At 38.7% G+C, this 72089-nt stretch overlaps 4 pseudogenes; 3 read left to right on the top strand and 1 right to left on the bottom strand.

The window, feature by feature from the left end:
- The first annotated feature begins 26566 nt into the window (after window positions 1–26566).
- LOC148777313 (protein CFDP2 pseudogene) lies at window positions 26567–40234 on the top strand (annotated as a pseudogene).
- Window positions 40235–41274: 1040 nt separating this feature from the next.
- Window positions 41275–44380, top strand: LOC148777312 (protein CFDP2 pseudogene; annotated as a pseudogene).
- A 4166-nt stretch (window positions 44381–48546) lies between these two features.
- Window positions 48547–48644, bottom strand: LOC148777311 (U6 spliceosomal RNA; annotated as a pseudogene).
- A 3333-nt stretch (window positions 48645–51977) lies between these two features.
- On the top strand, window positions 51978–68635 carry LOC148777310 (protein CFDP2 pseudogene; annotated as a pseudogene).
- Window positions 68636–72089: the final 3454 nt, after the last annotated feature.

Genomic DNA, 72089 nt, shown 5'->3' with positions numbered 1-72089 from the left:
TTGTAAAAAAAAAAAAAAAATTTTTTATAGCCAAAGCAGATTTCACCATTAATGACGTCAGTGTTTTTCGAGGTATGAGAAGATGCAAGAATTAGAACTCATAAAACCTTTTTCTGAAAAGATCTAACTATCTGAAGGCCTGTTCTGCCAGTTTTTTTTTTTTTTTTTCAGAGCACAGAGTGCCTCATTCCTGATTTTCACTCTGAACTTCTTTCAGGGGGTGTTGAAGGTCAGCAGCTTGCAATGGTCATGATGTAATCTTTGTAGAGGCAGCTGGCAAGTACCAACTTCCAGTCAGCAGGGTCCTTCATAGCCACATATCTGACCACGTGACACCATTTCATGGCCATTGTGTCCCGCAGTGCTGGGAAGGCTCATTCCCAGGTCTAGGGAAGTGATGGGCCACTCAGTGTGCTAAAATTGGACCAGGCCTTGCAAGCAGCAAAAGTCTCTGGACCACTGTCTTACTAGCCTCCTGGTCCAGGAAAATATTTCCTCTTATTGATTTTTCCCATACCCAGAGTCACATTATTACAATTATTGATCTCATATGGAACTGTCAGTTCAGCATTATATCACAGGCTCAGTGAAACAAGTGATATAGAAAATAATATAGCCATAGCTAGCAGTTATTAGTAAAATAAGAATTATAAGTCAAGAACTTTCATTAGATAAAGCCTGATATACCCCAAGTCACCTGACTTCATTTGTTAAATGATTATAGTCTGGTGTTAATCTCCTGGTTGTACATTATGGAGCATCCGACCTTTATCTGAAGATTGGTTACTGAGATAAGCCTTAGAAATTAACCTAGAGTGTCCTTTTTAATAACTTAATTAAATCTTTTAGCAGTATCACGTAACAAGGAACTGTCTCAGCAGTGAGTCTTAGTAAATACTAGACATTAACAAAACTAGAAACTTAATTTAACAATTTACAAAACTTAATATTCTGTGATTTTTCATTATGGAGGCCCTGTAGCCAGGGAGGCTTTAACCCATCAAATAAAAAATGAGGTTTGTCAGGGAGCTGGGAAAAGCCAAGCAGCCATCTTGGATTTCCCATAGCCCTGACTCTGATTTCCAGCTATTGCTTTTAATTTTCCATTTTAGAAGCAGACTGTTGCCTTGGTTTAAGGACATTAGGATGGCACAAGTCTAACAGAGTTTTTGTATAAGCAGAATGAGCTTTTACATGTCTACAAACCCGACAATTGGATTAATTTCTAAAACTAGCATAGGATCAGGCCTATGGTAGAAAAGCATTTGATTTGTATGCAGAGGGCTAAGAAGTCAAGAAAACATAAATGATCATACAAATCAGGTCCAGCATCTTGGGCAAGCTGTCTACCTCTGATGTCGTCATCTTCTCATCCTGCTGTAGTATAGTGTAGTTTCTTCTGAAAAAAGTCCTTCCATCCAGGTTGGAGACAGTCCTTTAAATTATGTCCTTTTTTTTTTTTTTTTTTTTTTTTTTAGTACTGGTTGCAGGTCACGGGGCATCTGATCTTCATCCAAAGATAGATCACTGAGATAAGCTTCAGAAACAAACTTAAAGTGTTCTTTAAGAATTCAATTAAATTTTACATTAGTATCATATAACAGCAAGGAACTATCCAAGAAATGAGTCTTACTTCCTCCATTGGTAGACCACCATTAACAAACTGGGATTTAACATTTATTGAAACATTCTTTTCTCCCTAAAATCACATTCATTTTTACCAAATATAACCAAACTTTCTCTCACCTGAGTCAACATTTATTTAAATAGTTCTGTTAATTTTCCTGATTAAAAGAATTTTGCCTAATTCTTCAGGAGTCCCTATGTCACAAACCTCATTTCCGGAGAGTGAATCTGTCTTTTTCTTAGTGTTTAGGTCTGTTTGTATAATCTGTCTATTATCTCTGATGTCATATACATTTTCCTTTGAAGCTTGTAATTAGTAAGACAGACATATTTTTGTTATTGTTTTTAAATTGATTAATTGGTATTCTGCCTACTTCAAGGAAGATATGTCATTACAGAGAGAAAAAAGTTGCAGCACTATAAAATAAAGCAAATAAATAGAAGAATAGACTAGAGTATCAGAAAAAAATTGCTATAAAATAAAAAAACCATTCTCCCAAATCATCCCACCCTCACCCTCTCCCATAGAGTCCCAAAGACTGTTCTATACATCTGTGTCTCTTTTGCTGTCTCGTATACAGGGTTATCATTTGCATCTTTCTAAATTCCATATATATGCGTTAGTATACTGTATTGGTGTTTTTCTTTCTGGCTTACTTCACTCTGTATAATAGGCTCCAGTTTCATCCACCTCATTAGAACTGATTCAAATGTGTTCTTTTTAATGGCTGAATAATACTCCATTGTGTATATGTACCAAAGCTTTCTTATCCATTCATCTGCAGATGGACATCTAGGTTGCTTCCATGTCCTGGCTATTATAAACAGTGCTGCAATGAACATTGGAGTACACGTGTCTCTTTCAGTTCTGGTTTCCTCGGTGTGTATGCCCAGGAGTGCGATTGCTGGATCATATGGCAGTTCTATTTCCAGTTTTTTGAGGAATCTCCACACTGTTCTCCATAGTGGCTGTACTAGTTTGCATTCCCACCAACAGTGTAAGAGGGTTCCTTTCTCTCCACATCCTCTCCAGCATTTATTGCATGTAAAATTTTTATGGGGAAGCAATGCATGCATTCTCAGACATGTCCCACTCTTTGTGACTCCATGGACTGTAGCCAGCCAGGCTCCTCTATGGGATTCTCCAGTCAAGAATACTGGAGTGGTTTGCATTTCCTCTTCCAGGAGATCTTCATGACCCAGAGATCGAACCCATGTCTCCTGTGGCTCCTGCATTGACAAGTGGATTCTTTGCCATTGAACCACCAGGGAAGCAATACAAAGCCTCAAATGTTTAGTCTTCATATTAAACTATCTTTGAAACTAGACTCTGCCATTTATACCTGTGTGCTGACAAATTACTTGACCTCTTTTTGTTGTTGCTGTTGTTTAGTTGCTAAGTCATGTTTGACTTCTAAGGGGCATTCAAATTTCTTTGTGGAATAATAGTACAATAATAAAGTACAATATTTAGCACTAAAAAAAAAATAAAATAAAATAAAAAAAATTGAAACAAATACTTTGTATAACAAAGTATAATTGCTAGCGATAGATTCCAAATAGACTTTGGACTTGTCAGAAAGACAGAGAGGTGATCATAATCCTTTATAAAAATTACTCAAGTGACTTCCCTGGTTGTGTAGTGGTTAAGCCTCTGCACTTCCAGTGCAGAGGGCATTGATTTGATCCCTGTTTGGAAAATTAAGATCCCCGGGTAGTATGACCAAAAGAAAAAAGTTATTCTGTTCCAAGCAAGCCAATTGTTTGGGAAAGCATGGCCTTAGAGGAAATCTATATGATATGATATAGTAAATATTCTACTCAGAATTTTATCATTACTATGATATTTAATGACTTGTCACTTTCCCTAACAATGCCTTTGAATGCCAGCTGACAATATACTATCTAAGGGAAATCATTTAAGAACAAATCAGAAGATATGTATTCTAAATTTACAACTTTTAAATTGTTGTTCTATCAGAACATATGTTTGAATTTGCTAAACATTAAGACAAGGAATTTTAAAAAGACTTACAGAGATACAGAAACTGTATTATCCAAAAATAATGGTGAGAATTATTTCTCTAGAAACCACAGTGAGGATAATTGATCCCTGTTTCACGTCTGACACCAGTGATGTAAGGACTATTGGAAAGAATACAGAGAAAGCTCTTTCCTTGGGCAAATCTAGATAGATATTATTGATAAAGACATTTAGAGAATATAGAACAAGATATATGATGAGTTTATGAAGAGATTAGCATTTGTATCAGACTGATCACTGTCACCATTGAAGGCCAGAGCAAAGCCTAAAGGTCAAGAAAGAGCAAATTCACTCTCTTTGCTTAAGCTGAGACATCGGTCTTTTCTTGCCCTTGGATATCAATGCTCCTGATTCTTGTATTTTCTAATTTGGACCAGGACTTACACTATCAAACCACCACTTCTCTCCCCCCAGTGGTCATGTCTTTTGACTTGGCTTGGATTGCACCATCAGCTTCCCTGTCTTCAGCTTGCAGATTTGTGGATGACAGAGCATGGGACTTCCCAGTTTCTATAGTCACATTAATCAATTCCTATCATAAGTCTCCTTTTCTCTCTTTCTATCTCTCTATCCATCCATCCATCCATCCTGTTAGTAGTTCTATTTCTCTGGAGAACCCTGACTAATGCAGGAGTTATAGATTTAAAAGAGTTTGTTGATGTTTGACCATGATTTCTAAAATGATAAGTAAGAGAGTTTCAGGACTTGGGAGAGACAGTGATACTGGAATAAAGTAAGATCATATATATCCTTATTGGAATTTTAATATAGAAGATGAGAGGAGGCATGGGAATCTGGGATTTATTTTGGCAAATGTCATAAAAATCTGCTTAATCTCAAGACAGATAACAGTACTGAGACCCTGAGTTTTGGAAAGCTAAAATGAGTGTGAAACCCACTAATAACAGTGAGGAAGGCTAAAGGAAGAGAGATCTTATCAATTATGAATAACATTTTTCTCAAAATTTATAGTATTTTCTATCATGATTTCTAAATAAATGCTAAATAATATGTATATACTATAGGTAATTATACTTACAATCTTTTGCTAAATTTAAATCAGTTGCATTGAAAAGCATTAAACTTCATTAAATTTACATTTAAGAATCATGGAACCTTGAGATTAAATTTTATATGCATCTTTTTATGTTACAAAGAAGGGGACAGTGTAAAATAATTTGTTAAACTTATCTACAATTATAGAATAGAAGACTGAGGATTAAAGCAAACATATATTGAATCCTACCTGAGTTTCTTTTCTGATTTCTGGTGGTTTTAGATAGTGAATGGAGGGATACGTCTACCTTTTTTTTTTTTTTTTAACCACATCATCTGTATATCAGAAGTAATTTGAAGTGACTTGAAATAGTTCTTTTAAATGCTCAAAATTTAGTTAGAACAGGTTAAGATATATTGTAGTAATAAACAACCCCAGGTTCACTTATTATTTGTGTGATATATGGTTATTATAATTTAGTTATGGTTCTGCTCCATATTCTCCTCTTCTAGGTGTTTCTCTCTGCTTTTCTGTTTCTGCCTCCTTTGAGAGACTGAGTTTCTTGTCGGCTTTGACTATGAAGGGAAGACAGGCAAAATGAATCAGACACCTAGATTTTAGTCCCCTTTCCTTTCATCTGGCTCATAATCACAAAACATTTGCAAGAAGTCAAGACTTGGGCTTTCTTCTCAACAAATGAAAAGGAGAAACGTACTGAGCTGAAGAAATGCTTTGGGCTGTTCAGATACTGAAAACTACGTATCCTTGCTCCTACCTCCTGCTTCCATTACTTGACTTGTGGGCGCTTGGAAAACCTGGGACTGGAAAGAACTGTCAAAGATGATGCCAGCTAAGGGGCCAGGAGTTTGAGTGAACTCCGGAAGTTGGTGATGGACAGGGAGGCCTGGCGTGCTGTGATTCATGGGGTCTCGAAGAGTCGGACACGACTGAGCAACTGAACTGAAGGGGCCAGGCTGCCAAGCACTAAAGCCTGCTTTTATTAGGAAGGGCGTTTCTCATTTTCCGTTTAGCATTGGTCACAATGGAAGGTTGTAAGAAGGACCTTCTTTGGTTGGCTCAAGCTTTGGTTCTAATTCCAACATAACCTCTTAAAAGTAGACTCATCATCCCTTCAAGGGCAGGTTATGGGCTGTTTTCTCTCTTAACTCCCAATGTCTGGCATCGGAGGGACACTGTGTATACAGACCGTGGTCCTCCTGGTAAATAAGCCTTCACTAAGCTTACTTTATTTTTTAAATTATTTTTTTGGGGGCTATCTTCTATCCTTCTTTCTGTTTAATTTTTCTTGCAGGACAGTTGCTTTACAATGTCGTGTTGGTTTCTACTGTACAGCAAAGTGAATCAGCCGTGCGTAGGCATACACCCTCTGCTTTTTTAATTTTCTTCCTGTTTAGGTCACCACAGAGCATTGAGTACGAATTCTCTGTGCTATGCAGTGGCTTCTAGTCTTCCTTTGTAGCTGCCTTCTGCCCCAAAGGCATGCAGAACCTTTCAGGAAGGATTCATTGCCTGGTCCATCTTGAACTGAGGACATGTGCCTTGTCTGAAGTGCATTTTTTTTTTTTTTTAACAAAGCCTTTTCAGGACACAAGGGCTGTCAGTTGAATTTAACTTTCCTGATTCTCTTTTCCTCTTAATCAGCCTCTTATTTGGGAAACTTGAAATCTGGGAGCCACTCTGGTGTTCATAAAGATTCTGATTCCGTTTGTCTTGCTGAAATCTGGGAGGCAAGACCCAAGGCTTGGGAGTGGCTTGCTGGGGAGTAGGCGATGCTCTCCATGTGTCCTCATGTTCCTGCTGGCTGGCTCTCCCTCTCCAGCTTTCGAACTGTCGACTGGGCATGTTTGTCTTCATAGAAGCACATGGTTCCTTGCGTGTCCTTCCTTGGCCTCCAACTATTAGCGTCCTTGAAGTTCTTGAATTTTATCTGAAGTCTGTTTTGCAGCCCTAAGATTTCAGACTGGAGAAGGAAATGTCAATCCACTCCAGTATTCTTGCCTGGAGAATCCCAGGGACAGAGGAGCCTGTTGGGCTGCTGTCTATGTGATTGCACAGAGTTTGACACAACTGACACGACTTAGCAGCAGCAGCAGCAGGTACATAGCCTAACAAAACCTCCACCATCTAGATGTCACCAATTGTTGAATAAGAGAAAAGAAAGATAGTAAATGATATACTTGCTCTTTATGTCTTCAACCTGAAATTGACACAACAGTTTCAATTTATTTGTTTCAAGGCAGATGTCATGCCTTCACCTAATTATAAGTATGTGCAAAACAACACACACAGGAGAACTGAAAGTAATGTCAACACACAAGTGACTACCATGATCTGCCTTCAGGTGGTAGTGGTTTAGTCACAAGTCATGTTTGACTCTTGAGACGCAATGGGCTATAACCTGCCATGCTCCTCTGTCTGTGGGATTTCCCAGGCAAGAATACTGGAGAGGGTTGCCATTTTCTTCTCTAGGGGATCTTCCCAAACCGGGGATCAAACCTGCATCTCCTGCACTGCAGGCAGATTCTTTACCACAGAGCCAACAGGGAAGCCCAATTGGCCTACTATTCACCAGATATTCAGCTTCTTTCTCTGAGATCCAAGCATACTCCCTTTTCAAAGGAGAAATCCAAAAGTCCTGTCACTTTATTCATATCTAAGAATAGAATTTCTGAGAGTTGATGGCAGTCCTTTAGTTGGAGTGCTGTGAAATGGTCCTAAACTGGTTCCAGGTTTCTAGATGTGGTTTTATTTGATCTGGAGACCTATGAATTAAGAAGAAATAGTCCATGGCAAAGTTAAAACTAAGGCCTAGGTCTTTGCACAAAGTTGTATGTATAACATAGTCCTTATATATATAATATATAATTTTTAAAATCAATAAAATATAGATTTTCTTTTTCTTATTGGACTCCTAGAAGAAAAAAAAATTGGAGAAAGTGAGAAATACCCATCTCTTCATGTCAAATAGATGGGGAAATAATGGAAACAGTGACAGACTTTATTATTTTGGGCTCCAAAATCTGCAGATACTGACTGCAGCCATGAAATTAAAAGACACTTGTTCCTTGGAGGAAAAGCTATTACCAACCTAGACAGCATATTAATCAGCAGAGACATTACTTTGCCAATAAATGTCCGTCTAGTCAAAGCTATGATTTTTCCAGTAGTCATGAATGGATGTGAGAGTTGGACTATAAAGCAAGCTGAGCACCGAGGAATTGATGTTTTTGAACTGTGGTTTTGGAGAAGACTCTTGAGAGTCCCTTTGACTGGAAGGAGATCCAACAAGTCCATCCTAAAGGAATCAGTCCTGAATGTTCATTGGAAGGACTGATGCTGAAGCTGAAACTTCAATACTTTGGCCACTTGATGTGAAGAACTGACTCATTGTAAAAGACCCTGATTCTGGGAAAGATTGAAGGCAGGAGGAGAAGGGGATGACAGAAGATGAGATGGTTGGATGGTATCACCAAATCAATGGACATGAGTTTGAGAAATCTCCGGGAGTTGGTGGACAGGGAAGCCTGGCGTGCTGCAGTCCATGGAGTTGCAAAGAGTCAGACATGACTGTGTGACTGAACTGAACTGACTGAACTGACCTATATTGTCTGAAGTATGCTATCTCTACAACTTTGTTTCAAAGCTTGACCAAACTTGATATCTACTTTTGAAATTCTGCATTCTTTGTTTTACTTTATTTGAGACATTATTTTAGGCCAGAAAATAAAATGAGTTAACATTAGTCAATCATTTCTTTTCATATTGTGCTGAACACCTTTATATGCTATATGTAATTTGATCTTTTATCATTATTATAAACCCAGGAATATAAATTTTTCTGAAGTGTTAGGGTTGGTAGTTGGTAGAAACAGACTTAAATATCAGATCTATGTCTCAAAGTCCACAACCCATGGAATTTTTTTTTTTTTGCCATGGCTCATGTAATCTCAAAGTTCAAAGTCAATATGTATTACCTCACAAGACTGTGCTAGACCCAGTGTAGAGGGGGAAAAAAAAATGTCCCAGGCTTTCCCCCCCAAGTGATTTATGATCTTGGAAGGACTAGAAAACAGAAAGGTAATAGTTGGCTTTGGAGAGTAAGGTTTTCTGAGCATTGGCTCCTGAGCACTTGAAATTTGCATTGTATGTTGAGGACATTAGAAAAGTCGCAGAAGGGAGTGTGCATTATCTCTATATTACCATTGCCTTTAGTGAGAATGAATAATTCTGGTGAGGAAACAGGCAGTGGATCATAGAATGCCTTGAAAACCATAGAGATAATGTGAAATTAACTTATTTATTTATTTTTAATTTATTTTTTGTTTAATTTTAATTGGAGGCTAATTACTTTACAATATTGAACTTACATTTATCCAGAATCTTAGAGTGAATTATCCTTGCCCTCTTATAAATTCAATAGATATTTTTAAGATACTAAATTCTCCACACATTCTTATCTGAATATTTGTTACAAAACAGTGAACTCATCTCATGCTTTTCAACAATTTTAAAAGGTAGTTCCTTAACTCTAAACCAAACTGAAAATATTATTCTCAGAGCCTTATGCGATTGCAAACCTGTTCCTAGGAATACAACATAACTTTTGATCTGAATATTTCCTTTGGATCTTGATACTTTTGTGTGAATTCTACTCTTGTTCATTAGCTCAGTGTCCTCTCTAATGTCCTTGTTTACTCCAAACCCAATATTCTGAAAAGAGAAATGGGATGATGTATTTGGTTTAATCTGGACACTGACTGAGTGATGACATTTAAGCACATTGTGAGTTAGAACTAGCGCAGTATAAACAGCAATTTCGGCTGAGGAGTAAGGAGGATGGGCAATTATGCTTCTAGTAGGCTATTTTTCATGTCCATAACTGGACATAAATATAGGCAATTCAGAGCAGGAAGAAATATGACTAGAACTCAGCTTGGCTGACTTAGTTGCAAACAGAAAAAGGATCCTGAAAAGGGCTGAGAGTTGGTCCATTTTAGCCTCATTTGTTTTCAAGATAAGTCTGTTTCTGCCTCATCAATTTCTACTCCTCATTGAGTCATGCTCCATGCTTGTTAAATATCACTTCATTGCTTTCAACTTCATCCTTCTTAGTCAACATCTCTCAAGCAAGCCGCAACATAGTAACACCAAGTTTCAGTCCCCCAATGAAGCACATCTTGGCCCTATTTTTCCAACTCTGTTCATTTATCACCCTGATCTCAGCCAAGAATCCTGCTCTCTTCTCTCCTTGTCAGCCACTCTGTTACATCACATCAAAGGCCTTGTACCCATCAGGAGCAGCAATGGGAACAGTTGTCACCTTGAAGTATTTCACTAGCACAGAAGGTGAGATACAGAATACAGAAAAGAAAAAAGCTTTCCTTCTGCCCTCAATAAAAGACCTCTTTCATTCTTCTGCCCTCAGCAGGCACATCTTTAGTGGCTTCTAGAGGGAGAAGTTGCAAAGAGCTCTCCATGTTAAATGTTCAGGATCACAGTTTGAACTGACTGAATTGCTTACTTTAAAGCAGGAAATTGATGAGGGCTTATATCTCTAATCTTTTTATTCCTGTTCATCTCAGACCATCAATTATCCAGAGAACATCCATCACCATAACACTCACCTTCTCATAGATCTAATGCCCTACCCCTTTCTTCCTCCACACTTTAGACATGTGATTTTTAAAAAGTTCTTCCTAACCTAAACACCTTCTCTTGATATTTCTTTAATCTTCCCACTCTTAGTGAGAACTGGAGTTCTCTCACTCATTGAATAATCAGTTTTCCTGGTAGGCTTCTCTAGTTGAAGATGTTTTATCCCTTTTATTTCTTATAACTAGGCGTCAGGGATAGTATATGTTTTTCCTGTATTCCACTCTAAAATGAAAATCATTTCTCTAAGCTATTCCTTCAAAATGTCAGCTTATTTGAAACTCGTGTCATTCACTATTGAAAAAAATTTAGCTCTCCTAATTTGTCATTTACCAATGCTTTATAGATCTGTGTCACTCTTTTTAATTACTGAAGAGTAATTTTTGTATTCTGCTTAACTTTTTTCTCCCCCATCTCAGGTATTACCACCTCAACTATATCATCACCCATTTTGGAATCCACACACGCTGACTTCTCAGTCTCTTGAACTCCTCACTTTCAATTATTATTTTCGCAATTTTATCTCTTTTTCTCTGGTAGCACATTGTAATTGATCATATTTGTTTTTTTAATCATTTCTGTGTTATATACCTTTTCCATTTCATTACATAGAATAATGAAATTTTATATTTAATAAAGTAATAATTTTTGCTCATTCATAAGACTAATCTTAAGTGAAGCATCTTTTTCCTTTTGGGCTTTCCTGGTGGCTCAAATGATAAAAAATCTGCATGTAATGAGGGAGACCTCGGTTTAATCCCTGGATTGAGAAGATCCCCTGGAGGAAGGCATGGCAACCTGCTCCAGTATTTGGGCATGGTGTTAAAAATAAAATTACTATCAATACCATGATTCACTAAATGGAGTAAGCATATTTATCTACCATTATTTTTGTATTAGAACTGCAAATATCAATGCAGTAAAGGAAAAAATAGCATCTCAACATTAATTTTAAAATACTTTTGAAATTGCAAGTCTCTGAAAAGTGGTTTAGGGAAGCCCATCCATCTATGAACTGAACTGAGAACAACTGTTGTAGAATATTTGTTTGAAAGTGAAGTAAAACCTCACATGAAGCATAAATTTTAAAATTAGATACAGAGTTCTTGATATTTTGAAATTTGTGTGATGCTAAACTGGATAAAATGAAATCAGTTTCATTATATGCTTTGCAGCCAAAGATGGAGAAGCTGTGTACAGTTAGCAAAAACAAGACCAGGAGCTGACTGTGTCTCAGATCATGAACTCCTTATTGCCAAATTCAGACTTAAATTGAAGAAAGTAGGGAAAACCACTAGACCATTCAGACATGACCTAAATCAAATCCCTTATGATTATACAGTGGAAGTGAGAAATAGATTTAAGGGACTAGATCTGATAGATAGAGTGCCTGAAGAACTATGGACGGAGGTTGGTGACATTGTATAGAAGACAGGGATCAAGACCATCCCCACGGAAAAGAAATGCAAAAAAGCAAAATGGTTGTCTAGGGAGGCCTTACAAATAGCTGTGAAAAGAAGAGAAGCGAAAAGCAAAGGAGAAAAGGAAAGATATAAGCATCTGAATGCAGAGTTCCAAAGAATAGCAAGGAGAGATAAGAAAGCCTTCCTCAGTGATCAATGCAAAGAAATAGAGGAAAACAACAGAATAGGAAAGACCAGAGATCTCTTCAAGAAAATTAGAGATACCAAGGGAACATTTCATGCAAAGATGGGCTCAATAAAGGACAGAAATGGTATGGACCTAACAGAAGCAGAAGATATTAAGAAGAGGTGGCAAGAATACACAGAAGAACTGTACAAAAAAGATCTTCACGACCAAAATAGTCACGATAACGTGATCACTGACCTAGAGCCAGACATCCTGGAATGTGAAGTCAAGTGGGCCTTAGAAAGCATCACTACGAACAAAGCTATTGGAGGTGATGGAATTCCAGTTGTGCTATTTCAAATCCTGAAAGATGATGCTGTGAAAGTGCTGCACTCAATGTGCCAGCAAATTTGGAAAACTCAGCAGTGGCCACAGGACTGGAAAAGGTCTGTCTTCATTCCAATCCCAAAGAAAGGCAATGCCAAAGAATGTTCAAACTACCGCACAATAGCACTCATCTCACACGCTAGTAAAGTCATGCTCAAAATTCTCCAAGCCAGGCTTCAGCAATATGTGAACCGTGAACTTCCAGATGTTCAACAGGTTTTAGAAAAGGCAGAGGCACCAGAGATTAAATTGCCAACATCCGCTGGATCATGGATAAAGCAAGAGAGTTCCAGAAAAACATCTATTTCTGCTTCATCGACTATGCCGAAGCCTTTGACTGTGTGGATCACAATAAACTGTAGAAAATTCTGAAAGAGATGGGAATACCAGACCACATGACCTGCCTCTTGAGAAACCTGTATGCAGGTTAGGAAGCAACAGTTAGAACTGGACATGGAACAACAGGCTGGTTCCAAATAGGAAAGGAGTCCATCAAGGTTGTATATTGTCACCCTGCTTATTTAACTTCTATGCAGAATACATCATGAGGAACCCTGGGCTGGAAGAAGCACAAGCTGGAATCAAGATTGCTGGGAGAAATATCAATAACCTCAGATATGCAGATGACACCAGCCTTAATGCATAAAGTGAAGAGGAACTAAAAAGCCTCTTGATGAAAGTGAAAGAGGAGAGTGAGAAAGTTGGTTTACAGCTCAATATTCAGAAAACTAAGATCATGACATCTGGTCCCATCACTTCATGGGAAATAGATGGGGAAATAGTGGAAACAGTGTCAGACTTTATTTTTTTGGGCTCCAAAATCACTACAGATGCTGATTTCAGCCATAAAATTAAAAGACGCTTACTCCTTGGAAGGACAGTTATGACCAACCTAGATAGCATTTTGAACTCTGTGGGAGAGGGCGAGGGTGGGATGACTTGGGACAATGGCATTGAAACATGTATATTATCATATGTGAAACGAATCGCCCATCCAGGTTCTATGCATGATACAGGAACCTCGGGGCTGTTGTACTGGGATGAACAAGAGAGATAGGATGGGGAGGGAGGTGGGAGGGGGGTTCAAGATGGGAAACACATGCACACCTGGCACAGATTCATGTCAATGTATGGCAAAACCAATACAGTAATGTAAAGTAATTAGCCTCCAATTAAAATAAATAAATTAAAAAATAAAAAAATAAAAAGCAGAGACACTACGTTGCCAACAAAGGTCCGTCTGGTCAAGGCTATGGTTTTTCCAGTGGTCATGTATGGATGTGAGAGTTGGACTGTGAAAAAAGTTGATTGCCTAAGAATTGATGCTTTTGAACTGTGGTGTTGGAGAAGACTCTTGAGAGTCCCTTGGACTGCAAGGAGATGCAACCAGTGCATCCTAAAGGAGATCAGTCCTGGGTGTTCAATGGAAGGACTGATGCTAAAGCTGAAACTCCAATACTTTGGCCACCTCATGTGAAGAGTTGACTCACTGGAAAAGACTTTGATGTTGGGAGGGATTGGGGGCAGGAGGAGAAGGGGACCAGAGGGGATGAATGGCTGGATGGCATCACTGACTCGGTGGACATGAGTTTGATTGAACTCTGGGGGTTGATGATGGACAGGGAGGCTTGGCCTGCTGTCATTCATGGGATTGCGAAAAGTTGGACAGGACTGAGCGACTGAACTGGCTGACTGACTGAAAGTGGACAAAAGTGTTACTTTAAACTCTTTGTTAAAGCAATAAGTAGTATATGCTATCTCTTGATTCATAAGAATGGTTAGGAGTTTGATAAACAAGAAAAGGATGTCTAAAAGTCCAGTTACACACTTCACTTAAGCATTGAACTATTTGGTTTTCATGGTCAAGGGAGAGTAATTTATGGGGTCGCGGAGAGTCGGACACGACTGAGCGACTGAACTGAACTGAACTGAACTGATACTATTAACTTGTAGTAGGTAAATGGAATTAGGGTAGAAATATTCAGCTATGGTTTGTACTATGAAGTTGGGAGACTTGGTTCTATTTTGTTTTGAAGGAAAATCAAAGAGTATTAGGTAGGGACTCAAGGAAGTAGAATTTAGAGAAGGTGTTTCTAATCATTATGCCAGTCCCATAAATGGTCAAGTTCCCACTGAAAATATTCATGTTCAAAATAAATTCTCATTTTTCCCCACCATGTTCCACAGATAAGTGATACTTTGAAATAAAGTTGGACTAGCTTAGCTCTTTCGGAGAAGGCAATGGCAAGACACTCCAGTACTCTTGCCTGGAAAATCCCATGGATGGAGGGGTCTGGTAGGCTGCAGTCCATGGGGTCGCTACGAGTCAGACATGACTGAGCGACTTCGCTTTCACTTTTCACTTTCACACATTGGAGAAGGAAATGGCAGCCCACTCTAGTGTTCTTGACTGGAGAATCCCAGGGACGGGGGAGCCTGGTGGGCTTCCGTCCATGGGGTCATACAGAGTCGGACACGACTGAAGTGACTTAGCAGCAGCAGCAGCAGCTTAGCTCTTTAGGACCTCTAAAGCCTATTTCCTAACTAAGAGCTTACAATTTTATGATACACTGTGGTGCCCAAATATACCACTACTAAAATCAACGCTTAGGTATGTAACCAAATTATTTTTTTTCTTCCACTATTACCCAGTTAGGCAAACTTGCCTCTATTTAGGTTATTTATTTCCACAAAGGCTCACCTCATTTTGGAACCTACATAACATGTTTTTTTTTCACCCACCTTGGACTGAAAAATATAAAAAATGATTCCATACATGTGTGCTTGTCCAATAAACACTGAAGAGCATTTAAGAGATCAGCTTTCATTTTCAGGGAAAAAAAAAAAAAACTATTTGGTTAAATACTTCTGCACTGGGTGGAAAGGAGAGAACAAAAGACTGTCATTTTTTTAAAAGCTTGAAAGCCAGAGAAACTATGAAAGTCAACTGCCAGAAGACTTTTTTTTTAAACTTCATTTCACTTTTGGAATCTGTGATGCAGTTATTTTGGGATTCAGCACTTTCTAAATACATATATGCTGCCTCTGAATTCTGGGTTGGCTTCTCATAGCCTAATTTGGCTCTTAGGTAAGCAAGCATCCTGATATGTGCTGGAAAAGTCTAGTTATTTGGATACAGAATCGAACATTTTCTGGCCAGTAGTATTTCAGTGACACCTCCAACTACTATGTACCTATAGTATATAGAGGACCATATATAGAGCTCCTTAGCATTTATTGCTTAGCCTCCTAGAATAATTCATTTCATACAGAAACAAGAGTAATGGAAGGTAAAGATGGGTTCACCCCTATATGGTGCAATCTTAAATTACCGAATATATTTAGTTTTAAATTCTCTGGTTCTCAGGAATAAGAACCAAAAAAGAAAAAAAAAAAAAAAGAGTGAAGTGGCTATTTAAGGCCAAATTTTCTAAAGGTTATTTAATCTGCAATATTGTGCTTAAATCTAATCTTTAGGACAAAATAATAAAATTCTGGTTTGAGTATAAAAAGTCAATCTTGGATTTTCTATGCATAATTTGCATTTAGACACATTCAATACTTTTTTAACTTAAACTGCTTATTGAAAAGCAATATGTGAACATTTTTAATATTCCAAAATAAATAAAGACCTTTCTGTTACATAACTTCTCAAGTCATTTTTTTCTTTTTTTTTTTTGGTATATTCTCTCTCAGAAATTCTCTGGGCACATATTAATTTTCAAATGAGATCATATTATACAGAGTTTTAAATTGCTCTAATTTTTACCATATTTTTATATCCTTCCATGTTAACATATACTCATTTTCACTTTCTTTTTAACAGTTTAAGAATGCTTCATTATATATAAACACTATAATTTACATAAGTCCTCTAGGATGAGTATACTGATTCTTTCCCATTTTTGATACTTGCAGAACAAATTTATAATGGATATGATTTTCATATACTTTTGTGCATTTATAGTATTATTTTTATAACTTTTCAAGTAGACTTGCTGAGGTAAAAGGTATATGAAAATGAAATCATTCAGTCGTGTCTGACTCTTTGCGATCCCATGGACTGTAGTCTACCAGGCTTCTCTGTCCATGGGATTTTCCAGGCAAGAGTAATGGAGTGGGTTGCCATTTCCTTCTCCAGGGGGATCGGACCCAGGGATCGAACTCAGGTCTCCTGCATTGTAGGAAGACGCTTTACCCTCTGGGCCACCATATTTTTGTACGTATAGCTTGTCTTATATTTAGCCAATATATATTATTCTGTGATATGTTTAGCCGATTTTACTTACACTTTTTAGGAGTAAATGGAAATTTTTGAACTTATAATGAGAAGTCTAAAGTATAAAACAATAGTTAAATAAAAGAGAACAGCTTTTTAGTAATATAAAATTGATACTGTATGCTCCATATCTGTTACATACAAATGGAAACTGATCTGATGCTTTATTCAGAAAGTTCAAGATGACTTACAAATGAGGTTAAAATTGATATATCTTATTTTAAACACAAATATCACAGTTTATTAATTACAGGGGGTTTATTATTTGCATTTATAAGAGTGATATGGGTATTTACTTGTTCTTTGCCCCAAAAGCTTTTGTTTAAATAAATACCTCATTAAGATGATGCTGTGAAAGTGCTACACTCAATATGCCAGCAAATATGGAAAACTCAGCAATGGCCACAGGACTGGAAAAGGTCTGTCTTCATTCCAATCACAAAGCAAAGCAATGCCAAAGAATGCTCAAACTACCACACAATTGCACTCATCTCACACGCTAGTAAAGTAATGCTCAAAATTCTCCAAGCCAGGCTTCAGCAATATGTGAACCGTGAGCTTCCAGATGTTCAAGGAGGTTTTAGAAAAGGCAGAGGAACCAGAGATCAAATTGCCAACATCCGCTGGATCATGGAGAAAGCAAGAGAGTTCTAGAAAAACATCTATTTCTGCTTCATTGACTATGCCAAAGCCTTTGGTTGTGTGGATCACAATGAACTGTGGAAAATTCTGAAAGAGATGGGAATCCCAGACCACCTGACTTGTCTCTTGAGAAACCTATATGCAGGTCAGGAAGCAACAGTTAGAACTGGACATGGAACAACAGACTGGTTCCAAATAGGAAAAGGAGTACGTCAAGGTTGTATATTGTCACCCTGCTTATTTAACTTCTATGCAGAGTACATCATGAGGAACGCTGGGCTGGAAGAAGCACAAGCTGGAATCAAGATTGCCGGGAGAAATATCAATAACCTCAGATATGCAGATGACACCACCCTTATGGCAGAAAGTGAAGAGGAACTCAAAAGCCTCTTGATGAAACTGAAAGAGGAGAGTGAAAAGGTTGGCTTAAAGCTCAACATTCAGAAAACAAAGATCATGGCATCTGGTCCCATCACTTCATGGGAAATAGATGGGAAAATAGTGGAAACAGTGTCAGACTTTATTTTTGGGGGTTCCAAAATCACTGCAGATGCTGATTGCAGCCATGAAATTAAAAGATGCTTACTCCTTGGAAGGAAAGTTATGACCAACCTAGATAGTATATTAAAAAGCAGAGACATTACTTTGCCAACCAAGGTCCGTCTAGTCAAGGCTATGGTTTTTCCCGTGGTCTTGTATGGATGAGAGTTGGACTGTGAAGAAAGCTGATCACCGAAGAATTGATGCTTTTGAACTGTGGTGTTGGAGAAGACTCTTGAGAGTCCCTTGGACTGCAAGGAGATGCAACCAGTCCATTCTAAAGGAGATCAATCCTGGGTGTTCATTGGAAGGACTGATGCTAAAGCTGAAACTCCAATACTTTGGCCACCTCATGCGACGAGTTGACTCACTAGAAAAGACTCTGATGCTGGGAGGGATTGGGGGCGGGAGGAGAAGGGGATGACAGAGAATGAGATGGCTGGATGGCATCACCAACTCGATGGACATGAGTTTGAGTGAATTCCGCGAGTTGGTGATGGACAGGGACGCTTGGTGTGCTGTGATTCATGGGTTGCAAAGAGTCAGACACGACTTAGGGACTGAGCTGAACTGAACTGACGTTACTTAATTACAGTGTTTTACAAGGGAAATAGAGATTTAAAGTATTGAATATTAATGTTTAGGCCTAAAGAAAAATAATTGCTGAAAACACTTCCATCAAATATCAATACCCATTTCTGGTGAAAACATGGAGTAATATGTTAAATGATCCTATCTTTATTACCCTGACAAAGCACATATACTTTATTCTGAACTAACATCTTTTTTAATTGGGAAAATCGAAGTTTTTCCATCATCTAATGGAAAAAAGCAGAGTTGACCATGGACTTCTCTGCTATTTAACATTTTATTGGAATTACTAGAAAATGCAATTAAATAAGAAAGAAAATAAATGAAAGGATACAAATTTTTAAAGAAGTAATAAAATCTTTTCTATTTGTGATATAATTAACTGGAAAATCCAAGAATGGTTGATAAAATCAATGAAAAATTAATTTTAAAATATAGGACATGAATTTAGTATGCAATCAATAGTCCATGTTCTCAACAAATAATAAATTATCAAATATGAGACACAATATTTTTATTTGCTGTTATTAATAATCTTGCAATTATTTATAGTAGCAAGAAAAATATAAAATAGTGAGACTTGAACAAAGGGAAATCTCCTGTTTTATGCATAAGAGCCCTCAATATTTTAATGACAACAATTCAGTCTAAATTAGTTTATATATTAAATGAAATGCTGGTTAAAATACTAAGATGTGTGCCTCACTGAACTAATATTATATCTCAAAGTGTCTGCCTCCAATGCTGGAGACCCGGGTTCGATCCCTGGGTTGGGAAGATCCCCTGGAGAAGGAAATGGTAACCCACTCCAGTATTCTTGCCTGGAGAATCCCATGGACGGAGAAGCCTGGTAGGCTACAGTCCACGGGGTCGCAGAGAGTTGGACACGACTGAGCGACGGAACGGAACGTGTTCCAAACCCACCACATATGAGAAATAAATGTGAAGGATTTCCATCATTATCTATAAAAAATCTTCTGATATTGGACTCACATTGCAAAGTAAACAATAAAAAAAAAACTGAGAAAAATATAACACTTACAGATATTGAACAATAGGCAAAATACAACTTTTTTTCCCTTAGAGATAAGAAATGAATGAGACAATCATGATTTCCCTGACTTTATGCCCATATGCCCCATCTGGATCTGGCTAGAGAAGGGTGTCTTTGAAATGCAACCTGGCATTTGGTCTAGGTTGGTGAGAATGAGGTTAATATTTGGGAGGACCAGAACAATGAATATTTATGTGGCTGAGTAGCAGAGAGAAGGGAACTATAGATAAGGGACTCCAGAAATATGCATTTTTAAATGAATTTCAGGCTAAATGTTTGGCTGTGTATTGTGAGATTTTGTGACGTCAGATATTGAAAAACTATAACATACAATTTCAAGAGTATGCACATACACACACACATATTAATGAACACAACAGCAAAACAAACAGACAAAACCTAAGGTGTAAGGTCAATAATTATCAGAGCTTCTACCATGGTGGGTGACATTTGAATTTTAATCTGCCCTAGTAGGGAAAAACATATTAAATTTAGCAGAGACCACAGAAGATCACACTTTATCAGTAGAGATCAATTAGCTCTGTACTAAAGAATGCTTTAATTTTTTCCTTTCTAAATGCTTTATTATCTACAGTTAGGTATTTGTTTAGTTATTTTATTTATATATAAAATGTTTATATTTATAGACAAAGTAAAATAACATTTATAAACCTTTCATGTACATGTATTGAGTTTTAACAAATGCATACATACACCTCTGACAAATTCTGTCCAAGATATAGAACATCATTGTTAGTCCAGGAAATCAACTTCTGACCTCACCTTCATGCAAACAATATCAATAGTCCATTCCTTTTAATTACTATGTAGTATTATTTTCTATTTTATCTCTTTTGATAAAATTTACTTTTGCTTGTATTTGTTTAGTTTACTGCTTTGACAAACCTAGACAGCATATTAAAAAGCAGAGACCTTACTTTACTTAAGTCAAAGCTATGGTTTTACCAGTAGTCATGTATGGATGTAAAAGCTGCACCATAGAGAAAGCTGAGCACTGAAGCATTGATGCTTTTGAACTGTGGTGCTGGAGAAGACTCTCGAGAGTCCCTTGGACAGGAAGGAGATCAAACAAGTCAATCCTAAAGGAAAGCCATCCTGAATATCCATTGGAAGGACTGATGCTGAAGCTAAAACTCCAATACTTTGGCCACCTGATGAGAAGAACTGACTCATTGGAAAAGACCCTGATGCTCGAAAAGACTGAAGGCAGGAGAAGAAGGGGATGACAGACAATGAGATGGTTGGATGGCATTACCAACTCAATGGACATGAGCTTGAGCAACCTCCAGGAGTTGGTGATGGACAGGGAGGCCCGGTGTGCTGCAGTACATGGGGTCACAAAGAGTTGGATATGACTGAGCAACTGAACTGAAGTACATATGAATGCCTGTAAAGAAACAAAAGGAAAATAAACAAATCATACAAATTCTTACCAAAGAAAAGATAAAGAATCAAACTTATATACTACTGTCAAAGGAAGTATTGTGGTTTAACATATTTGATGAAATTGACCCATGAGATTAGCTCTAGTCCTTTGTAAAGAACACCTGTTAACAAATAGAAGAATTAGAAACAAGATGAACTAATAAAATTTATATGATTTAACCTGAAAACAATAATTATTCAGGTGCACATAGTTAATGGGTTAGGCATCATTCATAAATGTTACTTACTATTATCAGAGAGTTTAAAAATGTACCTTTACAATGAGACGATCTCATTGTCTACAAAGAAATGAAATGATTCAAATGAACATGATTATGAGCATTCATGCTCATTCATGATTATGAGCATTCATTCAAATGAGCAGGAAAGTTTGACAGTATGTACATCCTCGTGAGGTTCAATTAACTTGTCAACCAACTATGACATATTTTTTCAAACAAATTGTGTAACCTGTGTCTGATTTGTCTTTAGACCTGTGTTCCAGTACATGAAGAATACAGTATATGAAGGGAAAAAATCGAATAATATAACAAAGAGAAAAGCAGTCAAGTCCAGACATCAGTACAGTCTGTAAAACAACTATCCTGCTCTTATAAAAAATTAAATAATCGTTTAAATAACATGAAAAGATTTGAGTCCAATACAATGTGTGATTTTTGAGTGAAGAGTTGTTCAACATATCTGAATATGATTACTTAGTTGCAAGGTTCAATAAAGAAACAAGCAAACAAAAAAGCAAAGATAGATGAATAAATAGATGCACTAGATTATAATGATAGATATAGATGTTAAATCAAATATGAAAAAATATTAATTAGTTATGCTATCATTTTATTATTTTAATGTGTTCTGTACTTTTAAAAAATTCATAATAAGACTGCAAAATATAAATTTTCAAAAGAGAGTTAATTTCTTAGAATTAATTTGGACAGAATAAAAAGTGAAAAGTAGGTGAACTTCACTTCCATTTGCTAACAAATTGTGTGACTTACTTAGATACAGTAAATATTCTCTTATTCATCATCACAATCTTTTTTGCTCCTGACACATAGTAGGTCTCCAATAAATAATTAAATTGAATGGAAATAACAAATGCTTTCATAATTGGCCTTTGTCTTTAGTTTGGTTATATTCAATATGTTTGTGAGCTTTTCTTAACATGTTACATATTTCTCAAAGTTATTTATTGACTAATTTATACCAAAGCTTAATATTTAAGAAAATGCTAATTTCCAATATGTTGATGTGAAAATATATTTGAATAAGAGTTAACTAAGCGTGGAGCAGTGGTAAAGAAGCCATCTGCCAATGAAGGAGACACAAAAGACTGGGGTTCAATCACTGAGTTGGGAAGATCCTCTGTGCTTAGTCACTCAGTTGTGTCTGATCTTTGCGAACCCATGGACTGTAGCCCACCAGGCTACTCTCTCCATGGACATTCTCCAGGTAAGTTGTGTTGGGTTGGCTAGGATGGGTTGCCATGCCTTCCTCCAGGGGATCTTCCCAACCCAGGGATCGAACCCAGTTCTCCTACATTGCAGGCAGATTCTTTACCCTCTGAGCCACCAGGGAAGTCCAAGAATACTGGAGTGAGTAGCCTATGGCTTCTCTAGGGTATCTTTCAGACCCAGGAATCAAACCAGGGTCTACTGCATTGCAGGCGGATTCTTTACCAACTGAACTACTAGGGAAGCCCTGGGAAGATCCTCTGGAGTAGGAAATGGCAACCCACTCCAGTATTCTTGCTTGGAAAATTCCATGGACAGAGGAGCTTGGCAGGGTACAGTCGTGAGGTCACAGAGAATCGGACACAACTGAGCACACACACACGCACAGGATACATTGATAATTATAGAGTAAGGGGAGGAGAATAACTCTATATCTAACTCCTATGAATCACAACATCTTAAACATTAGAAATCCTTAAAATGCAGTTTTAGTAATCTTATTTTCAAGAAAAATTTCTCAACTACCTTGATAACAAATGCTTCACATTTTTCCTTTTCTAAAACTAAAGTGTATATTCAAGAAAATATTAAGTCTAATTGGCTGATGTTCTGGCAGAGTAGATGCAGCTTATTATAAGTTGATCTACTTTGTCATGCCAAGTTTTTTTGGAGAATGTCCAGTTTTTGTGCTGATCTTTGTGGTTTTCAGTAATTTTATCTTATTATGCTGAGTCCTTGGCCTCTCTTATAGCATATTTTAATATTGCCTTAATTGAGACTCTGACTCATAATTCAAAAAGGGCTTTTATGACTTTTAAAATTATATGCATTTATAAGTCTTCTAGGTCTTTTGGTATAGATTCAGAATTTCTTTTTTCTTGAATGATTTTTTTTTTAATGTCAGCTTTCAATTATGTATAAAAACTAAACAGCTTATTTGCCTCTTAATTGTTAGTAACTTTTAAGGTTTCTTTCTTTATTTTAGAAAATCTTGATTCTCTCATTCTTGTTGTCTTTGCAGAATTTTTTTTATACTATGCACAATAAAAATTTCTGCTTTGTATTCACTGAATTTGCACAAATGTTGAAATTTAGCTGTGTCTTCATTGCTCTGTCAAAGCAATCTTTTCTCTTTCCATTTCACTATTTTGCAAATATACACCAATATATTAAATATGGAGACCTAAATGAGTTAAAGCTGGAATCAAGATAAGTGGGAGAAACATCAACAACCTCAGATATGCTGATGATGGCACTCTAATGGCAGAAAATGACAAGGAACAAAGGGCCTCTTGATAAGGGTGAAGGAGGAGAGTGAAAGAGCCAGCTTAATACTAAATATTAAAAAAGCTAAGATCATGGCACCTGGTCCCATTACTTCATAGCAACAAGAAGGGGGAAATGTGAAAATAGTGACAGATTTCTTCTTCTTGGGCTTTAAAATCACTGTGGATAGCAACTGCAACCATGAAATTGGAAGACAGTTGCTTCTTGGCAGGGACGCTATGATAAACCTGGACATGTGTTGAAAAGCAGAGATATTACTCTGCTGACAAAGATCCATATAGTCAAGACAATGATCTTACCAGTGGTCACATAAGGTTGTGAGACCTGGACAGTAAACAAGGTGGAGCACCAAAGAATTGATGCCTTCGAACTGTGGTATTGGAGAAGACTCCTCAAAAATCCCTTGGACAGCAAGGAGATCTAACCAGTCAACCTTAAGGGATATCAACCCTGAATTATCACTGGAAGAACTGATGCTGAAGCTGAAGCTCCAGTGTTTTAGTCATCTGATGTAAACAGCTGACTAACTGGAAAAGTCCTTGATGCTTGGAAAGATTGACAACAGAAGAGGAAGGGGGCGTCAGAGGATGAGAGGGCTGGATGGCATCACCAGTGCAATAGACATGAACTTGGGCAGACTTCGAGCAGGAGATCATGAGGGACAGGGAGACATGACTTGCTGCAGTCCATGGGGTCACACAACTGGGTGACTGAATAACAACATATTAAATAAATTAATGGAGCTTAGTTTTCTTTCTCTAACTTAGCTTCTAAGTTACTCAACTTCCACTGCCTAATAAGACATTTCCATCACGTTTTTTTTATTACCAATTGTCAGGCTAGTGAATCATGTAAGAACATTTCTACACATCCTAATGTATATCAATATTTCCAAAGCACAGAAGACAAAAATGGAGTAGGAGCCAGAATGCTTCAACTGCAGCTTACATTGAAGAAAATACATTTTCTACTTTATGCAGAAAGGCAAACCATTTATCAATGTCAAACTCTGATCTTACATATAGTTCTTGACATCACTAGCACACTATGAAATAACAACGTTGTATTAAAAAGCTAGTAACTAAAAAGAACAAAAGGTATTTCTTGTTTTCAAGGTATCTTTCTTTTATTTATTTTTTTAAATTTTTTATTGGAGGCTAATTAAAAGGTTGGCTTGAAGCTCAACATTCAGAAAATGAAGATCACGGCATCTGGTCCCTTCACTTCATGGGAAATAGATGGAAAAACAGTGGAAACAGTGTCAGACTTTATTTTGGGGGGCTCCAAAATCACTGCAGATGCTGATTACAGCCATGAAATTAAAAGACGCTTGCTCCTTGGAAGGAAAGTTATGACCAACCTTGATAGTATATTAAAAAGCAGAGACATTACTTTGCCAACCAAGGTCCGTCTAGTCAAGGCTATGGTTTATCCCGTGGTCATGTATGGATCCGAGAGTTGGACTGTGAAGAAAGCTGATCGCAGAAGAATTGATGCTTTTGAACTGTGGTGTTGGAGAAGACTCTTGAGAGTCCCTTGTACTGCAAGAAGATCCAACCAGTCCATTCTAAAGGAGATCAATCCTGGGTGTTCATTGGAAGGACTGATGCTAAAGCTGAAACTGCAATACTTTGGCCACCTCATGTGACGAGTTGACTCACTGGAAAAGACTCTGATGCTGGGAAAGGTTGGGGATGGGAGGAGAAGGGAACGACAGAGAATGAGATGGCTGGATGGCATCACAGACTCTGTGGACATGAGTTTGAGTGAACTCCGGGAGTTGGTGATGGACAGGGAGGCCTGGCGTGCTGTGATTCATGGGGTCGCGGAGAGTCGGACACGACTGAGCGACTGAACTGAACTGAACTGAATTATTTTACAATATTATATTGGTTGGTTTTGCCATACATTGACATGAATCCACCCCAGGTGTACATGAGTTCCCTTCTTGAACCCCCCTCCCACCTCCCTCCTCCCATTTTCCTCCCTCTGGGTAAAGACATCAGCAAGTTAAACTCCTCTGCTACAGAACTTGCCAACATAACTTAGATAAAGATAAACATTGAACCTCAAGAAAGGGTTTCACGTCTGGACTTGAAGACAGACTTTTCATCTTCCATGGCTGTTTAGTGACCTAGTGTTCTATAATAACCTAGTTAAAAATTTCTGTCATAATCTGACTAGACAAAAAAGCCATCACCTGTAGCTGTATTAAACCTCCATTTGCTCATTCCAAAATATAAACCAGTTTTTCATTAATTTTATGAATATATATATATATATATATATATATATATATATACACATACACATCAGTTCAGTTCAATTCAGTCGCTCAGTTGTGTTTGACTCTTTGCGACCCCATGAATCACAGCACGCCAGGCCTCCCTGTCCATCACCAACTCCCGGAGTTCATGCAAACTCATGTCCATCGAGTCGGTAATGCCATCCAGCCATCTCATTCTCTGTCGTCCCCGTCTCCTCCCACCCCCAATCCCTCCCAGCATCAGACTCTTTTCCAGTGAGTCAACTCATCGCATGAGGTGGCCAAAGTATTGGAGTTTCAGCTTTAGCATCAGTCCTTCCAATGAACATCCAGGATTGATCTCCTTTAGAATGGACTGGTTGGATCTCCTTGCAGTCCATATATATACACGTTAACTTATAAATGCTTATTCAGATACATGTTGATGACTTTCCAATCTCCTTAAATTCATAACATTTGCATAATCTGCCCCCTTCATGGATCACAACTTTCCTGAAGGGAAGGGGCTTGTGTACCTCAATGAAGTTATGAGCAATGCTATGCAGGGCCAGCCAAGACTGATGGATAATAGTGGAGAGTTCTGACAAAACATGGCCCCCTGGGGGAGGGAATGACAGACCATCCCAGTATTCTTGCTGCAGGAACCCCATGAACAATATGAAAAGTTAAAAGGATATGACACCAAAAGATGAGCTCCCCAGATCAGAAGGTGTTCAATATGCTCCTGGGAAAGAGTGGAGGGCAACTATTAATAGTTCCAGAAAGATTAACGCAGCTGGGCCAAAGCAGAAGCAGTGCTATGTTGTGGGTGTGTCTGGTGGTGAAAGTAAAGTCCAATGCTCTAAAGAACAATATTGCACAGGAACCTGGAATGTTAGGTCCATGAATCAAGGTAAATTGCTTGACCAAGCAGGAGATGGCAAGAGTGAAAATCAACATCTTAGGAACCAGTGAACTGAAATGGATGGGAATAGGCACATTTAATTCAGAACCATTATATCTACTACTATAGGCAAGAATCCCTTAGAAGAAATGGAATAGCTTCATAGTCAATAAAAGAGTCCGAAATACAGTACTTGGGTACAATCTCAAAAATGTCAGGATTATTTCAGTTTGTTTTCAAGGCAAGCCATTTAACATCACAGTAATCCAAAGCTATGCCCCAATCACTGATATTGAAGAAGCTGAAGTTGACCAGTTCTATGAAGACCAACAAGACATTCTAGAACTAACACCAAAAAGAGATGTCCTTTTCATTTTAGGGGATCGGAATGCACAGAAGTCAAGAGATACCTGGAGTAACAGGCAAGTTTGGCCATGGAGTACAAAATGAAGCAGGGCCAATGCTAAGAGAGTTTTGTCAAAATAACACACTATTCATAATAAACATCCTTTGCCAACAACATAACAGAGAACTCTACGTATGGACATCACCAAGTAGTCAATACTGAAATCAGATTGGTTATATTATTTGAAGAAAATTCTTTGTATATTCTATACAGTCATCAAAAACAACACCCGGAACTGACTGAGGCTTAGATCATGAGCTCCTTATTGAAAAATTCAGACTTAAATTGAAGAAAGTAAGGAAAACCATTAGGCCATTCAGGTATGACCTAAATCAAGTAATTTATTATTATACAGTAGAGATGACATATAGATTCATAGGATTCGTATGGTAGACAGAGCACTTGAAGAACTAAGGATGGAGGTTTGTAAAATTGTATGGGAGGTGGTGATTGGAGAAGGAAATGGCAACCCACTCCAGTGTTCTTGCCTGGAGAATCCCAGGGATGGGGGAGCCTGGTGGGCTGCCATCTATGGGGTCGCACAGAGTCAGACACAACTGAAGCGACTTAGCAGCAGCAGCAGCATGGGAGGTGGTGACCAAAATCATCCCAAAGAAAATGAAATGAGAGAAGGCAAAGTGATTGTGTGAGAAGGCCTTCCAAATACCTGAGAAAAGAAGAAAAGCAGAAGGCAAAGGAGAAATGGAAAGATACATCCAACTGAAGACAGAGTTCCAGAGAACAGCAAGGAGAGATAAGAAGGCCTTCTTAACTAAACAATGTAAAGAAATAAAGGAAAAAATAAAATGGGAAAGACCAGTGATCTCTTCAATTAAATTGGAGATATCATGGGAACTTTTTGTGCAAGGACAGACATGATAAAGGACAGAAACAGTAAGGACCTAACAGAAACAAAACAGATTAAAGAGGTAGCAAGAACACACAGAAGAACTGTACAAAAGAGGGCTTAATGACCCAGATAATCATAATGATAGGTCACTCACCTACAGTCAGACATCCTAGAGTATGAAAGCATCACTACAAACAAAGCTATTGGAGGTGATGGAATTGCAGCTGAGCTATTTAAAATCCTGAAAGATGATGCTGTTAAAGTGCTGTACTCAATATGTCAGCAAATTTGGAAAACTCAACAGTGGCCACAGAACTGGAAAAGGTCATTTTTATTCCAATCCCAAAGAAGGACAATGCCAAAGAATGTTCAAACTACTGTGCCCTCATGCTCATTTCATATAACTAGTAAAGTTATGCTCAAAATCCTACAAGCTAGGCTTCAGCAATATGCGAACTGAGAACTTCCAGATGTACAAGCTGGGTTTCAAAGAGGCAGAAGAATAGTGTGTGGATTGAAACAAACTGTAGAAAATTCTTAAAGAGATGCCAATATCAGACCACATTACCTGCCTCCTGAGAAACCTTTATGAAGCCCAAGAAGCAACAGAACCAGACCTGGAACAACTGACTGTTTCAAAATTGAGAAAGGAGTATGACAACACTGTATATTATCATGCTGCTTGTTTAATTTAAATGTGGAGTATATCACATGAAATGCCAAGGTGGATGACTCACAAGGTGGAATCAATATTTCCAGGAGAAATATCAACAACCTCAGATACACAGATGATACCACTTTAATAGCAGAAAGCAAAGAGGAACTAAAGAGCCATTTGATGAGGGTGAGAGTGAAAAATCTGGCTTAAAACTCAACATTCATAAAACTAAGATCATGGTATCCAGTCCCATCATTTCATGGCAAATAGGGAAAAGTGGAAGCAGTGACAGGTTTTATTTTCTGGCTCCAAAATCACTGTGGCTGGTGACTGCAACCATGAAATTAAAAGACACTTGTTCCTTGGTAGGAAAGTTATGACAGATCTAGGCAGCATGTTAAAAAGTAGAGACATCACTTTGCCAACAATGATCCGTATAGTTAAAGCTATGGTTTTTCCAGTAGTCATGTATAGATGTGAAGGTTGGACCGTAAAGAAGACTGAGTGCTGAAGAATTTTTGAATTGTGGCTCTGGAAAAGACTCTTGAGAATCAGTTGGACAGCAAGGAGATTGAACCAGTCAATCCTAAAGGAAATCAACTCTGACCATTCATTGGAAGGACCAGTGCTGGGAAGCTGGGACTCCAGTACTCTGACCACCTGTTTCAAAGAGATAACTCATTGGAAATGACCCTTATTCTGGGAAAGACTGAAGGCAAAAGAAGAAGGAGGTGGCAGAGGATGAAATGTTTGGATAGCATCACCAACTCAATGGACATGAATTTTAGCAAACTCTGAGAGATAGTGAAGGACAGAGTTGCCTGTTGTGCTACAGTCCATGGGATCACAAAAGGTCAGACATATTTTAGAGACTTTAACAACAACAATAATAGAATCTGGATATTTAATAGAATATAAAAATTTCTATTTAATATTAGAATAATATTTAATAATAGAATCAGTCTGTACAGTAGTCACTCATTAAATTATCAATTCTTTGCTCTTTTAATTCATTTGAGTAACGTTTATTGAACCATTTCAATAACAATATTTTACCCTGATACTTTTCCTCCTTTTTAATGACTCCTAGTGTAACAATTGGAGAAGGAAATGGCAACCCACTCTAGTGCTCTTGCCTGGAGAATCCCAGGGACAGGGGAGCCTGGTGGGCTGTCGTCTATGGGGTCACACAGAGTTGGACACGACTGAAGTGACTTAGCAGTAGCAGCAGTGTAACAATATGTTATAAACAGTGAAGGCCCGAGAGACTTAAACACTGGTTTGCTCTTCCCATCTGTATGAACTTGAGATACTGAGTTCACTGCCTTGTTGTTCAGTCACTAAGTTGTGTTCAACTCTTTGTGACCCCATGAACTTTAGCACACCAGACTGACCTTTGCTCTCTCCTGGAGTTTGCTCAAATTCATGTACATTGAGTCAGGGATGTTATCTAACCATCTCATCATTTGCCATCATTTTCTCATTTTTCCTTCAATCTTTTCCAACATTAGGGTCTTTAGTTTTCTGTGAAATAAGTTGGAACAAGTGGGTTACTCCTATTCATAGTTTAAATGTAGAAAAAGGAAATATAAGAAAAGGCAATCACTAAATTTCATTGTTTTGAAACTTTTTGTTCAATTCTTTGCTCATCACTGCATTGCCTTCAAACATTAACTCTGATTTCTCTTAAATCTGTATCTCTGATCGTGATACCAATTCCATTCTTTGCATCTAAATCTCCATTTCCTTATAATAGTTATACTCATGGTCTGTCAGGAAAAAGCTGCTTAAATACAGTTTTACTGAACTCACACTACCTTTCTGATTATCTAGAAGAAAGACCTGTGAGTTTTTTTTTTTTCATTTTTCTTTCCAGCACTCAATTTAGTACAACATAAATATGTATCCTAAAGTGAGCTTCCTCTTCTGTTGTTGTATATTTACTTAATTTATTTGCAGAGACAGTTTGATTTTTTAGAAAAGTTTCAGTTCAGTCGCTCAGTCGTGTCCGATTCTTTGCGACCCCATGAAGCACAGCATGCCAGGCCTCACTGTCCATAACCAACTCCCGGAGTTCACTCAAACTCATGTCCATCGAGTCGGTGATGCCATCCAGCCATCTCATTCTCGATCGTCCCCGTCTCCTCCCACCCCCAATCCCTCCCAGCATCAGAGTCTTTTCCAGTGAGTCAACTCTTCGCATGAGGTGGCCAAAGTATTGGAGTTTCAGCTTTAGCATCAGTCCTTCCAATGAACACCCAGGATTGATCTCCTTTAGAATGGACTGGTTGGATCTCCTTGCGGAACAAGGGACTCTCAAGAGTCTTCTCCAGCACCACAGTTCAAAAGCATCAATTCTTCGGCGATCAGCTTTTTTCACAGTCCAACTCTCACATCCATACATGACCACGGGAAAAACCATAGCCTTGACTAGATGGACCTTTGTTGGCAAAGTAATGTCTCTGCTTTTTAATATACTATCGAGGTTGGTCATAACTTTCCTTCCAAGGAGTAAACATCTTTTAATTTCATGGCTGAAATCAGCATCCGCAGTGATTTTGGAGCCCCCAAAAATAAAGTCTGACACTGTTTCCCCATCTATTTCCCATGAAGTGATGGGACCAGATGCCATGATCTCCGTTTTCTGAATGTTGAGCTTCAAGCCAACCTTTTCACTCTCCTCTTTCAAGGATTTTACTGGCTTATGTTCATTTATATTTAGGAAAAGTAAGACTATGCATCTGAAGGTCATTTAGAAGGGACAGCATCACTTTACTGTTCTTCCTAAGTCAGTTATTTTTAAGAAAGACAGTTTTGAAGTGGTCAAAGTTTTAGTTTGAGCTATTGCCTTCTTTTTTTTGTTGATCTTCTATTGAACATATTCCATTGCACCTCACCACCTTTAATCACTATGTATAACCTATATAACCATGGAAATTACCATGGAGTTGTGCTAACTTTCTCTTTCTTGTGAATCCAGAAAATTAATTTTGATCTCTTTAGAAAATAATGCTTCATAATGCACAACATTAATATTAAGTTATGTAATTGACCAATTCACCTCCTGCTTTCAAAATATTCTTTTGGGACAGTGTGACCATTAATCTTGAAAGTATTATACTTGCAGTGTTTTTAAAATGTTTCTTCTTTAGGTTAGGGAAGTTTTAAGCCATAATTTCATCAAATACATTTTCTACCCATTTCTCTCTTCTCTTTCTAGGACTCTTACAATATGAATGTTAGTGTTCTTGATGTTGTCCTAGAGGTCCCCTATCCTCTTTTGATTTTTTTTTTCCCTCTTCTGACTTTGTAATCCATCTTGTCTCTTCCAGTTTGCTTATGCATTCTTCTTTATTGTCTAATCTGCTGTTACTTCTTTGTAGTGTATTTTTCATTTCAATTATTGTATTTTCAACTACGATTCTTTTTTCGTACTTTCTAGTTCTTTTTTGAACTTTTATTGAGTTCAGTAATTTATTTTTTTATTTTTTTTTACTGTTGCTTTGAGCTCTTTATCAGGTAAATATCTATTTTACTAGGATTCTCCCCTTTGAGTTTTGTCTTTTTCTTTTGTCTGAAACATATGTCTTTGTCTTCTCATTTTGTTTGACTTTCTCAGTTTGTCTCTATTAATAAATTAGATGAGACTGTTACTTATTTTAGTCTTGAAATCATGTCCTTGGGTGGGAGCATGCCTTTGCAGTTTACATGTGTCCAAGTGGCTTTGGTGAGAGAGTTGGATCTGAAGAGAGCAGATGACAATTCTTCTCCTGTGATATACAGGTAGCCACTGCATAATATGAAAGAGGGCCTAAGTCAGGGTCTACGGTTGGAGCCCAGTTTGAGCCAGGGTTTATCCCAGGCCTGACAGCATTTGCTGACATATCCTGGGTGAGGCCATACCCCAAGGGGATGGGGCAGACACTCTGAGATGGTTGGGCTTTGCCCCAGCATAATGGAAATTCTTTACTGGGCTGGATTTCAATATCTAAATTTTGAGAACCACAACTTGTCAAAATGGAGTAAGTTTTGTGTTATTTATTTGCATTTTTATAACTAATATATATAAATGTAGGGTCTTTATGAAGTGTTAGCGGCATTGTTTCTTTATATTAAATTTAATTGGTGCTTGTATTCTGAAGTAGAACCAAAAATGAAGTCCTTTAGTATTTATGAAGTATCAGTAAATCTTACAGAAATTCCATTAATTATCTTTTAATAATGTCAAATAATGTAATTATTAATATTGGAAATTTTGATGTGAATTATAAAAATGATACTTCATCAATATTTAATAATTGATAGTATATTATGGAAAATAATCACATTATTGGCTTTGATATACCTACCTTGATTTGTTTTCTTTACCTATTTATTATTTATGATTCTTTTAAAATTAAAAATATTATTATATTGAAGTATAAAATATTTAAAATATTATATTTTTGCCAGGTTCTAGGTATACAGCATAGTGATTCAGTGTTTTTATAGATTATACTCCATTAAAAGTTACTACAAGATAATGGCTATAATTCCCTGTGCAATACAATATCTCTTGTAACGTATCTGCATTGTACACAGAGGTTTGTATCTCTTAATCCCATATTCCTATCATGACCCTCCCTGCTTTCCTCTCTCCACTGGAAATATATTTCATCATCTCATTTCCAGTCCTTGTGTGTCTTTAGTCTTGAACCGAGTTTTGTAGGCAGCATATTGAAGGGTCTTTTTGTTTTCTCTCAGCCACCTTACATCTTTTGATTGGCATTTAGTCCATTAATAAAGTAATTTTTGATAGGTAGTACTTACTGCCATTTTATTACTTGTTTTCTAGTTATTTTTGTTGTTCTTCACTATTAATTTCTTTTTGTTTCTTCCCTTATGATTTCATGATTTTCTTTATTAGTTTGCTTGTGTTCCTTTCTTTTTAGTTTTTGTGTATCTATTACATATTTTTGATTTGAGCTTACAGTGGCATTCATATATATTGACCTATAATTACATCTGTGTATGTGTGTGCGTGCTAAGTTGCTTCAGTCAAATCCACTCTTTGCGACCCTGTGGACTGTAGCCTGCCCCGCTCCTCTGTTCATGGGATTCTCCAGGCAAGAATACTGGAGTAGGTTGCCATGCCCTCTTCCAGGGGATCTTCCTGACCTAGGGATTGAGCCAGCAATGCTTATGTCTCTTGCATTGGCAGGTAAGTTCTTTACCACAAACACCACCTGGGAAGCCCCATAATTATATCTGTTATTAACAGGTAGTCATTTTGTTCAAAAACATTCTAAAATATCTACATAAAATCTCCGCATTTCATGTTTCTGATATCCTATTTTCATATCTTCATGCTGTTTATTGTATTTATAATTGCTTTTGCATTTTTCTCGTAATCTTCACAGTGGCGCACTTAAGTGGTTGATCCTCAGTCCTTATTCTATAATTGCCTTTTCTAGTGGTGTTTTCCTTTTCCTGTGGAATCCACTTAGATTTTCATATTTAATTTCATAGATTTCCACTTAGAGAAGACCTAAACATTTCTTTTAGGGTAGGCTAAGTATCAATGATCGCTGCAGATGCTGATTGCAGCCAGGAAATTAAAAGACGCTTACTCTTTGGAAGGAAAGTTATGACCAACACAGCATATTAAAAAGCAGAGATATTACTTTGCCAACAAATGTCCATCTAGTCAAGGCTATGACTTTTCCCATGGTCATGTATGGATGTGAGAGTTGGACTGTGAAGAAAGCTGATCGCCTAAGAATTGATGCTTTTGAACTGTGGTGTTGGAGAAGACTCTTGAGAGTCCCTTGGACTGCAAGGAGATCCAACCAGTCCATTCTAAAGGAGATCACTCCTGGGTGTGCATTGGAAGGATTGATGCTAAAGCTGAAACTCCAATACTTTGGCCACCTCATGCGAAGAGTTGACTCACTGGAAAAGAGTCTGATGCTGGGAGGGATTGAGGGTGGGAGGAGACGGGGACGACAGAGAATGAGATGGCTGGATGGCATCACCGACTCGATGGACATGAGTTTGAGTGAACTCCAGGAGTTGGTGATGGACAGGGAGGACTTGCGTGCTGTGATTCATGGGGTCACAAAGAGTCGGACACGACTGAGCGACTGAACTGAACTGAACTGAAGTATCAATGAACTCATTTAGTTTTTAGCTGACTTAGAAGTTCTGTATTTCTCCTTGTATTTTAAATGATGATCTTGCAATGTAAAGTGTCCTAGGATAAAGGTTTTCCCCTTTCAAGACTTTGAATATATACCATGCCACCCCTTTCTGGCCTCCAAAGTTTCTGTAGTTAAATCACCTGATAATCTTCTGAGGATTATCTTCTATATGACTCTACTTTTCTCTTGTTGCCTTTAGAATTCTCTTTAATATTTGCCATTTTAATTATATCATATCTTGGAGTGAGTCCTTTTTTTTTTTTTCGTCTTTCAACTTTCTGTGCTTCCTATGTCTGGAAATCTGTTTCCTTCTTCAGGTTTGGGAAGTTTTCAACCGTCATTTCCTCAACTGCATTTTTTTATCCCCTTCTCTCTCTGTTCTCCTTTTGTGACCTATAATGAATATATTCATACACTTAATATTATGCCAGAGGTCTTTAAAAATTGTTCTCATTTTTAAAATCTGCTTTTCTTTTTTTCTCTGTTCTAGTTGAGTTATTTCCATTATTTTATCTTCCAGTTCACTTATTCATTCTTCTGTATCACTTAATCTGATATTCATTTCTTGCTGAGAAATGCAGCAAGACTTTCATAGTAAATCCACATAGCACTAGAGCAGATCTCTCTCTCCCCTGAATGGATCCTGCCAGCATGTGAATTTAAAAAAAAAAAAAGTTCAGCCATGGAATTAGTCATTTTTGATTGATTCATTTTATATTTTCTATTTCCTTGTTAAAATAGTCACTGTTTACAGTGTTTCCTTTCACTAATTCAGTTAACATTTTTATACCAAGTACTAATCTTTTGAATTCTTTATCTGATTAATTTTTAGTTTCTGTGTTATTATTTTTTCCCAGGGTATTCCATTACTCTTTAATTGAGAGTAGTTTTCCTGACTTTTCATGTTGGTTCTTTCTGTGCCTTTATGAATTTAAGTGAGGGAGTTAGCTGTTCTGGTGTTGAAAGGATATTCTGATAAGGGAGCATCCTTATATCCATTGCATGTGTCCATTGCCTTTTGTGGGAGAGCTGGATTTGAGGTGGATGAAAGTCATGTCTTTCCTCAAGATGTGCTGGCATCTTATGTCTTGGTCCGGAGGGGGGCTGTAATTGGAGGCAACAGTTGTGAGGCAGTACAACCTCTTGATTTGGTACAACCTCTTGGATGACCTGATTTCAAATTGCTGAAACAGAAACTCCGAGGGTCAGGCCCAAGCTGAATCTGCTCTTTTCAAGGGTGTGTTTTTTTCCTTTATCCTCACTGGGAAATTTACCCCAGAGTAGAGGAGTGCTGAGGCAAGTGGGGCCCTTACATAAGCAGAAGTCCAGTGGGCTATCTGTGTATGTGCCAACACCTCTGCTCAGGCCCAACCTCAGTTAGGCACAAATCTCTCATAACTGTTAACTACCCCAGCCTCCACTGTCCCTACCCTGTTGTGGAATCACTTACAGTGCTGGACCTGTGTAGACCCCCAGAGTGTATCAGGAAGTGAGATGTGATGGAGACGCTTCTGAGATGCCACTTGAGTAAGCACCAACAGTAGCTACCACTGCTCCATTCAGGCTCTGCCCCATGACTTGGTCACCTGTGGCTCATGACTGAGTCTTTTCCTCAGTCAAACGTGTCCTAGATCCACTGCTGAACTGAGATATGGCATAAGCAGTCTCAGCATTTTCATTCAGATCAGGCTGAGGTATGCAGCAAGGCTTTCATAGTAAATCCAGAAACCACTACAGTAAATCTCTGTCTCCCCTGAATGGGTGCTAGCCAGCATGTGCTTTTTCCTCATCAGCAGAGTCTAGGCTTCCCACAGCCATTCTGTCTGTTCTAGCGTTCCTCCAACTAGGTAAAGGGGTTTATCTCTCCCACATAGGACCCCAGGACATGAGCATCCAGTCTGTGACTGGAACTGCTCATTCCTCAGGGTGTATTTCCACCCATGCAACTTCCTTTTTCTTCTGAGTTCCCCTTCCAAGGGCATAGGTTCTGACACAATCATTCTTCTTCCCTTCCTACCCAAGTATGTTTGTATTTTTCTTACAGCCTTGGTAAGACAAGACTCCTTCTGCCAGTTTCCTATTAGTTAACAGTGAGAATTATCCCACATGTAAATTAATTTTCATTGGAGAGGTAAGCTCCTTGCCCTCTTACTTCCTCATCTTAATCTTTCCATTCGGTTTAGTTTATATGGTTGATTCTTATTGATGAAGTATCATTGTTTTTCATTTATATCATGCTTTACTGTTTGAAGAGCATGGTGTCTATTGACTAATTCTGGTATAAAAGGCAATTCTATAGCTACCATTCTCCTTATCAGAGATAAAATAAACTGGGAAAATTCAGCATTTATGTAAAAAATTATGTGTGGAATACTTGCTCTTTAAAAAGTGTATCATAATTTAGTATTCTATCCTGAAGAAATTACTTAAACTCAAACAAATTTCTCAATTTTAACATTTTCTACAGTAGATTCTCAGGAACTTTTAAATCATGTTGAATTTTGAGACGTTACATTAACCTTCTCTAAGAAAGTGCCTGTGTTTCTCTTTCTGGAATTTAAAAATAATTTTAAACAACCCAGTCTCTTTTACCTCTTTAGGTTTTATTTAACACAATCTCCTTGTTTCTTAAAATACTTCGAATCTTGGTAGAATTATCTGAACTTTGCCAATCATGACAGAATGTTTTAACATCCCAATACAGACTAAGTGATGCCTACCTTTACTTGTGGCAAACAGAACTAAACATTTAATCCTAAATAATATTGTTGTTTCAAATGTAAATATCAAAACTTGACAAACCTTCAAGTAATTCTAAAAATATGCTTGACCAGTTTGATATTTTTGCAGTGGACCATTGTTTTTCTCTTTGTTTATTTTGGCGTGTGATGTAGTGAATACTAACTCTTTGCAAAATATGTTACTATTTTTCTTAAAGAAAAAAAAATTATAGTTTCAGTCCTTTATAATATGGGATGTCAAAAGTTGTTGTCTCAGTTAATATGAGACAGTTGTTGAAGACATTTGTATTTGATTTGACAGGCACTTTGACAGAGTGAATTTGATATAGTTTTGATGTTCATAAATATTCTTTACTACAGTGTCAGACTTTATTTTTTGGGCTCCAAAATCACTGCGGATGCTGATTGCAGCCAGGAAATTAAAAGACGCTTACTCCTTGGAAGGAAAGTTATGACCAACCTAGATAGCATATTAAAAAGCAGAGACATTACTTTGCCAACAAAGGTCCATTTAGTCAAGGCTATGGTTTTACCAATGGTCATTATGGATGTGAGAGTTGGACTGTGAAGAAAGCTGATCACCGAAGAATTGATGCTTTTGAACTGTGGTGTTGGATAAGATTCTTGAGAGTCCCTTGGACTGCAAGAAGATCCAACCAGTCCATCCTAAAGGAGATCAGTCCTGGATGTTCATTGGAAGGACTGATGCTAAAGCTGAAACTCCAATACTCTGGCCACCTTATGCGTCGAGTTGACTCACTGGAAAAGACTCTGATGCTGGGAGGGATTGGGGGCAGGAGGAGACGAGGACGACAGAGAATGAGATGGCTGGATGGCATCACTGACTCGATGGACATGGGTTTGAGTGAACTCCGGGATTTGGTGATAGACAGGGAGGCCTGGCGTGCTGTGATTCATGGGGTCACAAAGAGTTGGACATGACTGAGCGACTGAACTGAACTGAACTGAACCGCACTTATATAAAGACACTAAATAATCTTATATAGTTTTTAATGTATACTTGGAGTGCACACACTTGTATGGTTTGAGTAAATTGAATGATAAAATGAATCAATGCCTTCAGCAGCAGAGTATTGAGCATGGAGAAAATAATTTGCAAATATTAGCTAGCAAACATGAGTCTCATTAGTCATATTACAAGATGTTGATCTTTCACTAATCAAATTTCTAATTAGATTAATTATTGTCTCATATATATAGCTTTGTTAAATATTTTGGGGCATTGTGTCTATATACTTTTTTAATCCTGCTATTTCTTAATTATCCATTAGTCTTTTTCTTTTCCTTTATTCACACTAAAATTTCAGTCAATTTTTAGTGTTTTCCATTTTTGGCCACTAGTCTCAGTGAAACTTTATATCTAATTGAGTCAAAGACATCTAAAAGTGTAATTTTACTTTTATATCCTAAAATTTTCTTTGACTTTTGAAATACAATCTTGTTCACTGTTGAAATCAATATCTTAAAAGCCTTAGACTTCATAATCTGAGCCCTTGTTCCATGTGGAATTTAGAATGTTACCATGTGGAATTTAGAGTGTTACACTTCGTAAAGTGAGAAGTTACATACTGGCTAATTTGTGTTACTTGAAGTTGTTGTCACGTACAAGACAGTAAATTGTTAGGCTACCAAAGTAATTAGCCACTGTATTAGGTTTTGCTAGGCTATGGTGCATAGAAGATTAAAAGCTTTTGTGAACAGAATTGAGTCTGCAGCTGCTCTATAGCAACCCATACAAAATTCACTCACTATCTTGAAAGATTAGGATAGGGTACATGTCTCTGGGGTTAATGCTTTTGAAAAATAATTCACATTCACAGTCCTCCCATATTCAGGAAGCCTGATTTCTCACAACGATCTTTTGAGTGGCAGTACTTGAACTTCCCATTCCAATACTAATGATTAATGTATAAGAGTTACACAGTTTAATATCATTTTTTTTTCTCCTGAAAGCTTCTTGGATCCTGATTTCAGTAACTGATTTAACATATAAATTGGCCCAAACTTGGCAAAAATCAAGAATATTTAACAGGGCACAGATGGTGCATCAGAAAGCAATATCCAGAGATTTGGTGACTCGAGTGCTCTCTAACCCTCCACCAGCTGCTTTAGTTCAAGTGTGAATAAAGACCTTTTAAGAATCAATGAAATTGTGTTATGTTGTGCCTAAGTAGTGCCCACCCAACCAAATTGACACTGAAAACAGAAACAACCATATGGTTTTAAGTGTATTAGAGTAAAGTAGGCTGCAGCTTGATACTTAAGATTAAGCATGTTAAAATATTACTGCTGATTTCTTGTGCATTGCATAAGTCTACGAAGCATCTTATATGGAAAAATATGCTCAACACTGAATCTCTTAGTTTTCTGATTTAAATGTACAAGAAGGTAAAACAGACAACCACTGCCCAAGTCCAGAAGACATCCTATAGATTACTTTAGGAATTGAAACAAAACCACAATCAATATATTTTTAATATATTTAGGCCCTGGTGGCACAGACGCGAGAGACACCGGCCCCGGTGGTGCAGACGTGAGAAACGACGGCCCCGGCACAACCACCCACGCAAAGAAGCGCGACCTAGAGGAACTACTCCACGCCTGAGGCCAGGGCCGACGGCCAAGAGAAGCTGCCCCGCGTCCAATAGGCGGTGGCTGCGCGGGGAGGGCCGAGAGGAGCTACTCCATGTTCAAGGTGAGGAGGGGCGGCCTTGAGGAGATACCCCTCATCCAAGGTAAGGTGCAGCAGCTGCGCTTTCTTGGAGCAGCTGTGAAGAGATATCCCACTCCCAAGATAAGAGAAACCCAAATAAGACGGTAGGTATTGCGAGGGGACATCAGAGGGCAGACACACTGAAATCATAATCACAGGAAACTAGTCGATTTGATCACATGGACCACAGCCGAATCTGGCCCACTGGAGAAGGGAATGGCAAACCATTTAGTATACTTGCCTTGAAAACCCCATGAACAGTTCAGTTCAGTTCAGTTCAGTCAGTCGTGTCCGACTCTCTGTGACCCCATGAATCACAGCACGACAGGCCTCCCTGTCCATCACCAACTCCTGGAGTTCACTCAAACTCATGTCCACAGAGTCGGTGATGCCATCCAGCCATCTCATTCTCTGTCGTCCCCTTCTCCTCCCGCCCCCAACCTTTCCCAGCAAAACCATAGCCTTGACTAGATGGACCTCTGTTGGCAAAGTAATGTCTCTGCTTTTTAATACACTATCAAGGTTGGTCATAACTTTCCTTCCAAGGAGTAAGCGTCTTTTAATTTCATGGCTGCAATCAGCATCTGCAATGATTTTGGAGCCCAAAAAATAAAGTCTGACACTGTTTCCACTGTTTTTCCATCTATTTCCAATGAAGTGATGGGATCAGATGCCATGATCTTTGTTTTCTGAATGTTGAGCTTCAAGCCAACCTTTTCACTCTCCTCTTTCACTTTCATCAAGAGGCTTTTTAGTTCCTCTTCACTTTCTGCCATAAGGGTAGTGTCATCTGCATATCTGAGGTTATTGATATTTCTCCCAGCATCAAAGGGCAAAATGATAGGATACTGAATGAGGAATTCCCCAGGTCTGTAGGTGTCCAGTATGCTACTGGAGATCAGTGGAGAAATAACTCTAGAAGGAATAAAGGGATGGAACAAAACCAAAACCAATACCCAGTTATGGATGTGACTGGTGACAGAAGCAAGGTCTGGTGCTGTAAAGAGCAATATTGCATAGGAACCTGGAATGTTAGGTCCATGAATCAAGGCAAATTGGAAGTGGTCAAACAGGAGATGGCAAGAGTGAACGTAGACATTCTAGGGATCAGTGAATTAAAATGGACTGGAATGGGTGAATTTAACATAGATGACCATTATATCTACTACTGTGGGCAGGAATCCCTTAGAAGAAATGTAGTAGCCATCATGGTCAACAAAAGAGTCCGAAATGCAGTACTTGAATGCAATCTTAGAAATGACAGAATGATTTCTGCTTGTTTCCAAGGCAAACCATTCAATATTAGAATAATCCAGGCCTATGCCCGAACCAGTAACGCTGAAGAAGCCAAAGTTGAACAGTTCTATGAAGACCTACAAGACCTTTTAGAACTAACACCCAAAAAATATGTCCTTTTCATTATAAGGGACTGGAATGCAAAAGTAGGAAGTCAAGAAACACCTGGAGTAACAGGCAAATTTGGTCTTGAGCACAGAATGAAGCAGGGCAAAGGCTAATAGAGTTTTACCAAGAGAACGCACTGGTCATAGAAAACACCCTCTTCCAACAACACAAGAGAAGACTCTACACATGGACATCACCAGATGGTCAACACCAAAATCAGATTGATTATATTCTTTGCAGCCAAAGATGGAGAAGCTCTGTACAGTTAGCAAAATCAAGACCAGGAGCTGACTGTGGCTCAGATCATGAACTCGTTATTGCTAAATTTAGACTTAAATTGAAGAAAGTAGGGAAAACCACTAGACCATTCAGATATTACCTCAATCAAATCCCTTATGATTATACAGTGGAAGTGAGAAATAGATATAAGGGACTAAATCTGATAGATAGAGTGCCTAATGAACTCTGGACGGAGGTTCGTGACATTGTCAGGAGACAGGGACCAAGATCATCCCCATGAAAAAGAAATGCAAAAAAGCAAAATGGCTGTCTGAGGAGGCCTTACAAATAGCTGTGAAAAGAAGAGAAGTGAAAAGCAAAGGAGAAAAGGAAAGATATAAGCATCTGAATGCAGAGTTCCAAAGAATAGCAAGGAGAGATAAGAAAGCCTTCCTCAGTGATCAATGTAAAGAAATAGAGGAAAACAGCAGAATAGGAAAAAAAAAGAGATCTCTTCAAGAAAGTTAGAGATTTCAAGGGAACATTTCATGCAAAGATGGGCTCGATAAAGGACAGAAATGGTATGGACCTAACAGAAGCAGAAGATATTAAGAAGAGGTGGCAAGAATACACAGAAGAACTGTTCAAAAAAGATCTTCACGACCAAGAGAGTCACAATAACGTGATCACTGACCTAGAGCCAGACATCTTGGAATGTGAAGTCAAGTGGGCTTTAGGAAGCATCATTACGAGCAAAGCTAGTGGAGGTGATGGAATTCCAGTTGAGCAGTTTCAAATCTTGAAAGATGATGCTGTGAAAGTGCTGCACTCAATATGCCAGCAAATTGGGAAAACTCAGCAGTGGCTACAAGACTGGAAAAAGTCAATCTTCATTCCAATCCCAAAGAAAGGCAATGCCAAAGAATGCTCAAACTACCGCACAATTGCACTCATCTCACATGTTAGTAAAGTCATGCTCAAAATTCTCCAAGCCAGGCTTCAGCAATATGTGAACCGTGAACTCCCAGATGTTCAAGCAGGTTTTAGAAAAGGCAGAGGCACCAGAGATCAAATTGCCAACATCCGCTGGATCATGGAGAAAGCAAGAGAGTTCCAGAAAAACATCTATTTCTGCTTCATTGACGATGCCAAAGCCTTTGACTGTGTGGATCACAATAAACTGTGGAACATTCTGAAAGAGATGGGAATCCCAGACCACCTGACCTGCCTCTTGAGAAACCTGTATGCAGGTCAGGAAGCAACAGTCAGAACTGTACATAGAACAACAGACTGGTTCCAAATAGGAAAAGGAGTGCGTCAAGGCTGTATATTGTCACCTTGCTTATTTAACTTCTATGCAGAGTACATCATGAGGAACACTGGGCTGGAAGAAGCACAAGCTGGAATCAAGATTGCTGGGAGAAATATCAATCACCTCAGATATGCAGATGACACCACCCTTATGGCAGAAAGTGAAGAGAAACTCAAAATCCTCCTGATGAAAGTGAAAGAGGAGAGTGAAAAGGTTGGCTTGAAGTTCAATATTCAGAAAACAAAGATCGTGGCATCTGGCCCCTTCACTTCATGGGAAATAGATGGAAAAACAGTGGAAACAGTGTCAGACTTTATTTTTTGGGGCTCCAAAATCCCTGCAGATGCTGATTGCAGCCATGAAATTAAAAGACGCTTACTCCTTGGAAAGAAAGTTATGACCAACCTTGATAATATATTAAAAAGCAGAGACATTACTTTACCAACAAAGGTCCGTCTAGTCAAGCCTATGGTTTTTTCCGTGGTCATGTATGGATGTGAGAGTTGGACTGTGAAGAAAGTTGATCGCCGAAGAATTGATGCTTTTGAACTGTGGTGCTGGAGAAGACTCTTGAGACTCCCTTGGACTACAAGGAGATCCAAACATTCCATTCTAAAACAGATCAATCCTGGGTGTCATTGGAAGGACTGATGTTAAAGCTGAAACTGCAATACTTTGGCTACTTCATGTGATGAGTTGACTCACTGGAAAAAACTCTGATCCTGGGAAAAGTTGGGGGCGGGAGGAGACGGGGACGACAGAGAATGAGATGGCTGGATGGCATCACCGACCATGTGGACAGGAGTTTGAGTGAACTCCAGGAGTTGGTGGAGGGCCTGGAGTGCTGTGATTCATGGGGTCGTGGAGAGTCAGACATGAGTGAGCAACTGAACTGAACTTAACTCAACTGAAAAACTGAACTGAAGTGAGAATTTTTTTTTTTTTTTTAATATCCAGCGGTGCTTTCTGTGGGTTCTTTAGTTTGCAGAAAATGATGCCTGATTTTACACACTGATTATCCTTAACATGTGAAATTTGATCCATTTCAGGTAGCTGAAGACTTCCTGGGATGGATTTCATTTTCAGCAAGTAATATAAAATAAATGGATCATATTTCTATAAGTATTCATTAAAACTCAAGTGTCTGTGGCTAATATAGAATGTGTTTCTAGCTTAGAATATAAAAATACTTAATTTAAACAAGATTTTATTTTTTATGACATTTTATTAATAACGAAGAGTAAACATTTGAAAAAAACTTGTTGTAGTAGGAAATAAAAGAAATATTATTAAATAAGACCAAAAATATGAATTGATGTGAACCTCTTCAATAATATGTAAAGAGAATTATTTAAATATATATAGTACACATTAGTATATTTCACTAAAAATGCAAAACTTAAAAATTAAATGGTTTAAATAACTACTTATTATAATTGTATATATACATATGATTTATCATAATTGTATATTTTAAGTGATCTATTGTTGGATTTTTTTAAAAAATTCATTGAAATTTTCCCAGTTCCAATTTTGATTATCCTATATGTCACCTGTAAGAGTAAAATATGAAAATTCTTTAAATGACTGTTTGATGTCATATATATTTTATATATTTTTAGTAGAATGCTCTGGTCATGTTTAGCCACTCAGTCATGTTCAACTATTTGCAACCCCATGGACTGTGGCCCTCCAAGCTTCTCTGTCCATGGAATTCTCCATGCAAGAATACTGGAATGGGTTTTCATTTCCTTCTCTAGAAGAAGGTCCTGACCCAGGGATCGAACCCAAGTCTCCTGCAATACAGGCAGATTCTTTACCGTCTGAGCCACCAGGTATTCCCAGTTGAATGCTCTATTGGAATATAACTGTGAAGCCTTAGTATGAATTTTATCTTCAAGCAGAATAGTAAAGATACATTAAGATAAAGCTGCAGAAATTTGGAAGCAAGTAAAAGGCACCAATGACAATTTTTCAGTGTGTTTATTTGGGATCTTTACCCTAATTATTTTGAAAGTACCTAAAAAAGGTTATGTAATGAAATATTGGGGGCTAGACTAGGTGAGAAAATAGAAGAGACAAAAAGTGGAATCCAATCTCAAATTTTTATTGGAAATTAGACAAGTAAATCAAGAGTTACTGAGAAGGATAAAGAGCCAGATAATAGATAGCTTAAGCGCTAAAGGCAAAACAGGCTGTCATCTAGGATGCTGATTCATTTGTGTGATTAAAATAATAAAAATAAGTGAGGGGCTGAAAAGAAAGCTTAGTCATCTGCTACAAGCATAGATACTCTTGCAATTTTCATTCACTTTTTAGATATAATCCTATTATCAGACTCAAAGTACATTGACTGAGGTGGGGGTTCTTGAGGAAGACATTGTCCCAATGACCTTTAATCCTTCCTCAAAGATACCATTGGGAAAAGAGAAATATCAGGCATTCTGCGTCTGTTATAAACACAGCCTCACTAGCACAGATCCTGAATTGTTATTATAGCCTCCTTATCGGAGGGAGCATTTTGGGTTGAGGTGCTAGTCAAGGCAATGGTTTTTCCGGTGGTCATGTATGGATGTGAGAATTGGACTGTGAAGAAAGCTGATCGCCGAAGAATTGATGCTTTTGAACTGTGGTGCTGGAGAAGACTCTTGAGACTCCCTTGGACTGAAAGGAGATCCAACCAGTCCATTCTAAAGGAGATCAATCCTGGGTGTTTGTTCATTGGAAGGACTGATGCTAAGGCTGAAACTGCAATACTCTGGCTACCTCATGCGACGAGTTGACTCACTGGAAAAGACTGATACTAGGAAAGGTTGGGGGCAGGAGGAGACGGGGACAACAGAGAATGAGATGGCTGGATGGCATCACCGACTCTGTGGACATGAGTTTGAGTGAACTCTGGGAGTTGGTGATGGACGGGGAGGCCTGGCGTGCTGTGATTCATGGGGTCGTGGAGAGTCGGACACGACTGAGTGACTGAACTGAACTGAACTGAACTGAATACATGGAATTCTGGCATAAACATCTCCCATTTGATAGAGTAGGTACACAGATCCCATTTGTATTTATTTACCTTGCACTTTAGTGCATAATTAGAATGGACACATACTGGTAGAACAGTCCTCATGGTGGCTTCCGAATTTTATAGGAATCCTATCCTTTTCTTCCAACTTAATAAATCATAAGTGATACTTTGTCTTGAGAAAAATTGTTGAAATCTTCAGTGCAATTCTCTTTAAATGATGAAGAGGTTTGTGGTCCCTATTTCACCTCAGTCATCCCTGCTTAAAGAATGACCCAAAATGTAACTCAGTAAATTTATTCAAGTGGTATTTTCAGCAGTTTTGTCCTATAAGTTCAGTTCAGTTCAGTCACTCAGTCGTGTCCGACTTCTTGCGACCCCATGAATCACAGAACGCCAGGCCTTCCTGTCCATCACCAACTCCCGGAGTTCACTCAAACTCATGTCCATTGAGTCAGTGATGCCATACAGCGATCTCATTCTCTGTCGTCCCCTTCTCCTCCCACCCCCAATCCCTCCCAGCATCAGAGTCTTTTCTAGTGAGTCAAATCGTCGAATTAGGTGGCCAAAGTATTGGAGTTTCAGCTTTAGCATCAGTCCTTCCAATGAACACCCAGGATTGATCTCCTTTAGAATGGACTGGTTGGATCTCCTTGCGGAACAAGGGACTCTCAAGAGTCTTCTCCAACACCACAGTTCAAAAGCATCAATTCTTCGGCGATCAGCTTTCTTCACAGTCCAACTCTCGGATCCATACATGACCACTGGAAAAACCATAGCCTTGACTAGACGGACCTTGGTTGGCAAAGTAATGTCTCTGCTTTTTAATATGCTGTCTAGGTTGGTCATAACTTTCCTTCCAAGGAGTAAGCATCTTTTAATTTCATGGCTGCAATCAGCATCTGCAGTGATTTTGGAGCCCAAAAAAATAAAGTCTGACACTGTTTCCACCGTTTCCCCATCTATTTCTCATGAAGTGATGGGACCAGATGCCATGATCTTCATTTTCTGAATGTTGAGCTTGAAGCCAACCTTTTCACTCTCCTCTTTCATTTTCATCAAGAGGCTTTTTAGTTCCTCTTCACTTTCTGCCATAAAGGTGGTGTCATCTGCATATCTGAGGTGATTGATATTTCTCCTGGCAATCCTGATTCCAGCTTGTGCTTCTTCCAGCCCAGCGTTCCTCATGATGTACTCTGCATAGAAGTTAAATAAGCAGGGTGAAAATATACAACCTTGACGTACTCCTTTTCCTATTTGGAACCAGTCTGTTGTTCCATGGCCAGTTCTAACTGTTGCTTCCTGAGCTGCATACAGGTTTCTCAAGAGGCAGGTCAAGTGGTCTGGGATTCCCATCTCTTTCAGAATGTTCCACAGTTTATTGTGATCCACACAGTCAAAGGCTTTGGCATAGTCCATGAAGCAGAAATAGATGGTTTTCTGGAATTCTCTTGCTTTCTCCATGATCCAGCGGATGTTGGCAATTTGGTCTCTGGTGCCTCTGCCTTTCCTAAAACCAGCTTGAACATCTGAAAATTCATGGTTCACATATTGCTGAACCCTGGCTTGGAGAATTTTGAGCTTGTTTTTACTAGCATGTGAGATGAGTGCAATTGTGCCGTAGTTTAAGCATTCTTTGGCATTGCCTTTCTTTGGGATTGGAATGAAGACTGACCTTTTCCAGTCCTGTGGCCACTTCTGAGTTTTCCAAATCTGCTGGCATATTGAGTGCAGCACTTTCACAGCATCATCTTTCAGGATTTGAAATAGCTCAACTGGAATTACATCACCTCCACTAGCTTTGTTCGTAATGATGCTTTTTAAGGCCCACTTGACTTCACATTCCAAGATGTCTGGCTCTAGGTGCGTGATCACATCATCATGATTATCTTGGTCGTGAAGATCTTTTTTGTACAGTTCTTCTGTGTAATCTTTAGATAAATTTTTAAAGATTTCCACAAATTCTCCATAGGTACCATTCTTCCAAGTGATCAGAGTTACTTGATTTAAGTTTAATTCAATTATATCCCTTCCACCTTGGAAAAGGAAGTGATTTGTTCTCACAAGAATTGACAACTCATCCAAGTATAAATGTTTGACAGTAGCAGTGGCAAGTCTTATAAAAAATTATATTTACTGACATAGACAGTAACATGATATGGTTCTTTTTATGTCTTTGGTGGCACTTGTAATGCCTCTTCTATTTCTGAATTTATTTATTAGAGTCTTCTCTCCTGCTTCTCTCTCAAATACTTTATTATTTTGCTTATTGTCTTTGTGCTGGGCTCATGCTAATCTTCTGTGTATCATTCTAATTTTACTATATGTGCTGATGAAGTTAGTATTTCTCTTTTTCTTGTTTAATCTAGCTAAAAAGGCTTGTTATTTTTATTTTCTCAAAAGATTAGCTCTTAGTTTCATTGATCCTTTCAATTGTCTTTCTAGCTCTGTTTAATTTTTATGCTCTAATCCTTTTATTTCTTTAACTTCACTAACTTTGGAGTAGCTTGTTATTTTTTTTCTCAGTTTGTTTTCCTTCCTGGAGGTGTAAATTAGACTGTATATTTGATTTTTTCTTAATAAAGGCATTTATCACTATAAACTTCCTTCTTAAGACTACTTTTAATGCATCCCTTAAGTTTTAGTATGTTTGTTTTCATTTTAACTTGTCTTGAGATATTTCCTAATTTCTCTTTTGATTTCTTCTTCAACCCATTTTTTGTTCAAGAGTGACTTGTTTAATTTCTATATATTTGTGAATTTACCAGTTTTATGCATGCCAGTTAAGTCCATTGGTCTATGGTGCTTTTCAAGTCTAGTGTTTACTATTTATTTTTTGGTCTGGATATTATATTAATAATTGAAAGATAAAAGTAATAAAATATAATAAAGATAATAAATAACAATAAAACTCCTACTATTATTGTATTGGTGTCTCTTTTTCCTTTCAGTTTTGCCAAATTGCTTTGTACATTTAGATGCCATGATGTTGGGAGAATTATACACACATATTTATAATTGTTGTGCCTTTCCAATGAATTGATCCTTTTGTTGTTGTTGTTGTTGTTATAGTCACTAAGTCATGTCTGATTCTTTGCTACCCTTATGGATCATAGCCCACAAGGCTCCTCTGTTCATGGGGTTTCCCCACTCCAGAATACTGGAGCAGGTTAGGATCTTCCTGACCCAGTGATAAAATCTGTGTTCCCTTCACCTCCTGCATTGGTAGGCAAGTTCTTAAACACTGAGCCACCAAGGTCATTGTATAATGTCCTTCTCTATCTCTGTGACAGTGTTTGTCATAAAGTTAACTTTAGTTTGATATAGGCAATAACAGTCCTGTTTTCTTTTGGTTCCTATTTGCATGGATTACTTTTTCTATCTCTTCAATTTCAATTCATATGTATTCTTATAACTAAAAAGTCTTTTCTGTAAATAGCATATAGTTGGATCTTGAGATTTTTGTTTTGTTTTGCTTAAAAAAAATTCTTTCAGATAGTCTGTGTCTTTATATAGGGGAGTTTGATTCATTAATGTTTAAAGTAATTGTTGATAGAGAATGCCTTGCTATTTCCATTTTATTGTTTTCTTACTGCCTTATAGTATTTATCCCTTTTTCTCTCTGGCTGTTTTTCTTTGTGTTTCATTGATTTTTCTTCATTGGTATACTTTGATTCTTTCCATGTTTCTTTCATACATATTCTATTGGCATTTTATTTCTCATTATAATGGGACCTATGTAAAACAGTCTATGGTTATAACAGTTTTAAGCTGATAACCTAATGATATATGGTATATAACCTTTACTCCACTTGCTTTTTTTCTTTGTCTGTCATTTTATTATAATGTGTCTTCGTATAAATTCCTTTTATTTGTAACCTTTGGGCTCCTGGATTTAGAGATTCATTTCCCCTTTCCAAAATTTGGGAAATTTTGGACCACTATTTCTTTGAATAACTTCTTACTACATCTTTGTCTTTTGACCCTCTTATGGCATTCCATAAGTCTCTTTAGCATTTTTCATTCTTTTTTTATTCTGTTTTTGTTGTTGTTGTTACCTCCTCTTATTGGATAGTTTCCAATGTCTTTTCTCTGAGTTTACTGATCCTTTTTTCTGGTTTCTTCTGAGAAGCCCTTCTAGTGAATTTTCTAGTTCCTTACTGTGTGCTTCAATACAATCTGCTAGGTACTTTTTAATATTTTCAATCTCTGCTAATATTCTCAGTTTGTTCATGTGTTGTTCTTAAGACCTCACTGAATATGTTTATGATGGTTATTTTAAGTTTTATTTCAAGTAACTTATATATTTCCATTTCATGAGGGTCATTTTCTAGAAATGCATTGTGTTCCTTTGCTTGGAACATATTTTCATGATTTTTTCATTGTCTTTGATTCCTTATATTGGACATTACAGTTACTTTTCTCATTCTTCTTGCACTGGTCTTGCACGAGATAAGACCCAAACTAGTTGTCCCAGTTGGAAAGTCTGAGAAGACTTTCAAAACTTCATGCCAGTTCAAACTGTTATATTGTTCTCAGTGGCCCCCCAGGCATCTAGTGTTGGGTTTCATCAGTGCTCTAAGACATGACAGAATCCAATAACTGAGAAAATGACCAGAAAAATCAGAGTATTAGACACGCAATTTTTTTCCCTCTCTTGGAGAATCTGGGGACTGGGTTTCTTTTTGCCTGAGCTGGGGTGTGTGGTGTGGTATGTGTTAGTTAGACAGTTTAAGCAACAGTTTTTATTCTCAATGGTCCCTAAGATCTAGAGTATCCCTGGTCTCATCAGAGATCAAAAACTGGTGAGACAGAAGTAAGTGCCTCAGGAAGCCCACAGCGTCATCATAAAGCTGAACCTATGGTATAGTGCTTTCCTAACGTCCTGAGGAAGAAAGTGGGAACTAGGAGTATCTTTTCAATAGCATGGTGCTGTGCCCTGTTAGGACTAATGATGAAATATTACTACCAGCTTTGAGGTGGCTCAGTCTGTGCTCACCCAGCATTCGTAAACCTTTCAGTCAGTTTCTGGATTTCTCCCAAGGGAAACTATTCTGTATATCGTCACTAAATATGTATGTCCATGAGGGAAAGACATTGTTAGGACTTCCTATTTACCATCTTGCTGATGTTCCAAAATATATTTTCTGTCTTAAATATTTTAAAAAGCCAAGTACATATAGTCGGGGAAGGCAATGGCACCCCACTCCAGTACTCTTGCCTGGAAAATCCCATGGATGGAGGAGCCTGTTGGGTCCATGGGGTCGCTAAGACTCGGACATGACTGAGTAACTTCACTTTCACTTTTCACTTTCATGCATTGGAGAAGGAAAGGCAACCCACTCCAGTGATCTTGCCTGGAGAATCCCAGGGAGGGGGAGCCTGGTGGGCTGCCATCTATGTGGTCGCACAGAGTCGGACACAACTGAAGTGAAGTAGTAGCAGCAGCATAAAGACACACAAAAATTAATATTATTAAAATAATTCAAGAAGTGTTTAATAGACTGTTTTATTTACAAAGTACAAATGAGTGAAAATGTGAAGAATAGTGTTAAGTCACAGAGTTAATAAAAAGGAGCTGTAGCTCCCTGTAGAACAGAAGGAATGAAGGGAAGACATGGTTTTCAGAAGCTGGAAAAAGAGCAGAGTGGAGAAGATAGAGTATAATGGGCTAAATAATGTCCTCCAGCAAATACCCAGTTGTGGATGTGACTGGTGATAGAAGTAAGGTCCGATGCTGTAAAGAGCAATATTGCATAGGAAACTGGAATGTTAGGTCCATGAATCAAGGCAAATTGGAAGTGGTCAAACAGGAGATGACAAGAGTGAATGTAGACATTCTAGGAATCAGTGAATTAAAATGGACTGGAATGGGTGAATTTAACATAGATGACCGTTATTCTTACTACTGTGGGCAGGAATCCCTTAGAAGAAAAGGAGTAGCCATCATGGTCAACAAGAGTCCAAAATGCAGTACTTGGATGCAATCTCAAAAATGACAGAATGATCTCTGTTCATTTCCAAGGCAAACCATTCAATATTACACTAATCCAAGTCTATGCCCCAACCAGTAATTATGAAGAAGCTGAAGTTGAGCGGTTCTATGAAGACCTACAAGACCTTTTAGAACTAACACCCCAAAAAGATGTCCTTTTCATTATAGGGGACCTGAATGCAAAAGTAGGAATTCAAGAAACACCTGGAGTAACAGGCAAATTTGGTCTTGGAGCACAGAATGAAGCAGGGCAAAGGCTAATAGAGTTTTGCCAAGAAGCTCACTGGTCAAAACAAAAACCCTCTTCCAACAACACAAGAAAAGACTCTACACATGGACATCACCAGATGGTCAACACCGAAATCAGATTGATTATATTCTTTGCAACCAAAGATGGAGAAGCTCTATACAGTTAGCAAAAACAAGACCAGGAGCTGACTGTGGCTCAGATCATGAACTCCTTATTGTCAAATTCAGACTTAAATTGAAGAAAGTAGGGAAAACAACTAGACCATTCAGATATGACCTAAATCAAATCCCTTATGATTATACAGTGAAAGTAAGAAATAGATTTAAGGGACTAGATCTGATAGATAGAGTGCCTGATGAGCTTTGGATGGAGGTTCTAGACATTGTAGAGGAGACAGGGACCAAGACCATCCCCATGGAAAACAAATGCAAAAAAGTAAAATGGCTGTCTGAGGAGGCCTAACAAAGAGCTGTGAAAAGAAGAGAAGCGAAAAGCAAAGGAGCAAACGAAAGATATAAGCATCTGAATGCAGAGTTCCAAAGAATAGCAAGGAGAGATAAGAAAGCCTTCCTCAGTGATCAATGCAAATAGAAATAGAGGAAAACAACAGAATAGTAAAGATGAGAACTTTTCAAGAAAACTAAAGATTTCAAGGGAACATTTCATACAAACATGAGCTCGATAAAGGACAGAAATGTATCGACCTAGAAGAAGCAGAAGATATTAAGAAGAGGTGGCAAGAATACACAGAAGAACTGTACAAAAAAGATCTTCACAATGAAGATAATCACGATGATGTGATCACTCACCTGGAGCCAGACATCTTGGAATGTGAAGTCAAGTGGGTCTTAGAGAGCATCACTATGAACTAAGCTAGTGGAGGTGATGGAATTCCAAATGAGCTATTTCAAATCCTGAAAGATGATGCTGTGAAAGTGCTGCACTCAATGTGCCAGCAAATTTGGAAAACTCAGCAATGGCCACAGGACTGGAAAAGGTCAGTCTTCATTCCAATCCCAAAGAAAGGCAATGCCAAAGAATGCTCAAACTACCGCACAATTGCACTCATCTCACACGCTAGTAAAGTCATGCTCAAAATTCTCCAAGCCAGGCTTCAGCAATATGTGAACCGTGAACTCCCAGATGTTCAAGCAGGTATTAGAAAAGGCAGAGGAACCAGAGATCAAATTGCCAACATCCGCTGGATCATGGAGAAAGCAAGAAAGTTCCAGAAAACCATCTATTTCTGCTTCATGGACTATGCCAAAGCCTTTGACAGTGTGGATCACAATAAACTGTGGAACATTCTGAAAGAGATGGGAATCCCAGACCACCTGACCTGCCTCTTGAGAAACCTGTATGCAGCTCAGGAAGCAACAGTTAGAACTGGTCATGGAACCACAGGCTGGTTCCAAATAGGAAAAGGAGTACGTCAAGGTTGTATATTGTCACCTTGCTTATTTAACTTCTATGCAGAGTACATCATGAGGAACGCTGGGCTGGAAGAAGCACAAGCTGGAATCAAGATTGGCAGGAGAAATATCAATAACCTCAGATATGCAGATACCACCCTTATGGCAGAAAGTGAAGAGGAACTCAAAAGCCTCTTGATGAAAGTGAAAGAGGAGAGTGAAAAGGTTGGCTTGAAGCTCAACATTCAGAAAACAAAGATCATGGCATCTGGTCCCATCACTTCATGGGAAATAGATGGAGAAACAGTGGAAACAGTGTCAGACTTTATTTTTTTGGGCTCCAAAATCACTGCGGATTCTGATTGCAGCCAGGAAATTAAAAGACGCTTACTCCTTGGAAGGAAAGTTATGACCAACCTAGATAGCATATTGAAAAGCAGAGACATTACTTTGCCAACCAAGGTCCATCTAGTCAAGGCTATGGTTTTTCCCGTGGTCATGTATGGATGTGAGAGTTGGACTGTGTAGAAAGCTGATCTCCGAAGAATTGATGCTTTTGAACTGTGGTGCTGGAGAAGACTCTTGAGAGTCCCTTGGACTGCAACAGATCCAACCAGTCCATTCTAGAGGAGATCAATCCTGGGTGTCATTGGAAGGACTGATGCTAAAGCTGAAACTCCAATACTTTGGCCACCTCATGCGACGAGTTGACTCACTGGATAGAGTCTGATGCTAGAAGGGGTTGGGGGTGGGAAGAGATGGGGACGAGAGAGAATGAGATGGCTGGATGGCATCACCGACTCTGTGGACATGAGTTTGAGTGAACTCCGGGAGTTGGTGATGGACCGGGAGGCCTGGCGTGCTGTGATTCATGAGGTCACAAAGAGTCAGACACGACTTAGCTACTGAACTGAACTGAACTGCCAAGAGATCTGCCTCCTAAGCACTGGAACCTCTGGATTTTGCCCTGTATGAGGAAAACAAACAAACAGAAAAACTTTACATATGCAATTAACTTAAACATCTTGAAATAGGAAGAATATCAAGGATGATAAAGTGGGACCTAAACATTATCTCATATATTATTGTAAGAGGAAGGAAAAGTGAGATTTGACACAGAAGAGGGTGAAGTGATAGGATTACAAAAGCAGCAGAAGTATGCAATGACAAGCCAAAGAATGATGGCAGTCAGCAACATCTGGAAAAGGTTAAAAATGGATTCTTGCATAGAACTTCTGGAGGACACGTGGCTCTGTCAACCCCGTGATTCTGGCCTAGAGATACTGATTTTAGAGTTATGACTTTTAAAACGATGAAGGAATACATTTCTGTATTTTTTAAATCCCAAATTTATGGTAATTTATGTCATTTGCAGGAAACTAACAGTGTAAAGGGAGGAGAAAATAGAGGATAAAAAGTATAAAGCTAGAAACAGAGTGGAAACATAATTGACTTTGGAACCAGAAAGATTTTATTTGAATTTCAGATTCCAAACCTATCATTTCTGTAACTTAGTTGTTAGCAAGATAGTGGTAGTTTTCAGTTAAGCAGTATTTCTTACAGCCTATGGGATTTGCCATGTATATTGTTTAAAGATATTTCTGGCATTTTTGTTATTGTTAAATAGTAGCCTCTATCAAGCAAGACAATTAATAGAATACAAAGTAGAAGAGACTGGCATAGCAATTATGGAAAAGAGAATTGAAATTATGCCACATGAAGAATTGAAAGAACTGGCACCATATGTTACTAGAAGCAGTGAGTAAAAGCAACAAAACCATAGTAGAAACAATATATCCAGAGTGATAATGACAGATAAGGGGGAATATTCTACAAAAGTGTGCCAGGCATTCAGGAATATGTGTCCAGAATATCAAAACTGACAGAAAAAAGTCCACTTGAATGTTGAAACATAAGGGTTTAAAAGATTTTTAAAAATTCCTTAATGTAGGTAAGAATTAGTTCCTGATCTTATTGTAAGACTGTGGTTGAAAAGTGTGTGAATGTACAGGGCAAGAAACTGGAGGTAAAAGGCTGTGCAGTTTTGGTGGCTTTATCAGTCTGGAGAGTAAGTGTTCTGAGAAAGCACTACTCCATATATATACCTACTTCATATTCTCCTTGACACCATAGTGAAGTGAAAATCGCTCAGTTGTGTCCGACTCTTTATGACCCCATGGGCTGTATAGTCCATGGAATTCTCCAGGCCAGAATATTGGAGTGGCTATTCTTTCCCTTCTCCATGGGATTGTCCCAACCCAGGGAATGATTGAATCCAGGTCTCCCACACTGCAGGCGGATTTTTTACCAGCTGAGCCACAAGGGAAGCCCCCTTGACACCGTAAGTATTCTTTATTTGAGGGAATAGATTCAATAGAGTGCCTGAAGAACTATGGATGGAGGTTCTTAACATTTTACAGGAAGCAATTATCAAAGCCATCTGCAAGAAAAGGAAATGCAAAAAAGCAAAATGGTTGTCTGAGGAGGCCTTACAAATAGCTGAGAAAAAAAGGGAAGTAAAAAGCAAAGGAGATAAGGAAAGATTCGCATTTGAATACAGAGTTCCAAAGAATAGCAAGGACAAATAAGAGAGGCTTCCTAAGTGAACAATGCAAAAAAATAGAAGAAAACAATAGAATGGGCAAGACTAGAGATCTTCTCAAGAAAATTAGAGATACCAAGGGAAACTTTCATGCAAAAATGGGCATAATAAAAATAAAAAAATGAAACGGACCTAAAGAAGCAGAAACTATTAAGAAGAGGTTGTAAGAATACACAGAAGAACAAAAAAGATCTTCATGACCCAGATAGCATTGATGGTGTGATCACTCACCAAGAGGCAGACATGCTGGAGTGTGAAGTCAAGCGGCCTTAAGAGGTATCACTATGAACAAAGCTAGTGATACCTTACGGTGAACTGAATAGGATTCTTGATCTCCAAAGAAGATTTAGTTTCGGGACCAAGGACCAGCCTCGATCACTCAAGAACTTTTGTGTACAAGAGTTTTATTAAAGTATGAAAAGCGACAGAGAAAACTTCTGACATAGACATCATAAAGGGGACAGAGAGTGCCCCCCTCGCTAGGGTTAGCAAGGGAGTTACATACATTTTTAATTAGTTATTTCAATAAATCAAAAAAATGTCTCAAGTTTGTCAAAATTTTACCAGACCCACTCCCACAATTTACATTTTAGGCTAACAGGATTCATTTCAGTTCAGTTCAGTTCATCTGCTCGGTCGTGTCTGACTCTTTGTGAACCCATGGACTGCAGAATGCTAAGCCTTCCTGTCCAACACTAGCTCCTGGTGTATACTCAAACTCATGTCCATTGAGTCGGTGATGCCATCCAACCATCTCATCCACTGCTGTCCCCTTCTTCTCCTGCCTTCAATCTTTCCCAGCATCGGGGTCTTTTCAAATGAGTCAGTTATTTGCATCAAGTGGCCAAAGTATTGAGGTTTCAGCTTCAGCATCAGTCCTTCCAATGATTATTCAGGACTGATTTCCTTTAGGATTGACTGGTTGGTCTCCTTGCAGTCCAAGGGACTCTCAAGAGTCTTCTCCAACACCATAGTTCAAAAGCAGCAATTCTTCGGCGATCAGCTTTCTTCACAGTCCAACTCTCACATCCATACATGACTCCTGGAAAAACCATAGCCTTGACTAGACGGACCTTTGTTGGCAAAGTAATGTCTCTGCTTTTTAATATACTGTCTAGGTTTGTCATAGCTTTTCCTCCAAGGAGCTTTCATTTTCATGGCTGCATCTCACCATCTGCAGAGATTTTGGAGCCCCCCCAAATAAACTATGTCACTGTTTCCACTGTTTCCCCATCTATTTGCCATGAAGTTGTCGACTAAAAAATGATGTACAACTTGCGAGTTGTGAGTTAAGTTTTATTTGGGGCAAAATGAGGACTGTAGCCCAGGAGGCAGCATCTCAGATAGCTTTGAGAGACTGCTCCAAAGCGGCAGTGGGGGAAAGTTAATATATAAGGTTTTGGTGAAGGGGAAGTTCAATACCAGGAAGCACTCAATTTACAAGTTATTTTGTTAGTCCTGAGGGACTGATGTCACCATGAAGGGATTTAGTACTTCTCTAGATATGAGGAGATGCAAGGATTGAAATCATAAAATCTGTTCCTAAAAACATCCAACTATCTAAAGACCTGTCCCACCAGATTCCCTGAAGCACAGAGTGCCTCACTCCACCCTGAACTCCCTCAGAGACTGTTGAAGGTCAACAGCTATAGCAGCATGGGGTTCAGTCTCCACAGAGGCAGATGGCAAATGCCTTTGTTGTTCAGTCATTGGCAATGCTCTTGGTAAGTGCCAATCTGTAGTTGATATGGCCCCTTGTGGTCATAAATCCAACCATACTTTGGGGGGCATCTCATGACCATTTTGTCCCTCATAGCTGGGAAGGATTGTTCCCAGTTCTGTCAATAAGACACTTGTCAATAAGACACTCAATGTGCTATTACTGGACTTGGTCTTAATAGTCAAATATCTCAGGACACCTGTCTTCTAGTTATGGTCCTAGTATTCCTTCTCTTTGCATCTTTTCATACCTAGAGTTACACTATTACAATCCTTGATCATATCATATATCAAGCTACACATTTGATCAACTGCTTCAAGTCTAGTCCTCATTTTTGTTGGAGACTCAGTCATACACTTGGTAATACAAGAAATGATAATCTTGTGAAACAAGCAAAATACAAAGAGTATAATTAATAACATTAGTGGAATTAAAAGTAAATATTATAGCCATGAGCCTCCCACACCAGTTTCTTTAAAAGATCGCCAAGACTAAGGAATGGGTCACTTAAAGCAGAAATCTGATTTTTCATGTGCTTCACATGTGTTACATTAAAGGATTTATCAGGTATGAAAATATAGCATTCAGTTTGAATTATAGCACAGAGATCTCACTGACATGTTGTAAGGTTTCAAGGGCCTTGCAGTTGTGTAGCACTTCCTTTCTCATCATAGAGATCTCAGAATTCAATAGGCGAATAGCCCGGTTTTTATCATTTAAAGCTTATGAAAGTTGTTAAGGTTTGCTGCTGCTGCTGCTAAGTCGCTTCAGTCGTGTTCAACTCTGAGTGACCCCATTGATGGCAGCCCACCAGGCTCTCCCATCCCTGGGATTCTCCAGGCAAGAACACTGGAGTGAGTTGCATTTCCTTCTCCAGTGCTTGAAAGTGAAAAGTGAAAGTGAAGTCGCTCAGTCATGTCCGACTCTTCGCGACCCCATGAACTGCAGCCTACCAGGCTCCTCTGTCCATGGTATTTTCCAGACAAGAATACTGAAATGGGGTGCCATTGCCTTCTCCATCTTTAGGCTTCAGTTCAGTTCAGTCGCTCAGTCATCTCTGATTCTTTGCGACCCCATGAATCACAGAACGCCAGGCCTCCCTGTCCATCACCAATTCCCGGAGTTCACTGAAACTCATGTCCATCGAGTCAGTGATGCCATCCAGCCATCTCATTCTCTGTCGTCCCCTTCTCTTCCTGCCCCCAATCCCTCCCAGCATCAGAGTCTTTTCCAGTGATTCAACTCGTCACATGAGGTGGCCAAAGTATTGGAGTTTCAGCTTTAGCATCAGTCCTTCCAATGAACACCCAGGATTGATCTCCTTTAGAATGGACTGGTTGGATCTCCTTGCAGTCCAAGGGACTCTCAAGAGTCTTCTCCAGCACCACAGTTCAAAAGCATCAATTCTTCAGCGATCAGCTTTCTTCACAGTCCAACTCTCACAACCATACATGACCACGGGAAAAACCATAGCCTTGACTAGACGGACCTTTGTTGGCAAAGTAATGTCTCTGCTTTTTAATATGCTATCAAGGTTGGTCATAACTTTCCTTCCAAGGAGTAAGCGTCTTTTAATTTCATGGCTGTAATCAGCATCTGCAGTGATTTTGGAGCCCAAAAAAATAAAGTCTGACACTGTTTCCACTGTTTCCCCATCTATTTCCCATGAAGTGATGGGACCAGATGCCATGATCTTTGTTTTCTGAATGTTGAGCTTCAAGCCAACCTTTTCACGCTCCTCTTTCACTTTCATCAAGAGGCTTTTTTGTTCCTCTTCACTTTCTGCCATAAGGGTAGTGTCATCTGCATAACTGAGGTTATTGACATTTCTCCCAGCAATCTTGATTTCAGCTTGTGCTTATAGATATGGTCAATTACATCCTTCAACCCCATTGAAGGCACACACACAAGCTACTAAGTGGTCATACCAGTAGAATACAGATCTTTGCCCCATTGGGATCATACCAATGGTAGATTGGTTAGGGTTACTTATAATTTGCTAACATGTCTGACCTTAAATTCATGGGAATCCCAGGCTACACTTTCATATCCGTCCCTGTAGATGTGAAGGCCATAAATTAGTGCCACAGATCCACTGAGTTACATACCAATACCACTCTCTAATTGTAATAATAGGCATAGTTCATAAAGCACCCAGTCTTGTCGCATAATTACCAGGTTGATCATTTTTAGTATGATTTAACCATTCCCAACATAGAGGAGGGAGAAGGCAATGGCACCGCACTCCAATACTCTTGCATGGAAAATCCCATGGGCAGAGGAGCCTGGAAGGCTGCAGTCCATGGGGTCGCAAAGAGTCGGACATGACTGAGCTACTTCACTTTCACGCATTGGAGAAGGAAATGGCAACCCACTCCAGTGTTCTTGCCTAGAGAATCCCAGGGAAGGAGGAGCCTGGTGGGCGGCCGTCTATGGGGTCGCACAGAGTCGGACACGACTGAAGAGACTTAGCAACAGCAGCAGCAACACCGAGGAGCCTTTAAACCTAAATGGCCATAGCCTGATGTTAACCATGTAGATCCTCTCCATAATTGTGGGGATTTTCCTTTTAATAGATGAGAAGTTAATTTTTTATTGAAACTTAGCTCATCACTTCGATTGAGTTTAAATGACACTAACAGAAAACTGAAATCTGTGGCCAGCATCAGATCAGGTATTATTAACTGGCCAGGTGAGAGGATCCCATCTAGTAATACCATGAATAGATAGAACAGGACTGAACACTCATCTGAAATAAATTTCCTAGGGCGTATCCAATCAGAGCCCCATAGAACAGAAATTCACCTAGAGAACAGGTAATCCAGAAGTAATTTTAATCCAGAAGGCACAGGTAATTGGCCACAACCCAATAATTGGTTTGACTTTTAAACTAGCATAGAATCATGTCCATGATAGAAAACATGTGACTAATAGGCATAGGTGCAAGGAATCAAGAAAACATTATAAATGATTATAAAAGTCAGATCAGCATCTTGGGCAAGCCATCTACTTCTGATGTCATCTTCTTCTCATCCTAGTGTAGTGTAGTTTCTTCTGTTTGAGCATTGTTTTAAGGTGAATTGAGGTCCTCTCTATGTACCAGTAAAGCTTAGGGGCTTTTCGAAGTGGGAGTTAACCCGAGTCAATTTTCCTTCAATTTCACTGGGTGTGAGCTAATTAAGAGTACCTGATAGAAAGGTCCTTCCACCCAGGTTGGGACAGTTCCTTAAATTTTGTCTTCTTTCAGTCTTGATTGAAGGTTATGTGTGAAGCATCTGATCTTCATCCAAAGACAGATTACTGAGATGAGCTTCAGAAACAACTCTAGAGTGTCCTTTAATGGTTCAATTAAATTTTAATATACCCTAACAGCAAAGAACTATCCAGAAAATGAGTCTTAGTAGATACAGAACTCCATTAACAAACTGGGATTTAACATTCATTGAAACATCTCTTTCTCCCTAAAATCACCATCATTTTTACCAAATATAACCAAATTAAGACCTGTTTGTAATATAGGTCTGGTCTCAGTAAACTTGGCCTGATTTATAGAACCATAATTAATCATAGACTCTTTTGCTTTCCTGAGACTTTTATAGAGTCTCAGACTGAACTTTTAAAATAAAATCTTTCAGGGCTAGGAAAGTCATGCCAAAGGCTTATCACGGATTTTGCCTGAAAGATCTAAGTAAATTCCTGCCTTCTCAAGGTCTCCAAAATTCCTTGAGATTTCTATAACTGTTATTGAGATAACCTTCCTAACTTATCTGATTAGTTTTACTGGGAACAAAGAGATTCCAATAGCTGGAGCTTCAGATAGAAAAGATAAATGTTTCAATTTATTTATAAAATATAATTTTACAAAATTAGTGTCATAATTAGTTTGAGGGGAAGGTTTTTTGTTTTGTTTTGTTTTCTTATAACTGGAAAACACAGATTCAGATCAGTAATTCTTCAGATAGAAACCATAAAAGTTATAAGCATATTAACCAGTTCATTCAGTCCTTTTGTTAACCTTAGTGAAATCATCAGGTTTTCTATTGAAATCCTTACCCAGTTTGGTATTTATCCAAAAGTTCTTTTTATAAATCTTGAAGAGGTAAAACTTGGTTAGTGCTATGACAACATTTTGATATAGTCACTAGAATTATGCTTGATAACATTTTACCCAAACATATCAAAATGTGATCACTCACCTGGAGCCAGACATCTTGGAATGTGAAGTCAAGTGGGTCTTAGAGAGCATCACTATGAACAAAGCTAGTGGAGGTGATGGAATTCCAGTTGAGCTATTTCAAATCCTGAAAGATGATGCTGTGAAACTGCTGCACTCAATATGCCAGCAAATTTGGAAAACTCAGCAGTGACAACAGGACTGGAAAAGGTCAGTTTTCATTCCAATCCCAAAGAAAGGGAATGCCAAAGAATGCTCAAACTACCGCACAATTGCACTCATCTCACACGCTAGTAAAGTCATGCTCAAAATTCTCCAAGCCAGGGTTCAGCAATATGTGAACCATGAACTTCCAGATATTCAAGCAGGTTTTAGAAAAGGCAGAGGAACCAGAGATCAAATAGCCAACATCTGCTGGATCATGGAGAAAGCAAGAGAGTTCCAAAAAAATGTCTATTTCTGCTTCATGGACTATGCCATACCCTTTGACTGTGTGGATCACAATAAACTGTGGAACATTCTGAAAGAAATGGTCATACCAGACAACCTGACCTGCCTCTTGAGAAATCTGTATGCAGGTCAGGAAGCAACAGTTAGAACTGGCCATGAAACAACAGACTGGTTCCTAATAGGAAAAGGAGTACGTCAAGGTTGTATATTGTCACCCTACTTATTTAACTTATATGCAGAGTACATCATGAGGAACACTGGGCTGGAAGAAGCACAAGCTGGAATCAAGATTGCCATGAGAAATATCAATAACCTCAGATATGCAGATGACACCACCCTTATGGCAGAAAGTGAAGAGTAACTCAGAAGCCTCTTGATGAAAGTTCAGTTCAGTTCAGTTCAGTTCAGTCGCTCAGTCGTGTCCAACTCTCCGCGACCCCATGAATCACAGCACGCCAGGCCTCCCTGTCCATCACCAACTCCCAGAGTACACTCAAACTCATGTCCACAGAGTCGGTGATGCCATCCAGCCATCTCATTCTCCGTCGTCCCCTTCTCCTCCCGCCCCCAACCTTTCCCAGCATCAGAGTCTTTTCCAGTGAGTCAACTCGTCGCATGAGGTGGCCAAAGTACCGCAGTTTCAGCTTTAGCATCAGTCCCTCCAATGAACATCCAGGATTGATCTCCTTTAGAATGGACTGGTTGGATCTCCTTGCAGTATAAGGGACTCTCAAGAGTCTTCTCCAACACCACAGTTCAAAAGCATCGATTCTTCGGCAATCAGCCTTCTTCACAGTCCAACTCTCACAACCATACATGACCACGGGAAAAACCATTGCCTTGACTAGACGGACCTTGGTTGGCAAAGTAATGTCTCTGCTTTTTAATATACTATCAAGGTTGGTCATAACTTTCCTTCCAAGGAGTAAGCGTCTTTTAATTTCATGGCTGCAATCAGCATCTGCAGTGATTTTGGAGCCCAAAAAAGCAAAGTCTGACACTGTTTCCACTGTTTTTCCATCTATTTCCCATGAAGTGATGGGACCAGATGCCATGATCTTTGTTTTCTGAATGTTGAGCTTCAAACCAACCTTTTCACTCTCCTCTTTCACTTTCATCAAGAGGCTTTTGAGTTCCTCTTCACTTTCTGCCATAAGGGTAGTGTCATCTGCATATCTGAGGTTATTGATATTTCTCCCAGCAATCTTGATTCCAGCTTGTGCTTCTTCCAGCCCAGCGCTCCTCATGATGTGCTCTGCATATAAGTTAAATAAGCAAGGTGACAATATACAACCTTGACGTACACCTTTTCCTATTTGGAACCAGTCTGTTGTTCCATGTCCAGTTCTAACTGTTGCTTCCTCACCTGCGTACAGGTTTCTCAAGAGGCAGGTCAGGTGGTCTGGGATTCCCATCTCTTTCAGAATGTTCCACAGTTTATTGTGATCCACACAGTCAAAGGCTTTGGCATAGTCAATGAAGCAGAAATAGATATTTTTCTGAAACTCTCTTGCTTTCTCCATGATCCAGCGGATGTTGGCAATTTGATCTCTGGTTCCTCTGCCTTTTCTAAAACCTGCTTGAACATCTGGGAGTTCACGGTTTACATACTGCTGAAGCCTGGCTTGGAGAATTTTGAGCATGACTTTGCTAGCGTGTGAGATGAGGGCAATTGTCCGGTAGTTTGAGCATTCTTTGGCATTGCCTTTCTTTGGATGAAAGTTAGACGAGAGCAAAAAGGTTGGCTTGAAGCTCAACATTCAGAAAACAAAATCATGGCATCTGGTCCCATCACTTCATGGGAAATAGACGGGGAAACAGTGGAAGCAGTGTCAGACTTTATTTTTTTGGGCTCCAAAATCACTGCAGATGCTGATTTCAGCCATGAAATTAAAAGATGCTTACTCTTTGGAAGGAAAGTTATGACCAACCTAGATAGCATATCAAAAAGCAGAGACATTACTTTGACAACCAAGTTCTGTCTAGTCAAGGCTATGGTTTTTCCCATGGTTATGTATGGATGTGAGAGTTGGACTGGGAAGAAAGCTGATCGCCAAAGAATTGATGCTTTTGAACTCTGGTGCTGGAGAAGACTCTTGAGAGTCACTTGGACTGCAAGGAGATCCAACCAGTCCATCCTAAAGGAGATCAATCCTGGGTGTTCGTTGGTAGGACTGATGCTAAAGCTGAAACTCCAATACTTTGGCCACTTCATGTGATGAGTTGACTCAAGGGAAAAGAGTCTGATGCTGGGAGGGATTGGGGGTGGGAGGAGACGGGGACGACAGAGAATGAGATGGCTGGATGGCATCACCAGCTCAATGGACATGAGTTTGAGTAAACTCTGGGAGTTTCTGATGGACAGGGAGGCCTGGCGTGCTGTGATTCATGGGATCACAAAGAGTTGGACACGACTGAGAGACTTAACTGAACTGATACAGTTTCTAGGATATCTATATTAGTAACATTTACCATACAATATAACCTGAGACTTATTACCCACTTGACAATACCCCCCATGTAATGCTGTATACAAATTGAACCTAATTAGTGTAATATCTCTCTTTGTGACATTTCAGGGGCCCTCTGAAGCATCCCAAAGTTAGGTAGAAATCTTCATTGGAATGATTTAGGAAGATTTGTCAACAAATAACAAAAAGGTTTAGCACACTCAGTCAGATAGGATTATAGGCCATTGTGAAACAATAGCTATTCACTTAGCCAAATTAACAATAAGGGATTTCAGAACAGATCATTTAAGAGAAAAATAAATTTAATCTATTATAAAAGGCAGTTCAATATCTGAAGGAAAGGCGTCCTCTTAACAGAGAGAAAATCTAAATTCAAGTGTTTTCACCAGTTTACTTTACTTAAAAGTTAAGCTTAATTAATTTTATTTTAAACTTAGTCCTCACCATATTTTTAGGTGGTTAGAATAGGGAACAGGAGTCCAAAACTGCAGGGGCTAAAAAGGCAATGACAAAGAAAGCTCAAACTACCACGCAATTGCACTCATCTCACTCTCGAGGAAAGTCATGCTCAAAATTCTCCAAGCCAGGCTTCAGCAATATGTGAACCATGAACTTTCAGATGTTCAAGCTGGTTTTAGAAAAGGCAGAGGCACCAGCGATCACATTGCCAACATCCGCTGGATGAAGGAAAAAGCAAGAAAGTTCCAGAAAAACATCTATTTCTGCTTCATTGACTATGCTAAAGCCTTTGACTGTGTGGATCACAATAAGGTGTGGAACATTCTGAAAGAGATGGGAATACCAGACCACCTGACCTGCCTCTTGAGAAACCTATACGCAGGTCAGGAAGCAACAGTTAGAACTGGACATTGAACAGCAGACTGGTTCCAAATAGGAAAAGGAGTGTGTCAAGGCTGTATATTGTCACCCTGCTTATTTAACTTCTATGCAGAGTACATCATGAGGAGCGCTGGGCTGGAAGAAGCACAAGCTGGAATCAGGATTGCCAGGAGAAATATCAATCACCTCAGATATGCATATGACACCACCCTTATGGCAGAAAGTGAAGAGGAACTCAAAGGCCTCTTGATGGAAGTGAAAGAGGAGAGTGAAAAGGTTGGCTTGAAGCTCAACATTCAGAAAACAAAGATCATGGCATCTGGTCCCATCACTTCATGGGAAATAGATGGAGAAACAGTGGAAGCAGTGTCAGACTTTATTTTTTTGAGCTCCAAAATCACTGCGGATGCTGATTGCAGCCATGAAATTAAAAGACGCTTACTCCTTGGAAGGAAAGTCACGACCAACCTAGATAGCATATTAAAAAGCAAAGACATTAATTACTTTGCCTACCAAGGTCCGTCTAGTCAAGGCTATGGTTCTTCCAGTGGTCGTGTATGGATGTGGGAGTTGGACTGTGAAGAAAGCTGATCGCCGAAGAATGGATGCTTTTGAACTGTGGTGCTGGAGAAGACTCTTGAAGAGTCCCTTGGACTGCAAGAGATCCAACCAGTCCATTCTAGAGGAGATCAATCCTGGGTGTTCATTGGAAGGACTGATGCTGAAACTGAAACTCCAATACTTTGGCCACTTCATGCAACGAGTTGACTCACTGGAAAAGACTCTGATGCTGGGAGGGATTAAGGGCGGGAGGATACGGGGACGAGAGAGAATGAGATGGCTGGATGGCATCACCGACTCTGTGGACATGAGTTTGAGTGAACTCCGGGAGTTGGTGATGGACAGGGAGGCCTGGCGTGCTGTGATTCATGGGGTCGCAAAGAGTCGGACAGGACTGAATGACTGAACTGAACTGAACTGACTGAAAGTCAGGCTTATTTCCTTTTCCCTTCACAAAATGCAATTCCATTCCTCATAACTTCTTTACCAAAAACACACTTGCTACTTTCCTAAAGTAACAAAGAACTGACTTTTATATTAGCATTTTATAGATTGTTGCTGCTGCTGCTGCTGCTGCTAAGTTGCTTCAGCCGTGTCCGACTCTGTGTGACCCCATAGACAGCAGCCCACAGGCTCCCCTGTCCTTTGGATTCTCCAGGCAAGAACACTGGAGTGGTTTGCCATTTCCTCTTCCAATGCATGAAAGTGAAAAGTGAAAGTGAAGTCGCTCAGTCTTATCTGACTCAGCGACTCCGTGGACTGCAGCCTACCAGGCTCCTCCGTCCATGGGATTGTCCAGGTAAGAGTACTGGAGTGGGGTGCCATTGCCTTCTACATTTTATAGATTGGTGAGCATAAATAAAAGTGATAATTTCTAAAACCTTTGTTTTCTTAGAAAGAACATTTTAGGATGGCACCAAACACTATTTTTAATCACAAATCTCTTTAGTTTCTCTGTAGGAGAAAAATCAGTGTTTAGTAGTAAATGTTTCAAATTCTTATTTTATTTGGAAATGACTAAGTTATTTAATAGACTTCCAACACTTAGTTTAGCACAACCCTTAGAAGTTCAAGTCACCCCAATCAGGATAGACTATTTTAGACAGACGTTCCTAAAACATAATTATTAGAGTTTTTAAATTCATAATTATTAGAATTATTTATAATTATTTAATAATTATTAGAATTATTTATAATTATTTAATAATTATTAGAATTTAATCCATGAATTATAATTCATTATTTTAGAATTATTAGAGCTTCTTAATCTAAACCCTCATATCTCATTTACATTTTTTAGAAGTTTCTTCACTCGAGATAATTTCCTTGCTGGCAAACTTGTAACACATATAATAATATTTAACTTCTATTAAACCTAGGTACAATGAAAATATTCTGCTTAATGTTAATTACTCTTAGACATGCCTACATATTTAGATCAACAAACAAACATTAATATCAGGTATTTAATACTATTTCCCAGTTCATGTAAATCTGAAATTCATTTAGGTTATTTTCTCTTGTATTTAGAATTATTTGATTTGTAAGCACTTACTTTTTTTTTTAAGGCCAATTAAATTAGAGCTTATTTACAAACTGATCTCTGCAATCAGAAATATTATCAAGAAAACAGACACACACTGAGACATACATACATGCAAATAGACACAAGAGATCCTATAACTTTGTTTTCCAAAACTTAGTTATGAATAAAAAATTGCTTGGAGTAAGATTTTAAAAGGTTTTTTCCCCTTTTTGTTACTTTTGGTTTCAGGAATTAGATATGGTCTTGATAAGTGATCCAGAGAGCTCTGGTCTAAAGGTACAGGAGGAGTTATTTCCTCAGGGGAAGAATTCCTAACAGAATTTTTTCTTCAAGCTTCCTCTGGAGTCTAAAGAATATTGTGACCACATTGTCAAAAATTGTAGTTTTTATTTTTGTGTGTGTGTGACCATAGTTTTATAGCCAAAATTTAGACCATATAGTACTCAACTTAGCCCTGATAACAAGGGCAGATTGGTCCCAGCAGGGATTGTCCCTCTTGGGAAGTAAGGGTCTTAATTTGATCAGCCCCAGGATGTTGATTACAGTAGGAAGACCGGGACATAAGGGAACTTCAGTTCATTTTCCTATCGTAAATCAATAAAGATCTAATATTTTTAGGCCATTTTTCTTGTCATTGGATCAGAGCTATAGATTGACCAGTCATTTAAAAAATTTCCCAAGGAGTTTCCAGGTGGGGTGTGGAACCTTAGAGTGAGCAATTCACATATTAGCTCCAACAGTCTGTGCCAGAAGTCTGTGCACTCAAACCAAACTGAACCAGAACTTCACCAGCCAGGAGTCACACTCCAAATGAGGCAAAGGCAAAGAGATGCCCAGAAATCAAAAGCCAAGTGGCAAGAGTGCCCCCAAAACATTGTAATATGATGCCCTAAGATCAAATCCAAATGGCATAAATGCCAAACTTGACTTCCCAATTCCACTAGACCTGTGACCTGGCAAAGTCACTGCTAGCAGCCTTTTTAGTTATGATAGTTTCAAGCAATTTCTTGTTGATTTTCTGCGAAGAAGTTACTTTATTATTTACTCTTTTAGAAGCTTCTAGATATCAGTCAAAGTGCAGCCGGCCTTTTCTAATTGTGCACACAAAATTATCCATTTTAGAATATCAAAAGAATCCCAATTTGGCCATTTTAGGTTGAAATCTCTTTTAGTATAATTTCTTCAATTAACTAGGTACTTGCAAGTATGAGCTCCGTATGTATTGTACATGAATCTGGCTAGATTTAGAATTATTTAGAATTAGCCAGAGACTGGTTTTCTGACAACACTATGTTTCTGTTGAGAGATTCTGTTTCCCATTTTAAGCTAAATTTGTCAGGGATAAAAATCACTAATAAACTTGTGTAGTGGGCCCATGAGCTGGTTGTGAATTTAACTCCTCCAGGAGTCACCCCAAGTCATTTCAGCTCCTCTTACGTGTCTCAGATTCTGCTTCCAGCAATCTAAGACCACCATGGCTGCTCAGGCCCCTGAATGGCCAGTTCTTATTTGCGACCCCTGGATAAACAAGTATTTTAATTAATGAGTGGGTTTCCCTATGGGACCACTGCAGGGTATGAAGATTAGGCCTCCACCTCTCCTGTAAATTTCTGTCACCTGAGAAAATCAAAACCAGCTGGAAGGAGTCTTGTCCCTTTTCTTCAGAGCAAAGTTCTCATGTATTTTCCTCACTTTTATCCTGACAAATTCTCTAAAGGCAGTCAAATTAAGGAAAAGTGTCAGATCAGCCTCTTACTTAACCACTCAGTCAAGAGCATTCAGTCCCCTACAACGGAGCTACCTCAACATCTTTCAGCCGAGCCCCAGGTATTCCTCAATTTTTTCCCAGTCGAGCCCCCCTCCCCAGTACCTTTCCACTGGTTGGGCAATTCTCCTGGCATCTTTCAGCCAGCCCACCACCCAGTATCTTTCGACTGGGTAGGAATTCCTCGATGTCTTTCAACTGAGCCCCACTCAGTGTCTAGACCATGAGTGGGTATGCCCCAGATGTTTCACCCGGGCCCCCCACTCAGTATCTTTCCTTCTAGGAGGGGGCAGGTAACCTGCTCCACCACCAAATAAAACTCAGCATCTCAACCAATACGGGAGATTCAACAACCAGGAGAGACTTACCCAAATTTGTCTGCACTCCCCGAGGAGCCCAGGAGGCAGCATCTCAGATAGATCTTAGAGACTGCTCCAAAGTGGCATGGGAGAAAGTCAATATATAAAGTTTTGGTGAAAGGGGAGTTCAATACCATGAAGCACTCAGTTTACAAAAGGTTTTTGTTAGTCATGAGGATCTGATGTCACCAAGAAGGGATTTAGTGTTTCTCTAAATATATGAGGAGATGCAAGGATTGAGATCATAAAATTTTTTCCTAAAAACATCAAGCTATCTAAAGACCTGTCCCACCAGATTCCCTGAAGCAGAGTGCCTTACTCCAACCTGAACTCCCTCAGGGATTATTGAAGGTCAACAGCTGTAGTTGCATGGGGTTCAATCTCCATACAGGCAGATGGCAAATGCCTTTGTTGTTTAGTCATTGGCAATGCTCTTGGTAAGTGTCAATTTGTAGTTGACAAAGTGATGGGACCAGTTGCCATGATCTTAGTCTTCTGAATGCTGAGTTTTAAGCCAACTTTTTCACTCTCCTCTTTCATTTTCATCAAGAGGCTCTTTAGTTCTTTTTCAATTTCTGCATAAGGGTGGTACCATCTGCATATCTGAGTTTATTGATAATAGGTTCAGAACTTAGCAATAGAAAAATCCTACCAGACCCATTCCCATAATATACATTCTAAGATATCAGGATTAATCCAAATGTTTTCAGAAAGGAGAAACTGTCCTCAAGCAGGATACATAGTTGTTATATAATCCTTAGTACAGAGTTTAAACTGAATTGTTTGTTGTGTAATCATCAGTTCTGGGCTTAAAGAAAAAAAACAATTTATGTGACTAAGACTAAGGAATGAAGAGATAAAAAAAAAAAAAAAAGTTTGTCCTTTCCTCCTCCTTGAGAATTCCAGACCCTTATCTCTGCATCGAGAGCCTCAGGCCCCTTCCTCCTCCTTGGGGACCCTGGACTTCTTATCAACCTGCCTAGAAATTGACTCTCTCACTAGCAGAGGTGATGGAATTCCATCTAAGCTATTTCAAACCTTAAAAGATGATGCTGTGAAAATGCTGCCTTCAATATTTCAGCAAATTTGGAAAACTCAGCAGTGGCCACAGTACTGCAAAAGGTCAGTTTTCATTCCAATCTCAAAGAAGGCCAATGCCAAAGAATGTTTAAACTATTGTACAAATACACTTAATTCACATGCTAGCAAAATAATGCTCAAAATTCTTCAAGCTACTCTTCTACAGTAAGTGAACCAAGAAAATTCAGATGTACAAGATGGACTTAGAAAAGGCAGAAGAAAGAGAGATTGATTGCCAATATCAATTGGATCACAGAAAAAGCAAAGGAATTCCAGAAAAACATCTGCTTCATTGACTATGTTGACGCCTTTGACCGTGTGGATCACAACAAATTGTTGAAAATACTTAAAGAAATGGAAGTGCCAGACTACTATACCCACCTCCTGAGAAACCTGAATGTGGGACAAGAAGCAACAGTTAGAACCAGATGTGGAACAATGAACTGGTTCATAATTGGGAAAGCAGTACATCAGGCTGTATTTAATTTCTATGCAGAGTACATCATTCAAGATATTGGGCTGCATGAATCAAAAGCTGGAATCAAGACTGCTGTGAGAAATATCA

The sequence above is a fragment of the Moschus berezovskii genome, chromosome 7 (assembly GCF_049115385.1).
Source record: "Moschus berezovskii isolate FMDL1 chromosome 7, NW_MosBer_1.0, whole genome shotgun sequence".
In the NCBI taxonomy this organism is placed as follows: domain Eukaryota; kingdom Metazoa; phylum Chordata; class Mammalia; order Artiodactyla; family Moschidae; genus Moschus; species Moschus berezovskii.
This window is presented reverse-complemented; position numbering and strand designations above follow the sequence as displayed.